At 48.0% G+C, this 70,292-nt stretch overlaps 9 protein-coding genes across 9 annotated transcripts; 2 read left to right on the forward strand and 7 right to left on the reverse strand.

Annotated features, from left to right (window-relative positions):
* Positions 1–8,365: 8,365 nt before the first annotated feature.
* LOC121291334 (histone H2B 7-like) lies at positions 8,366–8,775 on the reverse strand. The gene has a single exon (XM_041212403.1). It carries the CDS (start codon positions 8,773–8,775, stop codon positions 8,368–8,370), a length of 408 nt encoding a protein of 135 aa, XP_041068337.1. The 3' UTR covers positions 8,366–8,367.
* A 3,952-nt stretch (positions 8,776–12,727) lies between these two features.
* LOC121291335 (histone H1.5-like) lies at positions 12,728–13,402 on the reverse strand. The gene has a single exon (XM_041212404.1). The coding sequence runs from the start codon at positions 13,400–13,402 to the stop codon at positions 12,728–12,730; it is 675 nt and encodes a 224-aa protein (XP_041068338.1).
* A 1,997-nt stretch (positions 13,403–15,399) lies between these two features.
* On the reverse strand, positions 15,400–16,134 carry LOC121291336 (histone H1.3-like). Its single transcript, XM_041212405.1, has one exon. The coding sequence runs from the start codon at positions 16,132–16,134 to the stop codon at positions 15,400–15,402; it is 735 nt and encodes a 244-aa protein (XP_041068339.1).
* Positions 16,135–20,196: 4,062 nt separating this feature from the next.
* LOC121291382 (histone H4-like) lies at positions 20,197–20,547 on the reverse strand. Its single transcript, XM_041212470.1, has one exon. The coding sequence runs from the start codon at positions 20,545–20,547 to the stop codon at positions 20,236–20,238; it is 312 nt and encodes a 103-aa protein (XP_041068404.1). The 3' UTR covers positions 20,197–20,235.
* Positions 20,548–34,547: 14,000 nt separating this feature from the next.
* Positions 34,548–34,904, forward strand: LOC121291380 (histone H2B 1/2/3/4/6-like). The gene has a single exon (XM_041212467.1). It carries the CDS (start codon positions 34,548–34,550, stop codon positions 34,902–34,904), a length of 357 nt encoding a protein of 118 aa, XP_041068401.1.
* A 916-nt stretch (positions 34,905–35,820) lies between these two features.
* Positions 35,821–36,231, forward strand: LOC121291378 (histone H3-like). Its single transcript, XM_041212465.1, has one exon. The coding sequence runs from the start codon at positions 35,821–35,823 to the stop codon at positions 36,229–36,231; it is 411 nt and encodes a 136-aa protein (XP_041068399.1).
* Positions 36,232–41,741: 5,510 nt separating this feature from the next.
* On the reverse strand, positions 41,742–42,134 carry LOC121291337 (histone H2A-like). Its single transcript, XM_041212406.1, has one exon. It carries the CDS (start codon positions 42,129–42,131, stop codon positions 41,742–41,744), a length of 390 nt encoding a protein of 129 aa, XP_041068340.1. The 5' UTR covers positions 42,132–42,134.
* Positions 42,135–52,460: 10,326 nt separating this feature from the next.
* Positions 52,461–52,847, reverse strand: LOC121291338 (late histone H2B.L4-like). Its single transcript, XM_041212407.1, has one exon. The coding sequence runs from the start codon at positions 52,845–52,847 to the stop codon at positions 52,461–52,463; it is 387 nt and encodes a 128-aa protein (XP_041068341.1).
* A 1,423-nt stretch (positions 52,848–54,270) lies between these two features.
* Positions 54,271–54,924, reverse strand: LOC121291339 (histone H1-like). Its single transcript, XM_041212408.1, has one exon. It carries the CDS (start codon positions 54,922–54,924, stop codon positions 54,271–54,273), a length of 654 nt encoding a protein of 217 aa, XP_041068342.1.
* Positions 54,925–70,292: the final 15,368 nt, after the last annotated feature.

The raw sequence follows: 70,292 nt of genomic DNA on the forward strand, positions 1-70,292 counted from the left end.
TCCCGATAAATTTTTGCTGTGCTCCATCCAAGGTTAATGTATATATATATTTTTATTCATTCATGGGATGTGAGCTTCGCTGTCTGGGCCAGCATTTATTGCCCATCCTTAGTTACCCATGAGGAGGTGGTGGTAAGCTGCCTTCTTGAACCGCTGCTATCCATGTGGTGTAGCTACACCCACAGTGCTGTTAGGGAGGGAGGGAGTTCCAGGATTTTGACCCAGCGGCAGTGAAGGAACGGCGATATATTTCCAAGTCTGGATGGTGAATGTCTTGGAGGGGAACTTCCAGGTGGTGGTGTTCCCATCTATCTGCTGCCCTTGTCCTTCCAGATGGTAGTGGTCATGGGTCTGGAAGGCGCTGTCGAAGGAACCTTGTTAAATTCCTGCAGTGCATCTTGTAGATGGTACACACTGTGCTACTGTGTGTCGGCGGTTGGGGTGGGGGGTGGGGGGGGGGGGGTAAATGTTTGTGGATGTGGTGCCAATCAAGTGGCTGCTTTGTCCAGATGGTGTCAAGCTTCTTGAGTGCTGTGGGAGCTGCACTCATCCGGGCAAGTGGAGAGTATCCCATCACACTCCTGACTTGTGCCTTGTAGATGTTGAACAGGCTTTGGGGAGCCAGGAGGTGGGTTATTTGTTGCAATATTCCTAGCCTCTGACCTGCTGTTGTAGCCACAGTATTTATATGGCTAGTCCGGTTCAGTCTCTGATCAATGGTAACCCCCAGGTGTTGATAGTGGGGGATTCAGTGATGGTAATGCCATTGAACATCAAGGGGTGCTGGTTAGATTCTGTCTTGTTGGTGATGGTCATTGCCTGACACTTGTGTGACGCGAATGTTACTTGACACTTGTCAGCCCAAGTCTGGATATTGACCAGGTCTTGCTGCATTTGGACATGGTCTGCTTCAGCATCTGAGGAGTCACCAATGGTGCTGAACATTGTGTAATCATCAGCAAACATCGCCCCCTCTGACTTTATGATGGTAGGAACGTCATTGATGAAGCAGCTGAAGATGGTTGGGCCTAGGATACTACCATGAGGAACTCCTGCAGTGATGTCCTGGAACTGAGATGACTGACCTCCAACAACCATAACCATCTTCTTTTGTGCTAGGTATGACTTTAACCAGTGGAGAGTATTTCCCTGATTCCCATTGACTCCAGTTTTGCTGGGGCTTCTTGATGCCACATTCTTATACCTGGGCAATTTTCCACATAGCCGATAGATGCCAGTGTTGTAGCTGGACTGGAGCAGCTTGGCTAGAGGTGTGGCAAGTTTTGGAGCACAAGTTTTCAATACTATTGCCGGAATATTGTCAGGGCCCATAGCCTTTGGAGCATCCAGTGCCTTCGGCTGTTTCTTGATATCACATGGAGTGAATCAAATTGGCTGAAGACTGGAATCTGTGATGCTGGGAACCCCTGGAGGAGGCCAAGATGGAATATCCACTCGACACCTCTGGCTGAAGGAGTAGCAAATTTTCAGCTTTATCAATTGCATTAATGTGCTGGACTCCCCCATCATTGAGGATGGGGATATTTGTGGAGCTTCCTCCTCCAATGAGTTGTTTAATTGGCCACCACCATTCAGGACTGGATGTGGCAGGATTGCAGAGCTTAGATCTGATCTGTTGGTTGTGAGATTGCTTAGCTGTCTGTCACTTGCTGCTTATGCTGTTTGGCACGCAAGTAGTCCTGTGTTATAGCTTCACCAGGTTGACACCTCATTTTAGGTAAGCCTGGTGCTGCTCCTGGCATGCCCTCCTGCACTCTTCATTGAACCAGGGTTGATCCCTTGGCTTGATGGTGATGGTAGAGTGGGGGATATGCCAGGACATGAGGTTACAGATTGTGTGTGGGTACAATTCTGCTGCTGCTGATGGCCCACAGTGCCTCATGGATGTCCAGTCTTGAGTAGCTAGATCTGTTTGAAAGCTATCCCATTTAGCACATTGGTAAGGCCACACAACATGATGGAGGGTATCAACAACAACAAAGAACAAGGAAAAGTACAGCACAGGAACAGGCCCTTTGGCCCTCCAAGCCTGCGCCGATCATATTGCCCGTCAACTAAAACATTTTGCACTTCTGGGGTCCTTATCCCTTTATTCCCATCCTATTCATGTATTTGTCAAGCTGCCTCTTAAAAACCACTATCATACCTGCTTCCACCATCTCCTCTGGCAGCGAAATCCAGACACTCACTACCCTCTGCGTAAAAAACTTGCCCCGCACATCTCCTCTATAGTTTTCTCCTCTCACCTTAAATCTATGTCCCCTAGTAATTGACTCTTCCACCCTGGGAAAAAGCTTCTGACTACCTACTCTGTCCATGCCACTCATAATTTTGTAAACTTCTATCAAGTCGCCCCTCAATCTCCATTGCTCTAGTGAGAACAATCCGAGTTTCTCCAACCTCTCCTCATAGCTAATAACCTCCAGACCAGGCAGCATCCTGGTAAACCTCCTCTGCACCCTCTCCAATGCCTCCATATCCTTCTGGTAATGTGGCGACCAGAATTGCACGCAATATTCCAAGTGTTGCCTAACCAAGGTTCTATACTGCTGCAGCATGACTTCCCAGCTTTTATACTCAATACTCCGCCAATGAAGGCAAGCATGCCATATGCCTTCCTGACTACCTTATCCACCTGCATTGCCACTTTCAGTGACCTGTGGACCTGTATACCCAGATCCCTCTGCCCATCGATGCACTTAAGGGTTCTGCCATTTACTGTATAATTCCTACCTGTATTGGACCTTCCAAAATGTATTTCCTCGCATTTGTTCAGATTAAACTCCATCTGCCATTTCTCTGCCCAAGCCTCCAACCAATCTATATTCCGTTGTATCCTTTGACAATCCTCTTCACTATCTGCAACTCCTCCAACCTTAGTGTCGTCTGCAAACTTACTAATTAGCCCAGTTACATTTTCCTCCAAATCATTTTTGTATACCACAAACAGCAAAGGTCCCAGCACTGATCCCTGCGGAATTCCACTAGTCACAGCTCTCCATTCAGAAAAGCATCCTTCCACTGCTACCCTCTGTCTTCTATGACCAAGCCATTTCTGTATCCATCCTGCCAGCTCACCTCTGATCCTGTGCGACTTTACATTCTGTACCAGTCTGCCATGAGGGACCTTGTCAAAGGCTTTACTGAAATCCATGTATATAACATCCACTGCCCTTCCATCATCGATCGTCTTTGTCACTTCCTCAAAAAACTCAATCAAGTTAGTGAGACACGATGTCCCCTTCACAAAACCATGCTGCCTCTCACTAATATGCCCATTTGCTTCCAAATGGTAGTAAATCCTGTCACGAAGAATCTTCTCCAATAATTTCCCTAACACTGACATAAGGCTCACCGGCCTGTAATTTCCTGGATTATCCCTGCTACCCTTCTTAAACAATGGAACAACATTGGCCATTCTCCAGTCCTCTGGGACCTCACCCATAGCCAGTGAGGATACAAAGATTTCTGTCAAGGCCCCAGCAATCTCCTCCCTTGCCTCCCTCAGTACTCTGGGGTAGATCCCATCTGGCTCTTGGGAATTATCCACCTTAATATTCTTCAAGACACCTAACACCTCCTCTTTTTTGATCTCAACATGATCCAGGCTATCTACACAATCTTCCCTAGACAAATCGACTGCTAAGTCCTTCTCTTTGGTGAATACTGATGAGAAATACTCATTTAGTATCTCTCCCATTTCTTCTGGCTCCACACACAGATTTCCACCTCTGTCCCTGAGTATCCTCAATGTGAAGCCAGGACTTCATCTCTACAATGACTGTGTAGTGGTCACTGCTACCGATACTGTCATGGACAGATGCATCTGCAGCAGGCAGGTTGGTGAGGATGAGGTCAAGTATGTTTTTCCCTCTTATTGGTTCCCTCACCACCTGCTGCAGACCCAGTCTAGCAGTTATGTCATTTAGGACTCGGCCAGCTTGGTCAGTAGTGGTGCTACCGAGCCACTCTTGGCGATGAACATTGAAGTCCCCCCCACCCGGAGTACATTCCATGTCATTGTCACCTTCAGTGCTTCCTCCAAGTGATGTTAAACATGGAGGAGCACTGATTCATCAGCTGAGGGAGGGTGGTACGTGGTGATCAGCAGGAGGTTTCCTTGCCCACGTTTGACCTGATGCCATGAGACGTCATTGTGTCCAGAGTTGATGTTGACAACTCCCAGGGTAACTCCCTCCTGACAGTATAGCACTGTGCCACCACCTCTGCTGGATCTGCCCTGCCGGTGGGACAGGACATACCCAAGGATGGTGACTGTGGTGTCTGGGACATTACCCTTCCTAAGATGAGGTGACCAGAATTCCTCACAATATTCCAAGAATGGTTTGACCAGCTCTTTGTATAGCTGAAGTATGACTTTCACTCCCTGGTACCTTAGGCCTTTCGATAGAAAGGCCAGCATTTCATTAGTATTTTTGATTACTTTCTCTGCCTGTTCATGCCCTTTATCAGTACCAGGACCTCAAGTCTCTTTGGATCTCCACTGTATCTAGCTTTTGCCATTTTGATTTATTCTTTCAAGAGATGTGGGTGTTGTTGGCTGGGCCAGCATTTATTGCCCATCCCTAATTGCCCTTGAGGTGGTGGTGTTGAGCTGCCATCTTGAACCACTGCAGTCCATGTGGTTTGGGTACATCCACAGCGCTGTTAGGGAGGGAGTTCCAGGATCTTGAGGCAGAGACAGTGAAGGAACGGTGATATATTTCCAAATCAGGATGGTGAGAGGCTTGGAGGGAAACTTCCAGGAGGTGGTGTTCCCATCAATCTGCTGCCCTTGTCCTTTTAGGTTGTAGTTGTCGTGGGTTTGGAAGGTGCTGTAAAAGGAGCCTTGGTGAGTTTCTGCAGTGCATCTTGTAGATGGTACACACTGCTGCTATTGTGCGTCAGTGGTGGAGGGAGTGAATGTGGATGTGGTGCCAACAACTGGGCTGCTTTGTCCTGGATGGTGTCAAGCTTCTTGAGTGCTGTTGGAGCTGTGCTCATCCAGGAAAGTGGAGAGTATTCCATCACACTCCTGATTTGTGCCTTGTAGATGGTGGACAGGCTTTGGGGAATCAGGAGATGAGATACACACACAGAATTTTCAGCCTCTGACCTGCTCTTGTAGCCACAGTATTTATATGGATGGCACAGTTATGTTTCTGGTCAATGGAAACCTCCAGGATTTTGATGATGGGAGATTCAGTGAGCATACCGTCTTTGAACATCAAGGGATGATGTTTAGATTCCCTCTTGTTGGAGATAGTTATTGCCTGGCACTTGTGTGGCGTGAATGTTACTTGCCACTTGTCAGCCCAAGCCTGGATATTGTCCAGGTCTTGCTGCACTTGGACATGGACTGCTTCAGTATCTGAGAAGCTGTGAATGGTTCTGAACATTGTGCAATCACTAGCAAACACCCTCACTTTCAGAGAGCTGGTGCAGACATGATGGGCTGAATGGCCTCCTTCTGAACCGTAACAATTCTGCAATTGGATTCTCCCCTTCTTTCCCACAGCATTCCTTAGCCACCCATTCACCTGAAATGTGCCCGCATGAAATAAGAGCAACAAATACTGAAAATATTCAGCAGGTCAGACATCATCTGAGGAGAGAGAAACAGAGTTATTTGATAAAGTCAATGGCCTGAAATGTTGACTCTGTTTCTCTCTCTTCATGGATGCTGCTTTTCTGTCTATTTTTAACTCCAGGAAAGAAGCTGTTTTCAATGCGGTGAGTTTACTGTCACAAGAGGTTCTCTTTGACCTCCTGATCAATCTACACAAGTGGAAGTTTTACTTACAAAGTCACACCCTGCCTCTTCAAATCCCCCCCCCCCCCCCCCCACCACACACACACACACACACACAAACAATTGGATATATGCTTGAAAAGGCAAAAGGAAACTCCCAAGGTCATGGAAAAAGATAAAACATTCAGTATCCTAGGCTTTATTAATAGGGGCATAGAGGACACGAGCAAGGAGATTATGGTGAACTTGTATAGGGCACTAGTTCAGCCTCACCTAGAGTATTAAGTATAGTTCTGGGTGTAGTACTTTAGGAAGGATGTGAAGACATTAGAGAGGGAGAGAGAGAGAGAGTGCAGGAAAGATTAACGTGAATGGTTTCAGAGATGAGGAACTTCAGTTACGAAGATAGATTGGAGGAATTGGGTCTGTTTTCTTTGGAGGAGAAGGTTGAGAGGAGAATTGATAGAGGTATTCAAATTCACGAGGGGTCTGGACAACGTAGATAGAGAGAAACTGTTCCCACTCGCGAATGCATCAAGAACGAGAAGCCACAGATTTAAAGTAGTTGGCAAAGGAAGCAAGAGTGACATGAGGAGAAAATTGCTCACAGAGAGTGATTCGGGTCTGGAATGCACTGCCTGAGAATGTGGCCTAATCGAGGCATTGAAAAGACTGATGTCTGAAAAGGAAGAATGTGTGGGGTTACGGGGAGAAGGTGAAGGAGCGGTACGAGGTGAATTGCTCATTTGGAGAGCCAGCACGGCCACAATGGGCCGAATAGCCTTTTTCCCGGAGCCAGTACAGGGACGATGGGCCGAATCGCCATCCTCTGTGCCATCAGGGCGGCAAGACGAACTTTGGGGCCAATGCTGCAGTTAAGAGTTTTAAAATATGAACTTTTCCTTTTCATGACGAGATAGAAATGTAGCAGAGGAAGAGTATCCACTGAAACTTGGGTTCAATTTATAGATGAAATGTGGCTGCGGACCTGGCCGAGGACGGACTCGAATTCACCAGCTCAGTAAATCAGGACCAAGTTTGTCGACAGAGTCACGGCCGCCTGCAATGCTAAAAGTGACTCATTAAAATTTACCAGAAATAAATGCACATAAATTCACGCAGTTCAGATTTTTTTGATGGCTTTTCCAATGACAATGTTAAAAAGCAGGGCTAAATCTTTCATTAGAAATGGCACCTGACTTTTCTGATCCTCGGGCTATGATAATTATTGTTGATAACATACTCGGTTTATTTATGGCTAAGGTCTTTCTCAGGGGACACTAAAATGTCGCCAACGATTCTCCTGACGAACTGCTTCTTGTCCCTTGTGCAAGATGTCTCAACCCTGTGGCCTTTGACTGAAAGGCTTCTTTTCACAATCATATTGCAGATATACAATATATAAATGACATATATTTTAAAAGGAGCATTATTCAATGAAGTGGAAATCAGCTTTTAAGCAAACTCTGCGCCAAGTCCTTTTCCAGATGTCTAATCTGGGATAGTCGGTCAAACTTGAATCTTAATACATTCAAAGGTCTCTTCCAGTTCAGGAGCCGAGGGCAAGTTATTTACCATTTCTCTTTTTTACCTTAAGCGCCAGAAATAAATGGAAACTGTTGGATAATTCATTTGGCGCAGCTGGACAAGCCTGCCTTTTATTCCAGCTCATTCTTTTTCGGGATCTCAGTGATGCCTCGTTTCCCTCAAATTATTACCTTCCGCCCAAAATACAGCAACACCAGACCCCCCCCCCACCCACCTCCCCAAACCTGCCGTCACTTACCCCTTCTTTCCTGTCTTTCTGGGGGTTGCATCTTACAAAGGGAAGCCACTTCGCTTCTGTTCCAAAGCCCCGACTTATTCTCTCACCTGGAAAGGGGGAGACTGTTGCTCGAAGGGTTTGAAGCCCCGTCCCCTTCAAAACACAACAAAAATCTTCCAATTTAAACAAATGGAGCCCAGCAAAGCTTGCACAAGCTTTAAGATGGGTTCAATGTTGCACTGCTTAAACCTCCCGGCAAGTTAAATAGGTACCGAGTGGGAATTAAAACAGAAAAATGCTAGAAAAGCTCAGCAGCTCTGGCAGCATCTCAAGAGAGAGGGGCAGAGTTAATATGACTCTTCTTCTGTTCTCACTCTTTGTTTCGAAGTCATCTTGGACTCGAATCACCAACTCGGCGTCCCTCCCTCTCTCGATGCTGCCAGACCTGCTGAGCTTTTCTGGCATTTTTTTCTGTTTTAATTCCCACTCGATACCCATTTAACTTGCTGGGAAAATCGAGAACCAGCAGGTTTTTCCAGGCTCTGGATGGAAACATATTCCTAAAGAAAAAAACTTAAACCCAAGGTTTGCTGGGACTCAATGTGGTTAAATTGCTTTGATTTTTGTGAAGCTTGTCTTTAAATCATCTCAGATCTCCAGCATCCGCAGTGCTTAACTTTTATTAGAGGGTGAATAATTGGCAAGAGATGTTGTTGCTTATGGAGTCTAGAATGTGTCCACTTTTTGTTATATTTGTTTACAGCTCTGTCTGAGGAGCTTGTGAAGTGGCTCTTAGAAGAGCCTTTTGTTTATCTCTTTATTGGCAGCTCTACTTGGAGCTGGTGTACTTGGTGACCGCCTTGGTGCCCTCGGAGACGGCGTGTTTGGCCAGTTCCCCCGGCAGCAGGAGGCGGACGGCGCTCTGGATCTCCCGGGAGGAGATGGTCTGCCGCCGGGTGTAATGGACCAGGCGGGAAGCCTCGCCGGCCACCCGCTCGAAGATGTCGCTGACGAACGAGTTGATGACACTCATGGCCTTGGAGGAGATGCCGGTGTCCGGGTGGACCTGCTTCAGCACCTTGTAGATGTAGATGCTGTAGCTCTCCTTCCTGCTCCGCCTGTGCTTCCTGTCGCCCTTCCTGGACATTTTCATCGCCGTTTTCTTCGAGCCTTTCTTGGAGAGGGAGCCCTTGGCGCCGACGGCCGTGGCGCTGGTGGGGACGGCGGCGGTCGGCATCGCAGACGCTTCAAATCCTCCTCAATATTCAGTTGGCCCGCTGAGACACTCAGCAACAACTATTTCCCAGCCTGGAAACCCCTCCTTATATATAGGCAGCGCTATGCTAATGCCGGATTGCAGGTTGTCTACTCCAATTGGCTGCTCTGGGAGAAACCCCTGCCCCATTCCACATTCTACCCCTCTCCCCAGTTACACAAAACCCCTGCCCCATTCCACCCCTCTCCCCAGTTACACAAAACCCCTGCCCCATTCCACATTCTACCCCTCTCCCCAGTTACACAAAACCCCTGCCCCATTCCACATTCTACCCCTCTCCCCAGTTACACAAAACCCCTGCCCCATTCCACCCCTCTCCCCAGTTATACAAAACCCCTGCCCCATTCCACATTCTACCCCTCTCCCCAGTTACACAAAACCCCTGCCCCATTCCACCCCTCTCCCCAGTTACACAAAACCCCTGCCCCATTCCACCCCTCTCCTCAGTTATACAAAACCCCTGCCCCATTCCACATTCTACCCCTCTCCCCAGTTACACAAAACCCCTGCCCCATTCCACCCCTCTCCCCAGTTATACAAAACCCCTGCCCCATTCCACATTCCACCCCTCTCCCCAGTTACACAAAACCCCTGCCCCATTCCACATTCTACCCCTCTCCCCAGTTACACAAAACCCCTGCCCCATTCCACCCCTTTCCCCAGTTACACAAAACCCCTGCCCCATTCCACATTCTACCCCTCTCCCCAGTTACACAAAACCCCTGCCCCATTCCACATTCCCCCCCCTCCCCAGTTACACAAAACCCCTGCCCCATTCCACATTTCACCCCCTCCCCAGTTACACAAAACCCCTGCCCCATTCCACATTCTACCCCTCTCCCCAGTTACACAAAACCCCTGCCCCATTCCACATTCTACCCCTCTCCCCAGTTACACAAAACCCCTGCCCCATTCCACATTCCACCCCCTCCCCAGTTACACAAAACCCCTGCCCCATTCCACATTTCACCCCCTCCCCAGTTACACAAAACCCCTGCCCCATTCCACATTTCACCCCCTCCCCAGTTACACAAAACCCCTGCCCCATTCCACATTTCACCCCCTCCCCAGTTACACAAAACCCCTGCCCCATTCCACATTTCACCCCCTCCCCAGTTACACAAAACCCCTGCCCCATTCCACATTTCACCCCCTCCCCAGTTACACAAAACCCCTGCCCCATTCCACATTTCACCCCCTCCCCAGTTACACAAAACCCCTGCCCCATTCCACATTTCACCCCCTCCCCAGTTACACAAAATCCCTGCCCCATTCCACATTTCACCCCCTCCCCAGTTACACAAAACCCCTGCCCCATTCCACATTTCACCCCCACCCCAGTTACACAAAATCTCTGCCCCATTCCACCTCCCTCCCCAGTTACACAAAACCCCTGCCCCATTCTACCTCCCTCCCCAGTTACACAAAACCCCTGCCCCATTCCACATTTCACCCCCTCCCCAGTTACACAAAACCCCTGACCCATTCCACATTTCACCCCCTCCCCAGTTACACAAAACCCCTGCCTCGTTCCACCTTCCTCCCCAGTTACACAAAACCCCTGCCCCATTCCACATTCCACCCCCTTCCCAGTTACACAAAACCCCTGCCCCATTTCAGATTCCTCTCCAGATGCACAAAACCCCTGCCCCATTCCACCTCCCTCACCAGTTACACAAAACCCCTGACCCATTCCACCTCCCTCCCCAGTTACACAAAACCCCTGCCCCATTCCACCTCCCTCACCAGTTACACAAAACCCCTGCCCCATTCCACATTCCACCCCCTCCCCAGTTACACAAAACCCCTGCCCCATTCCACATTTCACCCCCTCCCCAGTTACACAAAATCTCTGCCCCATTCCACCTCCCTCACCAGTTACACAAAACCCCTGCCCCATTCCACATTCTACCCCTCTCCCCAGTTACACAAAACCCCTGCCCCATTCCACATTCCACCCCCTCCCCAGTTACACAAAACCCCTGCCCCATTCCACATTTCACCCCCTCCCCAGTTACACAAAACCCCTGCCCCATTCCACATTTCACCCCCTCCCCAGTTACACAAAACCCCTGCCCCATTCCACATTTCACCCCCTCCCCAGTTACACAAAACCCCTGCCCCATTCCACATTTCACCCCCTCCCCAGTTACACAAAACCCCTGCCCCATTCCACATTTCACCCCCTCCCCAGTTACACAAAACCCCTGCCCCATTCCACATTTCACCCCCTCCCCAGTTACACAAAACCCCTGCCCCATTCCACATTTCACCCCCTCCCCAGTTACACAAAACCCCTGCCCCATTCCACATTTCACCCCCTCCCCAGTTACACAAAACCCCTGCCCCATTCCACATTTCACCCCCACCCCAGTTACACAAAATCTCTGCCCCATTCCACCTCCCTCCCCAGTTACACAAAACCCCTGCCCCATTCTACCTCCCTCCCCAGTTACACAAAACCCCTGCCCCATTCCACATTTCACCCCCTCCCCAGTTACACAAAACCCCTGACCCATTCCACATTTCACCCCCTCCCCAGTTACACAAAACCCCTGCCTCGTTCCACCTTCCTCCCAGTTACACAAAACCCCTGCCCCATTCCACATTCCACCCCCTCCCCAGTTACACAAAACCCCTGCCCCATTTCAGATTCCTCTCCAGATGCACAAAACCCCTGCCCCATTCCACCTCCCTCACCAGTTACACAAAACCCCTGACCCATTCCACCTCCCTCCCCAGTTACACAAAACCCCTGCCCCATTCCACCTCCCTCACCAGTTACACAAAACCCCTGACCCATTCCACCTCCCTCCCCAGTTACACAAAACCCCTGCCCCATTCCACCTCCCTCACCAGTTACACAAAACCCCTGCCCCATTCCACATTTCACCCCCTCCCCAGTTACACAAAATCTCTGCCCCATTCCACCTCCCTCACCAGTTACACAAAACCCCTGCCCCATTCCACATTTCACCCCCTCCCCAGTTACACAAAACCCCTGCCCCATTCCACCTCCCTCACCAGTTACACAAAACCCCTGACCCATTCCACCTCCCTCCCCAGTTACACAAAACCCCTGCCCCATTCCACATTTCACCCCCTCCCCAGTTACACAAAATCTCTGCCCCATTCCACCTCCCTCCCCAGTTACACAAAATCTCTGCCCCATTCCACCTCCCTCACCAGTTACACAAAACCCCTGACCCATTCCACCTCCCTCCTCAGTTACACAAAACCCCTGCCCCATTCCACATTTCACCCCCTCCCCAGTTACACAAAATCTCTGCCCCATTCCAGATGCACAAGGTCTCTGCAGAAATCAATACTGTGACAACTCTTTGAAAGGTCCATCAAATTTCTCTTCTGAGGGTTCACACGAACCCCTAACGTTGTCTCCGTCTCTCCCTCCACAGAAGCTGTCGGACCTGCTTTAGTTTTTCCAGCATTTTGTATATTTTATATCCAAGCTGCGCTTCCCCGTGTTTTGCCCCCACAAAGCGCAGCAATTTTTTGACCCTTCCAGTGGTTTTTCTTTTTTTTATTTAAACCCGACTAATTCCCTTTTGAAAGCGAAGATTGAATTTGCATCCAGGCCACGGCAACCGGGTGTGAAAATAATTCCCCCCGCCACCATCCCCATCCCCAGCTGCAGCTTCTTTATTTTATTTTTCTGGCACTTCCACCCCCCCCCCCCCGTCACCTTTCTAACTTCCCCCAGAAACTTTCCCTCTCCGCAGGTGCCGAGTGTTCCCACTATTTCCATTAGTTTTCCCGCCGTCTGTGATTATCGGGGGTTTGTTTATATTTTACAGTCGCGCGGGGGGATTTCCGGTCATTTCTCCTTTTTCTGGAGGGGTCGGTGGCTCTGAAAAGAGCCTTTTTTTTCCCTGTATTTTTCGGGCGGATGTTTTTATTTTCCCTCCTTCACCGTTTTGCCCCTCGGCCGGTTCCCCTCGGGGACGTTCCCAGCTCCGGCCTCTGGTTCGCCTTCCTCCCCGGCGGCCGGATCCGCGCCCGGCGCCGGCTCCTCGGCCGCTTTGCGGGGCCGCCCGCGCGGCCTCCGGACGCCGCTCCCCTTGGAGACTTTCCTCGGGCCGGCGCCGCCCTTCCTCCGGCCGCCCGGCTTCTCCTTCTCCTTCACCCGGGCCGGGCTCCTCTTCACCTTCCCTTTGCGGCCGGCGGCCGCTCTCCCCTGCCGGCCCCGGGCTTTGCGGGTGGGGGCGGGGGCGGGGGCGGCGGCCGGGCGGCTCTGGCCCTCCAGCTGCTGCCGGTTGACCTTGAAGGGGCCCGAGGCCCCGGCGCCCGCCGTCTGCAGCAGCGAACCCTCGGCGACCAGGCTCCGGACCGCCTGGTTCACCCGCGAGTTGATCCGCGGCACATCGTAGCCGGCGGCCGACAGCGCCTTCTTGACGCCGGCCAGCGAGAGGCCGCGGCGCTCCCGGGATGACGCCACCACCTCCAGGATGTGGCCGGCCATGGTGGGCGCTCCCCCCGCCGCCGCCGCCTGCCACATCTTGGCCGGGCTCCTCCGCCTCCTCGCCTTCCTGCCTCGGGAGGGGCCTTCGAGCAGGTCGCCCGAAGCCATCTCGGCGACTCCGGCGGGGGAGGCGGCGCCTTCAACCCTCAAGGCGGACGTGAGAGAGGCGAGTCCTCCCCGCCCCACCCTCCCGGCGCGCGTCCCCATCACCCTCCAGGCGCGCTCCTTTTTCCCTACCCCCCCTCTCCCATGGTACCTCTCCCTACCCCCCTCTCCCCTTGGGACCTCTCCCTACCCCCCTCTCCCCTTGGGACCTCTCCCTACCCCCCTCTCCCCTTGGGACCTCTCCCTATCCTCCTGTCCTTTAGGGACCTCTCTTCCCGTCTGGGACACTTGTTTTTGATGACGCTGGGCTCCCGGTCACCTGACCTTTGATTTCGCGCCCTTTTTCTTGTTGCGCAGGCGCGCTGAGCACAAAGAACAGGAAAAAAAAATGCTGAACCGCGCATGTGCGGCCTCGCCCAGTCTGCACCTGCGCACAAGGGACTAGAAGTTCCCGCGTGATGTGAAATGCAGACCCAGGTCATCACTGATATCGGCGGTGTCAGAGTGATGCGATTTAAAAGCCCCGGTGACCATGCTTAATAATTATTAATAATCATCCTTTGGATGAGGAAGAGGCGAAACCCAAAAGTGAGAGTGAAATTTCCGCAAGTGAAATTAGATTTTGACAGGTCAAAGCGGCAAGTCCGAGTTTCACTTCCCCCCACCACCCCCCCCCCCCCCCCACCCCCCATCCCTCTGACTGTAACGATTCTTTAATGAAACAGAGTGAGGGATGCACATGATCATCAGATGTGCTGCTAGGACAGGAGTGAAACTTAATGCTCCAGGGCAGGTGCCGACTTTGCAAGGATTAGTGAGGTGGGACCAGTAGTGATGCCTGCACCATGGCAACGTCACAAAACACCCTGCGAATAATAACGCGCCAGGATAACTCCCAATTTTAACTACTTTCCTCTCGTCCCTTGAATCAATGACATTTGACCATATTTGGGAGGCTGACTCATTTCACGCAAAATGTTGGTTTGATCACCCTTCCTTAACTTGCAACCTGCACTTGTCACCTAATCACTGGAGAAATGACAAATGTTGTTTTTCTTTTCCTCTTGGTGGCTTTTACATATAAGGTCCGAGTTGTATTTTCCGATTTCCTTATGAGATCGACTGCGCATAAAACATAATTCAGGATCTGTGAATCTAATTTATTTGCGACTGTGCATTTCCAATCCGTTACACCAGGACACGAGGACCCTCCAGGAATTATCTGGCCTTTTTACACTAATGTGTGTGTGTGTGAAAGGATCCGTGGAGCGAGAAGCAGACTTAACGTTTCCAGTCCCATGTGACTCTTCGGTCATATTGGACTCGAAACGTTAACCGTTTCTCTCGCCGCAGATGCTAATTCAGATCTCCAGCATCCGCAGTAGTTTACTTTTTATCTAAAATAACGTGTTTTTACTCTAACAATCGAACATGTTTGAAACACTGGAGGCATGTCTGAAATCCCCATCCACCCACGGAACATGAAAACCTGCGAATGGCTTCGAGACGTTACCCACCTCCTGGGTGTAAAATGGATGGAGATCACACATTCGGGCCACATGAAATGCTGAAGCTAACCATCCAGCAACGCGTTTGGGTAATTCACGCGGCGGCACCGATGTGCTGTTGATCAGCTAACCCGTAACTGGTCGACCAGTGGATAAAGATAACGAGAGGGGCGAAAGGGATTCAAACGCAGCAAATCGGACAACATCTGCGGAGAGAAAACCCAAGTCAGCGTTTCTCAGACCGGAAAACGCTGCCCAGACCGGCTGGGTTTTTATAGTAAGTTGGGATTTATTCCTTTTTGTTTTATTTATAAATAAATACCGTCCGACTTTGCTTTGGTAACGAGCTCCACTCCGCATTTGTTACTAATAAAATAAACTAGATCATTTATTTCTCTTAATTACCCCTTTATTAAATCAAAACTTTCTTTTAACACGTCTGTTACAATTTTTTATAATGTCTGACTTGTTCTGGCCCCTTTTTGGTCAAGTTTATTGGCTCTCAGAAGAGCCGTTCTCCCCACAGTTCGGCTGCCCGCCTTGCGGCTCGAGGCAGCGCAAATCGGACTCTCCACGCGGCCGGTGGACGTCGGTCAACCTCCTCCTCATCCTGGGGACCTTCGGGAAGGCGCTCGGCCTCCTGCCCCGGTAAGTTCGCCTTTTGTTGCTTCTCGGCGATTGGCTGACCGGCTTGCCCCGCCGCTTGGCCGCCCTCCCCCTCAGCCGGGCGGCCGCCGCTTTCCTCCGCGGCTTCTTTCTGGACGCAGGGAAGGGGAGCGGCGGCTGCACCGCGGCCTTGTTCGTGGCGGCCGGCTGCAGCTCGCCGCCTGCGCTGGCCGCCCTGACGGAGGTCGAGGCGGCGAGGCTGCCGGGCGTCTTGGCCAGCGAGCCCGGCTTGGCGAGGTGGGGGACGGAGCGGTGAGCCCGCGACCTGCTGCCACGCGCCCTCTTGCAGCCGCTGGCCGTCAGCATCTTCTTCATGGCGGCCACCGACAGGCCCCGCCGCTCCTTCGTGGCCGCCACCGCCTTCATGATCTGCTCGGCCACGGTGCAGCCAAACTTCCTATGGCGGTACGGCCGCCGCTTCTTCTTCACCGCGATGTCCAGCCCCTCGGCCTCGTCCGGTGGAGGGGGTGGGGGAGGGGGCGGTGGAGGAGGAGGCGGGGCCGGCGGCGGCGAGGCGGCTGGAGCGGGAAAGTCCATGCCGACCGATTCGGTGTCCACCATGTGCGGCTCAGTCAGTTACAGCTCTTTGCTCGCTGCCTCCCTATCTCCGGTCTCACCGGCAGCCGCGGCTGCAATGTGAAGGCGGACCGCCTGCCTCCGCGCTATTTAAAGCCCCGGCGCGGACCCGGGCGCCTCAAGGTCCCCTCGGCGCGAGGCCTCCCCCCGCCACCCCAGCCCCGCGCCTGCTCAGTTTGCGCTTCCTTCCCGCCGCACGCCCGCGACGTCACCAGCTCCTCCCCCCACCCCACCCCGCCCTCGCCGGCTCCCTCCAGAAAGGGGGTGGGGGGAGGGGGGGGGTGGGTGGTGGTGGTGATGGGGAGGGCGGGAAAACCTCACCGGTCAAGCGGCCGGCCCCCTGCCCTTTTAGCCCCGCCCCGCTTGGAACGGGGCCCCGAGCCGACCCCTCGGCCGATGTGAAGCCGGGATTTTGCAGGAGGCGGCTCCGGCTTTGACCTCCCGGAGGGAGCCGCTGACTCAGCGGGTTGTGGAACCTGGAAGGACCTTGTTAAATCTAATCTCAGGAGCATAGAAATAGGGTTGTTATATCAGGAATGACGTCAATGGTGGGATTTTGCCGAAATGGATACAATTTGGCGGTTTCCCGTCCAAGTCTCCTCACAAACCGGGTTTAAAACGAACACTTTTTTTGAATGACTTGAATATTCCAACTTCTCCAACCTCACCTGGTAACTAACCCCCCCAACTCCCATCCCTGGAATCATTCTGGTAAATCTGCTCTCCACCCTCTCAAGGATCCTCACATCCTTCAATAAACTGTGGTGACCAGAACTGGACACCACACTCCAGAGGGGAGGTGCGTCAAGGCAGCATTTGACTGATTGTGGCATCAAGGAGCTCCAGTAAAACTGGATACAGCGGGAATCAGGGGAAAACTCTGTTGTTTGGAATCATACCCAGCACAAAGGAAGATGGTTGTGGTTGTTGGAGGTCAATCATCTCAGCTCCAGGACATCACTGCAGGAGTTCCTCAGGGTTGTGTCCTCGGCCCAAACATCTTCAGCTGCTTCATCAATGTCCTTCCCTCCATCATAAGGTCAGAAGTGGGGATGTTCGCTGATGATCGCACAATGTTCACCATTCACGACTCCTCAGATACTGAAGCAGTCCATGTCCAAATGCAGCAAGACCTGGACAATATCCAGGCTCGGGGCTGACAAGTGGCAAGTAACATTCACACCACACAAGTGTCAGGCAATGACCATCTCCCACAATAGAGAATTTAACCATCGCCCCCTGATGTTCAATGGCATTACCATCACTGAATCCCCCACTGTCAACATCCTGGGGGTTACATTGGCCAGAAACTGAACTGGACCAGCCATATAAATACTGTGTTTACAACAGCAGGTCAGAGGCTGGGAATCCTGCGGAGAGTAACTCACCTCCTGACTCCCCAAAGCCTGTCCACCATCTACAAGGCACAAGTCAGGAGTGAGATGGAATACTCCCCACTTGCCTGGATGAGTGCAGCTCCCACAACACTCAAGAATCTCAATACCGTCCAGGACTAAGCAGCCCCGCTTGATTGGCACCACATCCACAAACATTCACTCCTTCCACCACCGACGCACAGTAGCAGCAGTGTGTGTACCGTCTATAAGATGCACTGCAGGAACTCACCAAGGCTCCTTAGACAGCACCTTCCAAACCCGCGACCACTACCATCTAGAAGGACAAGGGCAGCAGATAGATGGGAACACCACCACCTGGAAGTTCCCCTCCAAGTAACCCACCGTCCTGACTTGGAAATATATCACCGTTCCTTCACTGTCGCTGGGTCAAAATCATGGAACTCCCTCCCTAACAGCACTGTGGGTGTACCTACACCACATGGTCTGCAGCGGTTCAAGAAGGCAGCTCACCACCACCTTCTCAAGGGCAACTAGGGATGGACAATAAATGCTGGGCCCAGCCAGCGAAGCCCACATCCTGTAAATGAGAAATTAAAAAAATTCAAAATTTGTCCATGATACCAAACTTGGAGGAGAGACAAACAGTGAGGAGGATATTATTCGACTGCAACAGAGCGTGGATGGGTTAGCAGAATGGCCAGACAAGTCGCAGATGGGAATTCAACACAAAGAAATGATGCTGTTTGGTAGAAAGGATAGGGAGAGACAATATGGACTTAATTGCACCATTCAAAATAGACATAATGGCAAAGGAGATAGGGTCTTGGGTTCCATAAATAGAGGTACTGAGTACAAAAGCAGGAAAGTTATGCTGAATCTTTATGAATCCCTGGTTAGGGCATAAGTAGAGTTTTGTGTCCAGTTCTGGTCACCATACTTTATTGAAGGATGTGAGCGTCCTTGGGAGGAGATTTACCAGAATGGTTCCAGGGATGGGGAATTTTTGTTACAAGATTAGCTTGGAGAAACCGCGTCTGTTCTCCTTGGAGTGAAGGAGACTGAGGCGAGATTTGATAGAGTTGTATAAGATAAGGACTAGTTTAGACAAAGAAAAGTCATTCCTATTCGCTGATGGTATTAGAGGACACACATTTAAGATTTTTGGCTAAAGCTTTCAGGGAAGCAATATGAGGAAGACTTTATTTACACAGGAAGTGGTTATGACCTGGGACCCGTGTCTATGAGCGTGTTAGGCATCTGAGGGAAATAAACTTGCCAGGCTTTGGATGTACAGCGGGAAGATGGGACTGACTGGGTTGCTCCACAATGAGTCAGCGTGGTCTCGATGTGTCGAATGGCCCCCCATTCTGTGCCGTTATGACTCTATTTCCTCATTGGGTGTCTCACAAAATCCCGCCTAGTGTCAGAAAAAAAACTCTGTTGGCATTGCACATGATCAGCCCAGTTGTTTCAATTTTATTTTGTTTATTATACACATCCACCTAGATGGTTCATTTTAATCCAGCCATAGTAAACTGGTGTGAACCTCAAATATCATTGTTAAATGCAACTTTGGCGGGGCAGGAAATAGCAGATTGGCCACTTGATATACAACCAGCAGGATTTTACTTACCAAGGAGGCGAAGTTTCCCACAAGATTTTCAGCTTCTTCTCTGCAGCATAGAAGAAACCGTATACAATAGAGAACCCTTTCACCCGTGGTCTCTCTCTTGTCTTTATTAGTCCACACCAGTCCATGCTTCTCTCAATTTTTCCTCATGTTTCTCAGCACTTCACACACTGCAGCTGAGCCTTGGGATTTAAAGTGGCTTCTCACCCCCTGGCAACTGAATTCTCAGAAAGATTTGTTTCATTTTCACAGCTGCTTAGGCAGCCTGGGGTTGCAAGGAAGGGTTGATGTCTTGATGGAGCACAAATCTTCAGTACTATTTCTGAAATATTGTCAGGGCCCATAGCCTTTGCAGTATCCAGTGCCTTCAGCCGTTTCTTGATATCATGTGGAGTGAATCGAATTGGCTGAAGACTGTTATGCCTGGGGACCTCTGGAGGAGGCTGAGATGGATCATCTACTCGGCACTTCTGGCTGAAGATTGTTGCAAATGCTTCAGCCTTGTCTTTTGCACTCGTGTTGTGCTGGGCTCCTCCATCATTGAGGATGGGGATATTTGTGGAGCCTCCTCCTCCAGTGAGCTGTTTAATTGTCCGCCACCATTCACGACTGAATGTAGCAGGACTGCAGAGCTTAGATCTGATCTGTTGGTTGTGGGATCGCTTAGCTTTTGTCTATCAATTGCTGCTTATGCTGTTTGGCACTTAAGTAGCCCTGTGTTGACACCTCATTTTTAGGTATGCCTGGTCCTGGCATGCCCTCCTGGTGATTGATGGTAATGGTGAGTGGGGGATATGCTGGGTCAAGAGGTTACAGATTGTGTTCCGAGTACAATTCTGCTGCTGCTGAGAACTCAATGATTTCTTCGTTCTATTTTATCCTTTCTTATTAGTGCTCACATGGGAAATATCCTGAATGTGAAAATGATTCACCCTCTTGACATTGAGCCGTTAACAGTAGTGTCGGTTTGTGGTTCCCATCTGGACAAGACTCGTTCCGTAATCACATTGATATTTCGAATTGTTAAGGTACGTCTTTCGTAAGAATGTAGTGGCTCTTAAAAGAGCCTTTTCTCTGAAATGTTTTTGTTAACAGTTCTCAACCACCGAACCCATAGAGAGTTCGTCCTTGGCGTTTCAGGGCATAGACCACATCCATGGCGGTAACAGTCTTGCGTTTAGCGTGTTCCGTGTAGGTGACCGAGTCTCGGATTATATTTTCCAAGAAAACCTTGAGAACCCCGCGAGTTTCCTCGTAAATGAGGCCAGAGATGCGCTTAACGCCCCCGCGTCGAGCAAGGCGGCGAATAGCAGGTTTAGTGATTCCCTGGATATTATCTCGGAGGACTTTCCGGTGCCGTTTCGCACCCCCTTTACCGAGACCTTTCCCTCCTTTGCCTCTACCAGACATCACACCCGGAGATAAAGCTTTGCAATGACGAGTCAGCGGCGCTTTATAGCATTGGTGCGGACCTGGTTGAAGAACGATAGAGGGGCGGAGTCAAATGACATCGCGATGTTCGCCCTCCTGCCGTCAAAAATGGCGCTCAGTTTAATGTTTCCAAATTGCAGAATGAACTATAGATGAGCATTTAGAGTTAAACCAACAGTAAAAAAAAACCGCAATGACGCGAAAGTGAAACGGAGAAAATACCTTTATATTCTGACGCATCAACAACAACATAAATACACATTTTAAAGCAAATCTCAGATCCACATGCAAAAACGAATGGACCTTGAGATTTAGTTGCAGGACTGGGACTGTCAAAATGTTAACCGCAAATCTAACATGCATTTCCTAACAGCTCCCTCTTGGACTAAAATCATCTCTACAGTCAGGATATCCAATCTCGTGTCATGTGGCACTAACCACGTGTGAACTGGGATAGAATTAGAACAGATGTCGCTGAAACATAAATGCTAGATGGGGAAAGCCAAAAAATGTGGTTCTGATCTTTCAAGGCAGACTGACATCTGATAAACTATCTTTCCCGTTCACTCTCTCTCCAAGGAAGACAATCTCATTCTCCCTTCCAGCAACTACCTTATTGCCCTTATATCTACTGTACTTTCTGAAAGAAGAGCCTTAACTCTCAACTAATCGATTACAGAGAAAATAAGTGGGTTACTTTATTATTTTTATTATTATATGATTTGTATGATACAATTTTTATTATATGATATTTTAGCATGGTTGGTTTACCTACCCATTGCATGAGTCTTAAGAAAGCGATCCACCTTTTAATTGTGGCCACACCCATTTTCCTTGTTTTCAGGAAAATCCCAGACAATTTAAATTCCAAGCAAAGGTTTGGCATTATTTAGGCATTCATTATTACATCTCAGCCTCGTCTCTCAATATAAATATTTCGGGCTTTCTCTGTTTTGTTGAAACTCTTGTCGCATGCATCCCTGCTTTGTTCCTCCTGAGTGCCATAGTAGACCATCCTCGAACCTTTTGCTTCCAGCATCCTTCAGTGATTGACTCAAAATTCATTACACTGTCTCCTAGTCTCCTTAATTCTTATTGAAGGCCTGGATTGAATTTCGCATTCCGCAGCCTTTGATTCTTCCCTCTTAAATTCTATGGGTGCTTAAATCTTCAATTTGGTGTTACCTAACTGCTGTTCTTAATTCTAGCATCCGCAGTATTTTGATCTTCTTAATTCAACTCTTCTCTTCAACATGAGACTCTGTGTCTTCACTCTAAACCTGGATGAAACTTAGAGGGAGCACCCAGGAACACACAGACGTGGATTGCAGGCCTGTAAGAAACATCGAAGAGTCAGCAAGGAAGTTTTAAATGTGTACAATCATATGCTTTGCAAAGAGGAAAATGCTAGATATGACATGTACATCGCTGTGAAAATAAACAGAACAAAAATATAAGCTACCACTGCCTTATTGATGCTTGCAGTTTAGGAACGAGCTTTTAATCTTAATGTTTAGGACTGCTGCTGAGCTCAGTGGTCAAGATTAGGAAATGGAGCTAGGGGGTTGGTTTCTATACTTTGTTAGGACTGTTGGTTATGGAGTGAGGGTGTTTAAGAGATGTGCAATAAGGCCAGTAAACCGTCTATGATAAAAATTATATACTAAAAATCATTTCGTATAATTCATATAATAATGCAAATATCAAAAATATCAAAGTTGCCCAGTTATTTTCACTGTAACCGATTACCTGAGAGTTAAGGCTCTTCTTACAGGAAGTACATTAGATATTAGGTCAATAAGGTGGTTGCTGGAAGGGAGAAGGAGGTTGGATAGAATAGATGGGAAGGACTTACTTCCCTTAGCTGAGAGGTCAGTGACCACGGGGCATTGATTGCTGCAGAGATTGGAGGGGAAATGCAGGAAATAAAAATGATCCAAAGGATTGTGCTGTGTCTGGAACTCACTATCTGAAAGGGGAGTAAAGGCAGAAACGCTCACCTCATTTAAAAGGTGTCTGGATATACATCTGAGGTCCTGTAACCTGAATTTTCTAAATATCTGAAAAGGAATAATGCAAGGATGGGGGAGTGGAAGTACGTGAATCACTTCTTCGGACAGCCAGCACGGACACAGTGGGCCAAATGGTCTTCTTCTGTGCTGTAACAAATCTATGATTCTATGGTTAATGTTGTGCGTGGGTGGTTCGTGGTGAGGTTTAGGTTTAGAAAGAGCCACCAGCAACACTGTTGTCACTTAACACCTTCGTCAAGAATTATCCGGAATATGGACACCCTGAAACCAACTGTTATGTGATTAGACAACTGAGAATGGAAATAAATTGTATTAGACCACATTACTGGATCTAACTTAATACATTCAAAGTGTTTCAGTGCCACACTTATTTCGTTGAGAATGAAAGTGACAAGTGTCTGACCTTAACATTGAATTAAATTGCAACGAAGAGAAACTGAGAATCAAACTGTCCAGAAAAAAAAACAAAGACTGTCGGTAGGAGAGGTTCGTCCTGATTCTATACGATGGTCTGAAATGTTCTCCACTGTTTAGGGGTAGTTCTCCACGACCTAGTACATTTCCTTTAGTGGAATAGGACTTTTCTTTCTGATTCACTCGCAGATTAATCCTAATCCTTCCCACATCAACCCTGCAGGATCTGCAGGATTTGTAACACCGCAGTATTTATGCCCAAAAAAAGGTCACGGCCGTCTTTCAGTTGGGAAGATATTGAAACTCAATTAGGTAATACTGGTACTCGCGCTGATTTTATATTAATATAAATCCAGCACAAGTCACCATTTGGGAAACGTGGACTGAAATGTTGGTTTTGAAAAAAAAAAGGAGCAGGAAACGCTGCGAATGCAACATCCGTCAATGGATTAAAACGAGATTGGAATTTGATATTTAAAAAAAAATCCTTGTTTTGTTTATTCCGTTGTGTTTTTAATATATTGGCCTGTCTCCAAGCTGATAGATTCAAGTGAACCAAGTTAGATTTCAGCATTAACGCTGCCTGGCTGAAATCACTGAATCCACCTCATTCAACGTGGGTGCAACGCCATTGGTTTAAACAACGCTGATTTCTGATTGGCTACCGCCGGGGTTACATTTTCAATCCTTATATGCAAATAAGCTGTCCGGCGATGTCACAAACGGTTGACCGTTGGCTGTTGGGGGTCATTTGAATTTTCAAAGCGGCGCATGTGCAGCAGTTAAACCGCCCCCCCCAAAAAAATACCCCTGAAAAAGTTGAACGAGCTCAAACGGGGCTGAAAATATGCCGCAAAACCGGTTAATTAATGGCAACTTCCGAGGAACCATTTGCCACCAAAATGTACCTTTATATTGTTAGACCTTAGGAGGGATTTTCTGCTTCCGTGAGAACTTCATTTAGTTTTAGCTCTCTGCCCGTACCCTGAGCTGTCTGCTATAATGAACACTTTGGAAAGGCATTCAGAGCGCACCCGGGAGCTACTGTTCTTTCTCTATCTTTCATTCCTTCGCCAAGGTTTTCAAATGAATCTTCACCAACCGACCCTAGGGCTATTCCTGATTTAAAAGCGTCCAACCCCTCCCCCAGCATTGAGTTCACCCCTGGGCAAGGTTACCAAAGGTATTGTTTCTAACTTCAACAGCGGTAAACTTTGACACCTTTCGAGGCGCCGCACCGTTATCTTCTCCGTCCCCCTCTGCCACCTTTTGTGGTCTGGCTGCACTGCGTTGCCCTCATTTGGTTCTGCTCCAGTCCAGCCCGTCCCAGCGCGACCAGCACCACGTCCAGCATCATCGGCCTGGGTGTGGCTAATTCAAGCCGGATGGACACACGTTTCATCCGATTGGCAGCATTCCTTCGATGTGTCTGCCAACTTCCTTGCGTCGGTTTGCGCCACCAAGATGTATCCGCTCTATTACTGCAAGCTTTCTACAGCGTTTACACCAAAGCCAGTTCGGTTCGGCTCCCAGTAAGGAATAGGCCCTTAGCCCCCATTTCACCCCAGCTTGGCAGCTGGTTCACTTTGAACCCGAAGTCATGTTTTTTTTCCCCTGAGCTGTGCTTCAAACCCTATCATGTATCTTCCCCGTTACTGTTTCAGCTCCTTCCTTTCTGCTACTTCTGTCGAAAGGGACCCTTCTCCACACTGTTACCAACTTGGTTCACCGGTGGCTGCACCTTTGACCTCTGAATCAAGAAGCTCAAGGCTTGCTCCTAGAGAGGATACGAACATACAAATAAGGGACAGCAGGAGTGGGCCATTCGGCCCCTCGAGCCTGCTCTGCCATTTAAAAGATCATGGCTGATCTGATAGTGACCTGAAATCTGCATCCCGCCAACTCCGGTAATCTATGATCCCCATTGCTTACCAAGAATCTATCCACCTCTGCTTTAAGAATCCTCAAAGGCTCTGCTTCCACCACCTTCTCAGGAAGAGAGTTCCAAAGACTTACCAACACCTGAGAGAGAGAAAAAAAAAAATCACCTCATCTCCGTTTTAGTTTTTTTTTAAACAGCGACCCCTAGTTCTAGAGCCTCCCACAAGAGGAAACAACCTGTCCACATCCAACCTGTCAAGCCCCCCTCAGGATCTTTTGTGTTTCAATTAAGTCGCCTCTTATTCTTTTACCCTTCGGCCTGGGCAAGGTTAAACGAAGGTATTGTTTCTAACTGTTTAACTGCCGTACGCAATCCCTCTTTGACACCTTTCGAGGCGCCATATCATTATTTTCTCCATCCTCCTCTGCCATCTTTTGAAGCCTGCCTGCACTGCGTTGCTTTCGTTTGGTTCTGCTCCAATCCAGTCTGTCCCAAGGTGACCAGCACGAACTCCAGGTATTAGTCTGCTAAACCTTCTCTGAACTACTTCCAATGGATTTACATCCTTCCTTAAATCAGCTGACCAATACTGTACATAGTACTCCAAATGTGGCCTTACTAGTGCCCTGTACAACTGAAGCACAACTGCCCTACTTCAGCATTCAATTCCCCTCATAGTGAATGGTAACATTCTATTAGCTTTCTTATCATTTGCTGTAACTGCATACTAGCCTTTTACGATTCATGCACTAAGACACCCAGATCCTTCTGCATCTCAGAGCTCTGCAAACTCTCACCATTTAGATAATATGCTTCTCCTGTATTTTTCCTGCCAAAATGGACAATTTCACGTATTCCTACATTATACTCCATTTGCTAGATCTTTGCCAACTCACTTAACCTATCTATGTCACTTTATAGCCTCCTCATGTCCCCTTCACAGCTTATTTTTCTACATATCTTTGTGTCGGTAAGCAAATTTGGAAACCATCCCTTCATTCAAGTCATTCATATAAATTGTAAACAGCTGAGGTCCCAGCACTGATCCCTGTGGCACACCACTTGTTACACTTTGCCAACCTGAAAGAGGCCCATTTATGCCTACACTGTACTTCCTGTTAGCCAGCCAATCTTCTATCCATCCCAAAGTGTTACCCAATATACCATGAACATTTATTTTCCGCAATAACCTTTGAAGTGGCACTTTATCAAACATCTTCTGGAAATCTAAGTACAGCACATCCACCGGTTTCCCTTTATCCACAACACATGTTATTCCCTCAAAGATCTCCAATAAGTTGGCTAAACATGATTTCCCTTTCACAACACCATGTTGACTCTGCCTGATTACCTTGAACTTAACCAAGTGCCCTACTATAACTTCTTTAATAATAACTTCCAGCATTTTCCCTAAGACACATGATAAGCTAACTGGCCTGTAGCTTCCTGATTTTTGTCTCTCTTCCTTTTTGAATAATGGAGTTACATTTGCTATCTTACAATTTAATGCGATCTTTCCCGAATCTATGGAATTTTGTAAAATTAAAACTAATGCATCAACTATCTCACTAGACACTTCTTTTAAGACCCTAGGATGAAGTCCATCAGTACCCAGGGACTTGTCAGCTCACAGCTCCAACAATTTATTCAATACCACTTGTCTGGTGATTGTAATTTACCTGAGTCCCTCCCTACTTTCCATTTCCTGATTTATAGCTGCTTCTGGGATGTTACTTGTATCCTCTATAGTGAAGACTGATGCAAAATACCTGTTCAATTCATCTGCCATTTCCTTATTTTCCATTATCAATTCTCCAGACTCTCTTTCTATAGGACCAACTCTCACTTTGTTAACTCGTTTTTCAAGAAACATTTATAGAAATATTTACTCCCTGTTTTTATATTTCTGGTTAGCTTTCTCTCGTACTCTAATTTTTCCCTCCTTATTAAACTTTTAGTCATCCTTTGCTGTCCTTATATTCTGTCCAATCTTCTGGCCTTCCGCCTATCTTTGTACAAATATATACTTTTTCTTAGAGTTTGATACTATCTTTAACCTTTCAAGTTAACCACGGTGGTTCATCCCTTGGACTTTTTCTTACTCTTTGCAGTGTACTTATTATGTGTATTCTGAAATACCCCCTTAAAAGTTTTCCACTGCATCTCTATTGACCTATCCCTTAACCTAATTTGCCAGTTCAGACCAAGACCTCTGTGTGGCACTGAGGGAGTGCTGCATTGATGGTGATGTGTTGTTGATAAGACATTGAACTGAAGCACTGTCTGTTTAGGTGAATGCAAATGATCCCATTTGAAAAAAAAAGCAGAGAAATTATCTTGGTGCCCTGGTCAGTAAAACAGATCATTTTATTACTGTTTGTAGGATCCTCCTGTGGGCAAATTGGCTATTGGTTCTCTACGAAAACAGCAGTGACTTCACTTCAATTCATTCGGATGCTCTGTGGATGTGAAAAGGGGCTATGTACATGGGAGTTCCTTCCTACATTGTTGTTACCTCTTGACTTCCTCAACATTATATTTATTTGTTCACAGAATGCAGGTGATAGAGCAAAGCCCCATTTTGACTGTCCATCCCTCCTTACTCTGAGGCTGTGATGAAAAACTTTCTCCTTGAATCCTTGTGATGATGGCATTCCCTTGGTGGCATTAATTAGGGAATTCCTGGATTTTTAACCAGTTATGATGAATGGCCAGTGGTGTATATCCAATAAGGATGGTGTGTGGTTTTGAAGGGAACAGGAGGGTGCTGATATTCCCATGATATTACTGTTTTATCATATGGTAGGTCACAGGGATGGGAGGCAGGTGCTGTGCATCTAGTTGATAGTACAGGCTACAGCAACAGTGCCCTACCTTAAATACTGAATCAGTAGTCTGGGCTCTGTTCAGGCTGAATTAGCATTTTCCTTACAGTTTTCGGTTTCTTATGCTGCATCCATCCAAGCTAATGATGAGCATTCCATCACACCTTTACATCAGGCTTGCAGATACATTGTGGAGAATCTTTTTAAAAAATTATATTTTCATTCATGGGATGTGGGGTTTACTGGCTAGGCCAGCATTTATTACCCATCCCTAGTTGCCCTTGAGAAGGTGGTGGTGAGCTGCCTTCTTGAACTGCTGCAGTCTATGTGGTGTAGGCACACCCACAGTGCTGTTAGGGAGGGAGTTCCAGGATCTTGACTCAGCAACAGTGAAGGAACAGAGAGGTGAGCTACTCATCACAAAGTATGCCATTTCTATATGTGGCCTTTCGTCTGAATGGCACCTTCTATTTTTAAGCAACATGTATTAAAATTTCTAATCTTTATGCACCCAACATAAAAGTATCTTTATGCTCTCATCTGGACTTGGAAAAATTTATTAATTTTGCTTCCAATTTCCATACCTCCATCATTTTCACATGGTCCATCTCTGACACTTCCCTTCCCTTCCTTGACCTCTCTGTCTCAATTTCTGGTGATAGATTGTCCACCAATATTCATTACAAGCCTACCGACTCCCACAGCTACCTCAACTACAGCTCCTCACACCCCGCTTCCTGTAAGGACTCCATCCTATTCTTTCAGTTCCTTCGCCTCCGTCGCATCTGTTCTGATGATGTTCAAAAACATTTCCTCTGACATGTCCTCCTTCTTCCTTAACCGAGGTTTTCCACCCACGGTGGTTGACAGGGCCCTCAACCATGTCCGGCCCATCTCCCGCGCATCCGCCCTCACACCTTCCTCTCCCTCCCAGAACCATGATAGGGTCCCCCTTGTCCTCACTTATCACCCCACCAGCCTCCGCATTCAAAGGATCATCCTCCGTTATTTCCACCAACTCCAGCATGATACCACCACCAAACACATTTTCCCTTCACCTACCCTGGTGGCATTCCGAAGGGATTGTTCCCTCCGGGACACCCTCATCCACCTACTCCTCAACCCCCTCCCACTACACCTTCCCATGCAACCGCAGAAGGTGCAACACCTGCCCCTTTACTTCCTCTGCCTCTCCGTCCATGGGCCCAAACACTCCTTTCAAGTGAAGCAGCATTTCACTTGTACTTCCCTCAACTTAGACTACTGCATTCGCTGCTCCCAATGCGGTCTCCTCTACGTTGGAGAGACCAAATGCAGACTGGGTGACCGCTTTGTGGAACACCTTTGGTCTGTCCTCAAGCATTACCCAGACCTCCATGTCGCTTGCAATTTCAACACTCCACCCTGCTCTCTTGCCCACATGTCTGTCCTTGGCTTGCTGCATTGTTCCAGTGAAGCCCAGCGCAAACTGGAGTAACAGCACCTCATCTTCCGACTAGGCACTTTACAGCCTTCCAGACTGAATATTGAGTTCAACAATTTTAGATCATGAACTTTCTCCACAACCCCACCCCCTTTTCGATCCCCCTTTATCCAATAATTTACAATTTTAAGAAATATAAATATTTTTTAATATATTTTTCTTTTCCCACTTATTTCTATTATTTTTTATTCATTTCCATCCATTGTTTTATCTCCACCCTTTAGCCTAGTTTGATCCCTTCCCCCCACCACACCCCCACTAGGGCTATCTGTACCTTGCTCATCCTGCTTTCTACCCTTAATTACACCATTAGCACATTCCATAGCTAATATCACCACCATCAACACCTCTTTGTCATTTTGTTTATGACATCTTTGGCAATCTCTTCTTTGCTCCACCTATCACTAGCCCTCTATCTAGCTCTACCTGTCCCAACCCCTCAACCAGCTTATATTTCAACTCATTTCTATTTTGCCTTAGTTCTGATGAAGAGTCACACTGACTCGAAACGTTAACTGTGTTCCTGTCCTCAGATGCTGTCAGACCTGCTGAGTTTTTCCTGCTATTTTTGTTCTTGTTTCAGATTTCCAGCATCCACAGTATTTTGCTTTTATAAAAGTATCTTTATTTTAATTGATTTCTGAACAAAAGCTCTTTTTACCTGATCCATAGAGTGACTGCCCCCAGTCTTTTACTTTGAATTCAACTTAAAGGAGACAGAGAGAGAGGAAGAGTTTAGTCATGTTGCTCTGTCAGGGTGTGAGGTGCAGACTTGATGAGTACCTGATCATTTGCTGCCCATCGTATCTTCTTAATTATCAAAAAAGTAAAGAGAAGTTTCAGCAAAAAGAGGGTGATGGAAGGCCAATGATTGAAGTAGGACTGTCTACCAAATATTCACCATTGATAATGAAGGAAATAGAGGCCTTTGAGACTTACACTTAAAATTCCATAAGACCAGTGAAGAGGTGATTGAAATTGCAAGAGCAAGTTCAACCCTAAAAAGTGACATCCAGAAAAGAAAATGTTAGCATTTCAGCCATTTGAGCAGAGCTGAAAACCTAGAGAGATCACTTCTTGAGGGTAAAATGAAGGGCAGCAGAAAGAAGGGTCAACCTTGGTGCTGTTATTGGAACAGCACTTTATTCTGCACCTAATCATACTCTACACCGAATTTTAGATGCTAGTTCACTTTCTTACTTTGTCAAGTATCCATGACAATCAATTTCATTCCATGTTTTTGGCTGGCACCTGCCTGCCTTCCCACTTTACACTGGGGATTCCAGAATCACATGAGTAACCGCTCGCCACCTTCCCTGCAACCCCAACCACCCAGCACCCACTTACCCCCTCCACTGGCAATCTTAACAGCGTAATGGCTCGAAAGTGACAATTTATGTTAAACTTGTTCTCACCTAGTTTATTATCCGAGCCTGGATAACAAATCTTGGCTGGCTTTCTGATGAGAGTGGAAGCAATGAATATCTGACAAAGTTTAATCCTGTGTACTCATTATACGCTTTCCTGGATGGCAGAAAGGAGTAATATCTGGACCCCAGCACCCCATAGTACTGAAGCTCATTATAGCCACATTATCAGGTGAGATCCACAAAGTCAGCATAGACCTGAGATCAAACCTTGGCTTCTTCTTACCAGAATGATTCCTCTACTCAATATATAAACTTTGTTGAGCTATTGGAGTAAGAGACAGTGAGGCTGGTGATCTATGGAAATCTTCCAAGTGTATGCTGGCAGTGACAAATACTCACCCATTGCCAATACACGTCTCTTGCAATTTTCCAACATTTTCATGCATGGTTGACATTCCTCATCCCCAGAAGTGAGGAAAATTGAGGCTTTTTGTCAACTTGTAGGGATTCGTAATTGGGTTGAGGTCTCTGTCAAATTGTAGCACATGACAATTGTCCTAATTAAGAGCAGCAACAGAACCCAGATGGGGAATGAAACATGGCATCTTCACAGATTTTTTTTCATTTGTTCTTGGGATGTGGCTGTCAGCATTTATTGCCTATCCCTAATTGACCTTGAGAAGGTGGTGGTCAGCCACCTGCTTCAACTGCTGCTGCCCATGTGGTGTAGGTACACCTACATTGCTGTTAGGGAGGAAGATCTAGGATTTTGATCCAGTGACAGTGAGGGAATGCTGATATATTTCCAAGTCAGGATGGTGAGTGGCTTGGAGCGAGTGTTCCAATGAGTCTCTGTAGTATTGGGGCAAGAATGTTAACTGTGAGATATTGAGGCATCAGTTGCCCATACAGGCCTGTGATGACTGGGTGAATGGGATTTAGTGCAGAATAAGATAATAGAAGATATATTTTGGTTGAGCTGGAGGTAATGGAGTGTGGAGGAGTGGAGACTAGCCAATATATGGACAAGGCGGAAAAATAGATGAGGATTTCAGTGGAAGATGGGAAGAGGTGGCGCAGAGGTGGATGTTAATGGATTGTAACTTATATTATTAAGGTTAAGGATATACAGGTAGAGGGTATTGATAACATACATTGACACAAAAAGAGGCTTAACTTCAGCCCCATGGTCCTGACCTTTGGTGCAGAGGAGAGGTGGACAAATATGAGGGGTCTTATGGGTCTTCTCTTGCTCCTGAGCATGGCAAAGGTGGCCATCAATAGGTCCAGGCAGTGGACAGACGAGCGGGTCATTCGGCTTGACTACCTGCCTCTCTTCCATGGCTACCTCTGCGCTCGAGTGCCCCTGGAGAGGGGGCACAAGGTGTCCACTGGTGCTGGTGGGACCCTGCTGTGACAAATGGGTGCAGGGTGGGGGAACAGGAGGTCGGGGGAGGGGGTAAGGGGACGCCCTAGGAGTGCATCATCATCCCCAGGTTACCCTCAAATCATAATAATCTTAACTTGGTAAGTTCCCTTGAAAGATTTTGTTTTTGTTGCAATAATGCAAAAGCACATATTTCAAAGGGGTTGATCATTTCTTTATTTCTCATAGTTTTCTCAAATGATTTATAAAAAGAAACTTCTTGAACAGTGGATGTTCAGGGAGGAGGCAGACATTTGTCCTGTTGCATTCTGTAACGATCTAGTATTAAGTAATTGATTGTGTCTGGTTTCCTACTTCACCAACTGGCTTCAGAGTGAGTGGGAGATGTTAAGGAGGTAGGAGTAAATGGCCAAGCTGATGGAAGGTTCCTGCAGATGGAAGCTCAACTAGGGTTGAGAAAAGCCTGTTTCACCTGAGCTAGTGACTAGACAGGGAATGAAGTTGGTATTAAGGGTACACAGCTTGGGGCATATTCAACTTAAATGTCACCACATGGGCCTGTTGAAGTCAGGTTTCTGGCCAAGTTTAATTATATTCACGGGTTGTAAAGTTTTATTGAAGACAATGATTCACAGCCTTAATAAATATTATAATGACCATTACCCTTCCGCAGTACCTTGTTTCCATTGTTCAGCTCAGTGGGGGACTGCTCTCCATTGTATCTACTCTTACATATGTGAATACAGACACTGCTGCTCTACAATTTAGTCTTTTCCCATCCTTGCACTGTCCTGTTGACTCAGGGGTCATCCAAGGATCCATTTTTGTTTGAATTCATTCACAGGGAGTGGGCATCTCTGGCTAGGTCAGTATTTATTAACCAACCCTAATTGCCCTTGAGAAGGCGGTGGTGAGCTGCCTTCTTGAACTGCTGCAGTCCACGTGGTGTAGGTACACCCACAGTGCTGTTGGGAAAGGAGTTCCAAGATTTTGACCCAGCGACAGTGAAGGAACGGCGATATATTTCCAAGTCAGGATGGTGTGTGGCTTGGAGGTGATGTTCCTACGCATCTGCCGCCCTTGTGCTTCTAGGAGGTAGAGGCCAAGGGGTTGGAAGGTGCTGATGAAAAAGCCTTGGTGAGTTGCTGCAGTGCATCTTCTTCATCTACATGTTGCCCCTTGGTAACAGCATTCACAGTTATGGGGGTCAGTTGACAAATTTACACTGGTGGCACCTGGCAACTCGCTAGTACGACTGACAAACTCTCCATTGCCTATGTTGCCAGCTTGCTTGTCCAAGCAGTCTTGGATGAGCAACAATTCTTTTCAGCTGCTGAAGCCACTAAGGGCAAAATTGGACCAGACCAAGGAGGCAAAGCTGGCTAAATTGCATTTGTCAGCCATCAATCAAAAAGTTTTTATTCAATTCTAAATTGAAGTCAATGGAATGTGGCTGGGTATATAACTGATGGTCAACATAATAAATATATTGTTTTGTATCCCATCCCAGTCCAATTTTACCCCACTAAGAAAGTAAAAATGTTTGGCGTTCTGAATGCAATGCAGGCTGCTGTTTCATTATCTGGAATCAGAAAATGATGTACAGTTAAAGAAAGCCAGCTATTTTCTTGATTAAAGTGACTGACAAACAAACCAGAGGGAAAATGAGGAGGCATTTTATTACGCAGTGAATTGTTGTAATCTGGAATGCACTGCTGAATAGGGGGATTAGAGCCTGGGAAAAAGAATTGGGGAAAAGAACTAGAACTAATTTGACGACTCCTATGAAGTGGTGATATAGGCATTCTCCTTCTGCGTTACATGATTCTATAAGTCTATAAGCTAAATTGCAGGCATGATTAAACTATTTGCACCAAGGTTGCCTTGCTTAGTTTTGAACTCCTAACTGGTTCAGTCTTATGAAACACCTTGCAGTCCCCAAAGATCTCCACACCAAAGCTGAACTTTGGGCATGTTGGATAGAGGCTGGAGGGTGAGTGGGAGTGAGGGTGGGGTTAGGGGTGCTTAACGGTGATACTTATTACGTCAAAAGCAAAACTCTCGACGCTGGAAATCTGAACCAAAAAGAGAAAATGTTGGAAATACTCAGATTCGGTGGAAAGAGAAACCAGGAGCTTCGGGCTGATGAGGTCTGGTGAGAACTGAAATGTTCACTCTTGCTTCTCGTCTCTCCGCGGGGAACCAAAAAAAAACCCAGAAAGTGCTGGAGATACTCAGTATCTGCGGAGAGAGGGAAACAAGTGTGACTATTTCAGTTTTCATCAGCAGTTTCTGTTTCACTTGCGCCGAAGTGTTTTTCAAGCCATGTAGAACCTCAACCACCTCAGCACCCCCCTCCGCTCCGGAAACACAAATGGTTGTAGCACAGCGAGCGTTTCTGATTGGTTGTTTGGCACCCATTGTTCCTAACACAGAATGGATACGTTTAGACTTTGCGCTATTGACCAATAGAAATCCGTCACTCGCTGATTCCTCATTTGCATACGTGCAGCTATTAAATGAGGCGCTCAAGGCTGTTTTCTCCATCACTTTCATTCGCAATGCCTGAAGCGGCGGCGAAGGGCATGGCCCCCAAGAAGGGGCCAAAGAAAACTGCCACCAAGAAACGCGGCAAAGGTGAGAAGAAGCGCAAGAAAAGCAGGAAGGAGAGCTACAGCATCTACATCTACAAGGTGCTGAAGCAGGTCCACCCCGACACCGGCATTTCCTCTTCGGCCATGAGTGTCATCAACTCGTTCGTCAACGACATCTTCGAGCGCATCGCCTGCGAGGCTTCCCGCCTGATCCGCTACAGCAAACGGCACACCATCTCCTCCCGGGAGATCCAGACCACCGTCCGCCTCCTGCTGCCGGGGGAACTGGCCAAACACGCCGTCTCCGAGGGCACCAAGGCGGTCACTAAATATACCAGCTGCAAATAGAGCTTCTCGACAGATCTATTTAAAATTCAACCCAAAGGCTCTTTTCAGAGCCACTAATGATACCCATAAGGAACTATTTCTCGGTTACTACCGCAAGAAACTTAAAATATGGACAGCACCTCAAAAGACAACATTTAATGTTTTTTCTTTTCTTTTCTGACTCCACTGGCTCGAGCCCGGCTTTATTTTATCAGTTTCATCAGCGCATGCTATTTCTTACCATGTTGAAATTCGATGCTTTTGTAATTTATGTATCTTCGTTCACTTAAAATAGATTGTAGTTCCTGATTTAACACCTTTGTATATACAATATGATGTATTGTCACTACCCTGTTGTACCAAAAAAATGACTTGCCTGGGGGGGTGGGGGGTGGGAACAAAAATGAAATAAACTCCACATGCACTGCCCGGACCTGCTTAATGTTTCCAATCTTTTGTTTCTTCTGCGTCAATATTTCCAGCATCAGCAACGTGTATGTTTTGATCCAAGTTCAAATTATTTTTTTTCCCGAAGAAGAGTCATATCGGTCTCAAAAAGTTAACTCGTGTTTTCCTCTCCGCAAGTGGTACCAGAACCAGAGTTTTTCCAGCACTTTCTGCTTTTATGTTACATTAAAATTAAATGGTGCCAGCTTACAATGATCAGCGGGGCCACGGTAGCAATATAGATTATTTTCCGGTCCTACAGGCAGGGTCATATTGCGTTTGAAGCCGCGCTTTTTTTTTTCGCGAGTATCAGTTTTCCCGCCTATTTTGTCTCCATGTTTCAGGCTTCGAAGGGATTGAAAGACTCGCCAATCAAATGCTGAGCTTCCAGCCAATGGGAAGGCGCCGAGCGGCCGGCAGTCGCTATAAAAGCGGCCGCCCGGGGCTGTGCCGAGCAGTCAAGGGGGAAGAAAAAGAGTCGAAGGAAGTAATGGCGAGGACTAAGCAAACTGCGCGCAAATCCACTGGGGGAAAGGCTCCCCGGAAGCAGTTGGCCACCAAGGCGGCTCGCAAGAGCGCTCCGGCCACTGGCGGGGTGAAGAAGCCTCACCGTTACCGACCCGGCACCGTGGCGCTGCGGGAGATCCGCCGCTACCAGAAATCTACCGAGCTGCTGATCCGCAAACTGCCCTTCCAGCGCCTGGTGCGGGAGATCGCCCAGGACTTCAAGACCGACCTGCGCTTCCAGAGCTCGGCCGTCATGGCCCTGCAGGAGGCCAGCGAGGCTTACCTGGTCGGGCTCTTCGAAGACACCAACCTGTGCGCCATCCATGCCAAGCGGGTCACCATCATGCCCAAGGACATCCATCTGGCCCGGCGGATCCGGGGTGAGCGGGCCTGAATCCGCCCAATGTTGTAATCGGGAGTAACGAAACCAACGGCTCTTTTAAGAGCCACCAATCCCTTGGTGAAAGGCAGCTGTAACGTGACAAACTGCGAATGTTTTTGTGTGGAAGCTGAAAGGCAAATGTACCAAATTTAGTCAATCGTGTTGAATCAAATTTAACAGCCCGGGGAGAGCTGGAACATGGTTGGTTCCTGAGCCACATTGAGCTTCATTTCCTCGGCCCCTATATTCCTGTTCACTCCATTAACTCCGGATGGTGCCTCTGCACCACAATAAATCTCAACACTCTCCGTTCCCTATCGCGAAATGAACCGAAACACTGCGGATGCTGGAGACCTGCAGTGAACACAAAATCTCCACAAAAAACTTAGCAGGTCTGCGGGGGAGACCGTTCCTGTGACTTCAACTCTGAGGAAAAGTCATTTTTAACTCCGTTTCTCTCCACAGAATCTGCCAGAACCGGCTGAGCTTCTCCGGCATTTTCTGTTTTTATTCGATGTAATAAAATTCCAATTCACGGGGATATCACCGGGAAATAAGACCACATGAGACATAGCAGCAGAAATTAGGCCATTCGGCCCATCGAGTCTGCTCAACCCCATTCTCCCGCCTTCTCCCCGTAACACGTTTGGCCCATAGTCGCCCAAGCTTCCAGTTGTCTGCGCCCTTTCCCGTTTTTTCTGCCCACATTGTCCTCCGGTGACTCCGCGGAAAATCGTTTTCGTTATTAGAATCGTTACCGCACAGGAGGAGGCCATTCGGCCCATCGTGTCCGTGTTGGCTCTCCTAAGGAGCAGCACACCTATCGCCACTCCCCCGTTCTCTTCTCACTTCCCTGCAAATTCCTCCTTTGCAAATATTTGGGGAATATCGAAAAAGTTTTACGGCACAGAAAGAGGCCATTCTGCCCATCGTGTCTGCGTCGGCCGAGCCACCCAGCTTTCCAGCATTTGGTCTGTAACCCTGTAAGTTACGGCACTTGAGGTGCGCATTTTAAATGAGTTGAGGGTTTCTGCCTCTACTCCCCTTTCAGGCAGTGAGTTCCAGACCCCCACAACCCTCTGGGTGAAAAATGTTTCCTCACCTCCCCTCTCATCTTTCTACCAAACACTTTAAATCAATGCCCCCTAAGTCACTGACCTCTCTGCTAAGGTAAATAGGCCCTTCCCATCCACTCTATCCAGGCCCCTCACAAACAAATCTCCCCTCAGCCTCCTCTGTTCCAAGGTGAACAACCGCAGCCTCTCCAATCTTTCCTCATAGCTGCAATTTTCCAACACTGGAGACATCCTCGTAAATCTCCCCTGTATCCTCTCGAATGCAATTACATCCTTTCTCTAATGGGGTGACCAGAACTGCACGCAGTACTCAAGTTGTGGCCTAACTAAAGTTTTATACAGCTCCAGCAGCTCTTATATTTGATGCCTCGGCTAATAAACCAAAGGATTCCGTATCCCTTCTTGAAGCAAATTTAAAATAAGAGCAAATTGCTGCGGATGCTGGAGATTTGAAATAAAAACAAAGCAAAAAAAAATGCTGGAAAAACTCAGCAGATGTTGCAGTATCTGCAACGGGAGCGGAAGAGTAAACGTTTCAGGTCAATGGCCTTCCCTATGTATGAACATAAAACACAAAAAAACTCACCTGTCTTGGTTTTTTAAATATTATTTAGGTATTAATTTCAAATTGGTTTGGGTTGATTTTCCTCTTTGTAGCCTGAGTATTCACTCGCTGCTTGGGAGGAAGGCAACTTGCGGAAGAGAGTTTTGAAATGACTGAAAAGAAAATCCTTTTTATTTGTCCCCTGTGAGTGGGATGTGGCTTAATTTTGACATTTTAAACCACATCAGCAGAGTAAAATGAAACTTTCTAGGTGCAGGTTTAATGTTATCCTGCCAGATTGGCCCAGCACAAAAATGAACAACATTGCAGGAAAAAGGCACACGCAACAATCGGGATTTTTTTTTTCTTTTATTGCAAATTTTACAAGTAGGAAAAATGCACCGGATTTTACCGACGCCGTTGCTACCGCCAATTTTAAGTAAAAGGCTAATTGGGACACAAGGAGTGGGCGGGAAACTCGCTCTGGAATCCGGGTCCAGAATTGGCAACGGCCAGGATATTAAAGTTAACAGCCCTGGAACTGCGGGCAGCAAAGATCGGTGCAAATATTCAAGGACAACAAGTTGTGATTAGGGGGGAAAAACGTCATCAATCTTAATCAAAACATTAGTTTTATTTTAAGTTTAGTGTAACGATTTGTTTTTAGTTTGGCGCTTTATCTATATACCCTGCACTCGCCCCAAAATTATTTCCCGCCCGGTATCCCGAATTTAAGGATTACCTTTGCATTAAATTTGTTGTTTTATCCTTTTCCTGCATTCGTCCAAGTTGTTTCCCCAGGTGTCTTAACTTTGTGGTACATGGAAACCCTCTTTTGTCTGAATTGTGTGACAGGCAAATTAAAAAACCCCCCAGCAAATACTGCAAATATTTAGTAGGTCAGACACCATTTGCCAAGACGCGGATGGAGAAACAAATAGAGCAAAAGGGATTGAATGGAGATTATGCTAAACTGTTAAAAATAATTACTATATAGGCCTCAATTGGAATATTGTCCTCAAACCTGGGCACCGCAATTTAGCGCAGATGTTCAGGACTTGGAGAGGGTTCAGAAGAGATTAACTGGAGTCGTAGCAGAAATGAGGGAGTTCAACTATGTGGAGAGACTGGAGGAGTGGGGTTTCTTTTTACAGCAGAGAAGTTAATATAAATATTCACAATAATGGGGCATTTTGATAGACCAAGCCGGAATAAATGTTTTCATTGGCAAACTGGTCGGCAACCTGAAGTCATGGATTTAAAACATGTGGAAAAATAACTAGAGGGGTTAACGGGGAGGAATTTCTTCAGAGTTGGATCACACTGCCTGAAAGGGTGGTGAAATCAGATTCCATAGCAACTTTCAAAGGACAATTACACTAGTATTTGCAGTGGACTCGTTTGCAATGTTATGGAGATAAAGCTGGGGGTGTGGGATTGGTTTGAAAGTTCGTAAAACGAGTTGACAGTCAGCAGGGGTCTCCCATGCTATAACGCGTTAAAACAGGTACATTTGATTTTTGACAGTGACGGAAGGCTTCATACAGGAATATTCTCTTCATCTAACTTAATTGTGCTTCGAGCGAGGAGTAGGAGGGCATAGCGTTGGAGAGAATTGTGCAGGTTTTTTTGTGCAATGGAATCCTTTATCTTCTGCAAAGCTAAAACAAATCCCTAAAATCCCGAACAGGTTGGTGTCGGGTGTAAGGGAGGCGACGGAATTTTGTCGATTATACGCTTTCACGACATCCAAGCCATCATTGTGCAGGTGCACAGCAACAGGCTTGAGTGTGGAAAATTGGTGTAAAATAAGGTGGTCTGAAGTAGCAACATCTGATGGGCCAAATGGGCTTTTTCCATTTTCTAAAATTGTTAACTAATTTCGATTTCCAGTGGAGTTGGCAAATCGCCTCATGATTTGTGCCCGTTGCTCCAAGTGCTTCCTCTGAATAGTTGTGAGTGAGGTAAATCTGGGCAAATCCCTCATCACCCCACCCCCGCTTCCCCTCTCCATACGATCCCGCAAATTACATCATTTCGAAATTAAAACCCTAATGCTCTGAGAATCAAACTTATGACAATATTGTATTTATAGGTTTAACTGAGATCATTTACAAAAGATTTGTAAGGTTGCTACATCAACCCTTTCATTTTATACCACTAGCTTTCAGGAAGCATTTTCTTTCCCCTCGTGTAATATTCTTCTTCCCCAAAGGGTGAGAGGAGCGTAAGACAAAAAGGTTTGGATTTTTTTTGTGAGACACGGAATAATGTAATTAGAGCATATTTATATGTTATGAAATGAAAATGCCCCAGGGCCATTTCAAAAGGGTGAATTTATTAGCCCTCAAGTGGGTAGAAGCTTATTCTGCCCTTTCTTTACTTTTTATTATTGCGCTGACACAGTTATATTGTAGCTGGACTAGTAATCCACAGGCCCAGGGTAATGCTCTGCGGACCTGGATTCAAATCCCACCACAGCAGATGGTGTAATTTGAATTCACTAGAAATCTGGAATTGAAGACCATGTAACCATTGTTGTAAAAACCCATCTGGGTCACTAATGTCCTTTAGGGAAGGAAATCTGCCGTCCTTACCTGGTCTGGCCTACATGTGACTCCAGACCCACAGCAATGTGGTTGACTCTTAACAGCCCCCTGAAATGGCCGAGCAAGTCACTCGGTTAGCTCAGCACCACCTTTCTCGAGGGAAATTGGGGCTGGGCAGTAAATGCTGGACTGGCCAGTAACACCCACAGCCCGTGAATGAATACAATAAACCTGCCTAGACTCTGGATCAACGCATTTGTACAAAATCACCAAGGTGACCTCAGCATTCAATGCAGTTAAAGTGCGTATAATACAGGATTTAAAAGAAAGGGAGGGACTGAGTGACAGCGGGCCAGGAGGAGGCGAGAAAATAAATAAAAGGACGGACACTTCCGGGAACCAAGAGCAGGAACTCCACCAAAATGCGTAAATTTCTCATTCAAGGTTCCATTTTTGAAAATAACCCCTTCCTTTCCACGTGGAATATCCTATCCAAAAATCAAAGCCCAGCAAGATGGTTAAGCAATGTCACCCACGCCGACGCTTGACAATCGATTGGATGAAAATTCATGGATATCTTCTAATAAACTCAATCTTTTGAGGTTTTTGTTTTGGCGGGAAGTGAGTTTGTTCCCTCGCTTGTGTGTGTGTGTGTGTGTTTTATTCCCCCCTCTGGTTAGTTTCTCACGGTCCCTCTTTTAGTTGCTGCTTTCGCGCGCGAAACTCTTGCTTCCTCTCATCAATTGGTCCCGCAGCCGAGCAGCGGCAGAGCCAGAGAGGAGAGACCGGGGACAGATTTGCCCCTTTCCACCACCCCCCCCCCCCCCCCCCTACCCCCGGGAGGAGAGGCTCACCAGCCCTGACAAAAACAAAAAACTCTTTCACACAAAAATAAAGGGGGCACCATACCTTAAAATGAACTGGGGCGCGGTTTGTGATTCTCAAAGTTTAAAAAGAAAACGCGTAGCCCCACAGGAATTTCTAAACAACTCTTCGAAATAACAAATGATGTTTTAATATTCTCGATCGCAAAGTCAAACTTTCCCCTTCTTCGCCCCGTTGTGTGGTTTCCTGAGGGGTTTGTCCACTCGTGTAGGTCAACTGCGTGCACATCTTGGCAACAAGCCGGTTATTTTCTCAGCTTTTTTTTTTCTCTCTCTCAATAACGTTTTATCAGTAAAAACTGCGAAAGCAGATTCCAGTTCATCAGAAGGAAGGTAAATTTGCTAATTGACTGTTGCAGTTAAACTCTTCAAAAGGAGGTGGGCGGCTCTTAAAAGAGCCTTTTTGTGTGTGTGTGTGGCGGGGGGGGGGGGGGGTTTGTGGATTTGATCTGTTCCCGGTGTCTCCCCTTCAGGCGTAAACCTTGCTGGGGTGGCCGGTTTTCTTGGGCAGCAGCACAGCCTGGATGTTGGGCAGGACCCCACCCTGGGCTATGGTGACCCCGCCCAGCAGCTTGTTGAGCTCCTCGTCGTTGCGGATGGCGAGCTGCAGGTGGCGGGGGATGATGCGGGTCTTCTTGTTGTCCCGGGCCGCGTTGCCGGCCAGCTCGAGGATCTCGGCCGTCAGGTACTCGAGGACGGCGGCCAGGTAGACGGGGGCTCCGGCCCCGACCCGCTCGGCATAGTGGCCCTTGCGCAGCAGCCGGTGGATGCGGCCGACGGGGAACTGGAGCCCGGCTCTGGAGGAGCGAGTCTTGGCCTTGGCGCGCCCTTTGCCTCCGGTTTTACCGCGACCGGACATTCTGTTCTCAGCCTGGTTGAAGATCTGGACCAATGTTGGATGAGGCGGCTGCGCCCCTCAGTTCTCCTTTTATACTTGTCGGCTGGATCGGTAAGCAGTCGCTTCTCATTGGTTCATTAACTCTTCTTTGTTTCTGATTGGATGCCAATTCAGGCGGAAATTGGAAAACATTCCGAGCATTTAGCCAATGGGAATAGGCGCCTGCTCCATCCGCAATTAGCATAATCAGAACCCAACAGCCAACTCGCGGGGCACAGCCCGACCTAAAGTGGTTCCCTGCAGATCAGTCAGAAAAATGCTTCCAAAGGTAAATCGAGTTGGTCTACCCAAGGCTGTAAAATAGTGACTGACAAACTTTAACCTGCAGGCTGAAAGCTTGCCAAAAGTAAAAGCATTTATAAAAAATGCTGCAGTGCCCTGCATACATTCTCACTAGCTGTAAGAACGTAAGAACGAGGTAACATTAGTGTGGAGCAGTTGGATCCAATTGTGAATTCCCTCCCCAAACCCCATTTTGGAGAGCACATCCACCGTGTAGGTGTGCGATATTCTGTCAAAGGCCTTCTCCTGATCCAGGCTGATGAGGCAGGTATCCACACCCCTGTCCTGTACATAGGCAATCGTATTCCTGAGAAGCGCGAGGCTGTCAGAGAGCTTCCTGCCCGGCACAGTGCAGGTCTGGTCAGGGTGAATCACCAATTCCAGAGCGGATTTGACTCGATTGGCGATGACCTTGGACAGAATTTTATAGTCCACATTCAACAGTGAAATGGGTCGCCAATTTCTAATTTCCTCCCTTTCCCCCTTGTGCTTGTAGGTGAGGGTGATAATGCCTTTCCTCATGGATTCTGACATACTGCCGGCCAGGAGCATACTCTCGTTCACTTCTAGCAGGTCCGGGCCGATCCAGTCCCACAGAGCCAAATACAACTCCGCCGGCAAGCCGTCGCTTCCGGGAGTTTTACTGTTCTCGAAGGACTCAAGGGTCTCAGTCAGTTTGTCAGGAGTTAGCGCTTTGTCCAGACCCTCCCGTGTACTGCTGTCTAAGACCTCTGTGATAGAGGACAGGAAGGACTGGGAGGCCGTGCTGTCTGTGGGCTTCACGTCATACAATCCGGCATAAAATGATTTGCTGATCCTCAAAATGTCGGACTGTGATGACGTTACTGAGCCATCTTCTTCCTTCAGGCTGCTGATCACAGGGCTCTCTACACTAACATCAGTAGTACAGTCTCTATCAATGGGTGGGAATCAGATAGCTTTCCTATTAAATCTGGAGTCAGGCAGGGCTGTCCTCTCTCGCCTGTTCTTTTCGTGTGTTGCATAGAACCCTTTGCTGAGTCCATCAGGAAGGATCCGGGCATAAGAGGAGTGACAATCCCAGGCAGTGGAGGCACTCAGGTCAAAGTCTCCCTGTACATGGACGATGTCGCCGTCTTCTGCTCGGATCCGCTGTCGGTGCACAGACTGATCCACATCTGCGACCAGTTCGAACTGGCCTCGGGAGCCAAGGTAAATCATGGGAAGAGCGAGGCCATGTTCTTTGGGAACTGGGCTGACCGATCCTTTGTCCCCTTCACTGTCAGGGTTGACGGCCTGAAGGTGCTGGGGATATGGTTCGGAGGGACCAGGGCACGCATTAGAAACTGGGAGGAGCGAGTGTCTATGGTGAAAAGGAAACTGGGCATGTGGGAGCGACGCTCCCTCTCCATTGCAGGTAAGAACCTGGTCATCAGGTGTGAGGCACTCTCGCTGTTGCTGTACGTGGCGCAGGTCTGGCCCATTCCACACTCCTGTGTGGTGGCGATAACCCGAGCCATCTTCTGCTTTATCTGGAGGTCGATAATGGATCATGTCCACAGGGACACGATGTACAAGCCTCTAGATAAAGGGGGAAAAAACGTACCCAACATCGCCCTCATACTGATGGCCACCTTTGTGTGCGGCTGCATCAAGCGGTGCGTAGACACTCAGTATGCAAACACCAAGTGTCACTACGTGCTGAGGTTCTACCTGTCCCCGGTGTTGCGAAGGATGGGTCTGGCCATGCTGCCGCGGAATGCTCCAAGTAGTTGGACCGTGCCGTACCACCTGTCCCTCGTGGGAAAATTTATGCAGAGAAACACCTTTGACCACAAGTCCATCAGGCAGTGGTCGGCACGTAACATCTTAAAGGCCCTGAGGGAAAAGGAGAGGGTGGATCCTGTGGGATGGTTCCCTGAGCAGACTGACAAAGTCATTTGGCAGAACGCCTCATCGCCAGAACTTTCCAACAAGCACCAAGACGTAGCTTGGCTGGTGGTGAGAAGGGCCCTCCCTGTAAGATCCTTCCTACATGCCAGGAGTCTCACCCCCTCTGCACATTGCCCTCGAGGTGGCTGTGGTGGGGAAGAGACCGTTGTTCACCTCCTTGTAGATTGTGTCTTTGTGAAGAAGGTCTGGAGAGGGATGCAGTGGTTTCTGTCGAGGTTCATCCCGAGCAGTTCTGTAACACAGGACTCTGTGCTCTACGGGCTGTTCCCAGGGACACGCACCGAGACAAACATCAACTGCAGCTGGAGGATCACCAACTCGTGAAAGACACTCTTTGGTCTGCCCGAAACTTGTTGGTCTTCCAGCGCAAAGAGTTGTTCCCGACCGAGTGTTGCACATTCCAAGGTCCAGGACTACGTGCTGAGGGACGCACTAAAGCTTGGGGCAGCTGCCGCAAAGGCGCAATGGGGAAGGGTCGCTGCCTAAGACCTTTCTGCCACAGTGCACTGGGGGGCTGGGAACTGTGTAGAGCCCCTCGGGCTGAACAGCTCTAAATGAATGTCTGCAAATGATTGTAATATTCATTTATTGTATTGATGCACCTTGTGATACATGTTGTAAAAGTTGAACCTGACTGTACCTTTGTGATGGTGATTTTGAAATGGTTTGGAATGTTCTTCCAGATATTTTATGAATAAAGTATATTTTTGCAAAAAAAAAGAACGAGGTAACATTGAACCTTCATTAAACACTGATTTGGCCCCAATTTGAATACATTTTTATGCTTCACATCATGTTCAAATTTTGAAACTATGCCCTGTTTACCCAAGCCCAGGTCATTGACATGTATTAAAAATGCAATGGTCTCAGTGCCGACCCCTGGGGGACACCTCCATATACTTCCTCCCAATCTGAAAAGAACAATTGTCTGCCACTAAGATAAAAGTGAAAAACTGCGGATGCTGGAAATACAAAACAAAAACAGAAATACCTGGAAAATCTCAGCAGGTCTGGCAGCATCTGCGGAGAGGAGCACAGTTAACGTTTCGAGTCCAAATGACCCTTGAACAGAACTAAGGAAAAATAGAAGAGAGGTGAAATATAAGCTGGTTTGGTTGGGGGCGGGGGGTGGGGGTGTACAAGAAGAGCTGGATAGAGGGCCAGTGATAGATGGAAATAACCAGAAGATGTCACAGACAAAAGAACAAAGAGGTGTTGAAGGTGGGGATATTATCTAAGGAATGTGCTAATTAAGGGTAGCAAGCAGGACAAGCAAGGTACAGATAGCCCTAGTGGGGTTGGGGTGGGGTGAAGGGATCAAAAAAGCCTAAAAGGTAGAGATAAAACAAAGGATGGAAATACACTTAAATAATGGTAGGTGGGAAAAGAAAAATCTATATAAATTATTGGAAAAAAAACAAAAGGAGGGGGAAAATCAGAAAGGGGGTGGGGATGGAGGAGAGAGTTCATGATCTAAAGTTGTTGAATTCAATATTCAGTCAGGAAGGCTGTAAAGTGCCTAGTCGGAAGATGAGGTGCTGTTCCTCCAGTTTGCGTTGATCTTCACTGGAACAACGCAGCAGGCCAAGGACGGACATGTAGGTAAGAGAGCAGGGTGGAGTGTTAAAATGGCAAGCGATAGGGAGGTCTGGGTCATGCTTGCGGACAGATCGAAGGTGTTCTGTAAAACAGTCACCCAGTTTACGTTTGGTCTCTCCAAATGTGGAGGAAACAGCATTGGGAGCAATGAATGCAGTAGACACAGTTGGGGGAAATGCAAGTGAAATGCTGCTTCACTTGAAAGGAGTGTTTGGGCCCTTGGATGGTGAGGAGAGAGGAAGTGAAGGGGCAGGTATTGCACCTTCTGCAGTTGCATGGGAAGGTGCCGTGGGACGGGGTTGAGGTGTTGAGGGTGATGGAGGAATGGACCAGTGTGTCCTGGAGGGAATGATCTCTGTGGAATACCATCAGGGGGTGGGGGGATGGGGGGGAGAGGGGAGGGGCGGGTGGTGGTGGGGGGATAAAGGGAAGATGTGTTTGGTGGTGGCATCATGCTGGAGTTGGCGCAAATGGCGGAGGAAGATCCTTTGAATGCGGAGGCTGGTGGGGTGATAAGTGAGGACAAGGGGGACCTTATCATGTTTCTGGGAGGGAGGAGAAGGTGTGAGGGAGGATGTGCGGGAGATGGGCCGGACACGGTTGAGGGCCCTGTCAACGACCGTGGGTGGAAAACCTCGGTTAAGGAAGAAGGAGGACATGTCAGACAAACTGTTTTTGAAGGTAGCATCATCGGAACAGATGCGAGAGAGGTGAAGGAACTGAGAGAATGGGATGGAGTCCTTACAGGAAGCAGGGTGTAAGGAGCTGTAGTCGAGGTAGCTGTGGGAGTCAGTAGGCTTGTAATGGATATTGGAGGACAGTCTATCACCAGAGATTGAGACAGAGAGGTCAAGGAAGGGAAGGGAAGTGTCAGAGATGGACCATGTGAAAGTCATGGAGGTGTGGAAATTGGAAGCAAAATTAATAAATTTTTGCACATCCAGACGAGAGCATGAAGCAGCACTGAATTAATCATCGATGTACCAGATATAGAGTTGTGGGAGGGGGCCAGAGTACGACTGGAACAAGGAATGTTCCACATACCCCATAAAGACTTAGGCATAGCTGTGGCCCATGTGGGTACCCATAGCCACACCTTTTATTTGGAGGAAGTGAGAGGAGTTTAAGGAGAAATTGTCCAGTGTGAGAACAAGTTCAGCCAGACGGAGGAGAGTAGTGGTGGATGGGGCTTGACAGAGGCCTGAACATGCTGCCAACTCCAGCATGATGCCACCACCAAACACATCTTCCCTTCAACGCCCCTGGTGGCATTCCACAGGGATCGTTCCCTCAGGGACACCCTGGTCCACTCCTCCATCACCGCCTACACCTCAACCCCCTCCCATGGCACCTTCCCATGCAACCACAGAAAGTTTAACACCTGCCCCTTTACTTCCTCTCTCCTCACCATCCAAGGGCCCAAACACTCCTTTCAAATGAAGCAGCATTTCACTTGCACTTCCCTCAACTTAGTCTACTGCATTCTTTGTTCCCAATGCGGTCTCCTCTACACTGGAGAGACAAAACACAGACTGGGTGACCGTTTTGCAGAACACCTTCGGTCTGTCTGCAAGCATTACCCAGACCTCCCTGTCACTTGCCATTTCAACACTCCACCCTGCTCTCTGCCCAGATGTCCATCCTCGGCTTGATGCATTGTTCCAGTGAAACTCAACGCAAACTGGAGGAACAGCACCTCATCTTCTGTCTAGGCACTTTACAGCCTTCTGGACTGAATACTGAGTTCGACAATTTTAGATCATGAACTTTCTCCTCCATCCCCACCCCCTTTCTGATTTCCCCCCCCCTTTTTGTTTTTACCAATAATTTATATAGATTTTTCTTTTCTCACCTACTTCCATTATTTTTAAGTCTATTTCCATCCATTGTTTATCTATACCTTTTAGCCTATTTTAATCCCTTCCCCCGACCCCACCCCCACCAGGGCTAACTGTACCTTGTTCATCCTGCTTTCTACCCTTAATTAGTACATTCCTTTACATAATATCACCACCTTCAACACCTCTTTGTCCTTTTGTCTGTGACATCTTTTGGTTATCTCCATCTATCACTGGCCCTTTATCCAGCTCTTCTTGTAACCCCCCCCCCCCCACCACACAAACCAGCTTATATTTCACCTCTTTTCTATTTTTACTTAGTTCTGTTGAAGGGTCATTCGGACTCGAAACGCCAACTGTGCTCCTATCCGCAGATGCTGCCAGACCTGCTGAGTTTTTCCAGGTATTTTTGTTTTAGAATTGTCTGCCACTACTCTCTCCTATCTCTTAGCCAATTATGTATCCATACTGCCACTGTTCCATTAATCCCACAGGCTTTACTTCTCATATTGCATAAGTCATTATTATTAATAATTAGACATGCCTTGGCATCCCATTTGGCCAATCGAATTGCACTTTGCTTTGTTCTATTGTAGAGCAATCACTTTTTGCCTCCTGATTTTTTTTTCTAAAGTTAAAAGCAATTTTTGTACATTGTCATCGACAGTATGTATATATGTATGTAAATATATGTAGAAACATAGAAACAAGAAGCAGGAATAGGCCTTTTGATCCTTCGAGCCTGCTTCACCATTCATTATGATCATGGCTGACTGTCCAACTCAATAACCTGCTTCCGCTTTCCCCCCATAACCTTTGATCCCTTTCAGCCCAAGAGTTATATCTAACTCCTTCTTGAAAACATACAATGTTTTGGTCTCAACTACTTTCTGTGGCAGCGAATTCCACAGGCTCACCACTCTCTGGGTGAAGAAATTTCTCCTTATCTCCGTCCTAAATAGTCTACCCCATATCCTCAGACTGTGACTCCTATTTCTGGACTCCCCCACCATTGGGAACATCCTTCCTGCATCTAGCCTGTCTAGTCCTGTTAGAATTTTATAGGTTTCTATGAAATCCGCCCCCCCCTCATTCTTTTGAACTCCAGCGAATATAATCCTAACCGATTCAATCTCTCCTCATATGTCAGTCCCGCCATCCCAAGAATCAGCCTGGTAAACCTTCGCTACACTCCCTCTATAGCAAGAACATCCTTCCTCAGATAAGGAGACCAAAACTGCACACAATATTTCAGGTGTGGTCTCACCAAGGCCCTGTACAATTGCAGCAAGACATCCCTGCTCCTGTACTCGAATCCTCTCGCTATGAAGGCCAATTTTGCCTTCTTTACCACCTGCTGCACCTGCATGCTTACCTTCAGCGACTGGTGTACAAGGACATCCAGGTCTCACTGCACATTCCCCTCTCTCAATTTATAGCCATTCAGATAATAATCTGCCTTCCTGTTTTTGCTACCAAAATGGATAACCTCACAGTTATCCACATTATATTGCATCTGCCATACATTTGCCCACTCATTCAGCTTGTCCAAATCACACTGAAGCATCTCTGCATCCTCCTCACAGCTCACCTTCCCACCCAGCTTTGTATCATCTGTAGATCTGGAGATATTACATTTAGTTCCTTCATCTAAATCATGAATATATATTGTGAATAACTGGGGTCCCAACACTGATCCCTGCAGTACCCACTAGTCACTGCCTGCTATTCAGAAAAAGACTTGTTTATTCCTACTCTTTGTTTCCTGTCTGCCAACCAGCTTTCTATCCATCTCAATACACCACCCCCAAATATGATATATATAAAATAGTTATGTATTGAATGGCCATTAATGACTTTAATAATTAATAGCACAAACAGAGGGGAGGCAACAATGCAATCACTTTGTTTCAATTTGTTATTTATTTAGTTTTTATTGCTGATTGGATGCATCCACCTACCATCATGGAATCAACATAAAGAGGTCACTTGGCCCATCATAACTGCTCTGGCTTTCTCCAAAAACAACTCACCTAGCCTCACTCCCCTTAACCCTGCCAATGTTTTCTCTTCTGAGAATTATCCAATTCCTTTTTGTAAACCTTAACTGATTCTGCCCCCACCACTCTCAGGCACTACATACTGGACCCTAAGCAGTTGCTGCGTAATTCATTTTTCTTTATGTCTTCTTTTGCCAAATCAGCTTAAATTGGTGCTCTCTGCATCTGGAGCATTCCACCAATGGGGACAGTTTTTCACTATTTACTCAGCCTAGACCCCTCATGATTTTGAACATGTCTATCAAATCTCCAAGAAATGTTTTCTTCTCCAACGAGAACTGTCCCAATTTCTCCAATGTATCCACATAACTGAAGTTCCTCATTCCTGAATTGTTCTCATGAATCTTTTCTGCACTCTCTCCAATGCCTTCACATCCTTCCTAAAGTTTTGTGCCTAGAACTGGATACAATACTCCAGCTGAGGCCGAACCAGTGTTTTATACAGGTTTATCATAACTTTATTCCTTTTGTACTCGATGCCTCCTAGAAACGTAAGAGCAGGAGGACATTTAACTCCTGGGGCCTGTTCTTAAATTCACTGAAAACATGGTTGACCTGCAACCTTTGCCCATTGGTTGACAAATCTCAGTTTTGAAATTAACAATTGATGTATCATCAACTCCCGTTTGTGAAATAGAGTTGCAAGCTTCTGCGAACTTTTGTTTGTTAGTTTCACTCGTGAAAAATCTCCCTTTACGTTTCACTCCGCAATTAGCAGAAATAGCTTCTCCCAGTCTACCTTTTTTGACCCCCATAATATTTTGAAAGCTTTGATCAATTCAGGCTTAACCTTCCAAAACCCAGGGAATGCATCCCTAGTTTGTGTAATAAGAACAGAAAGTGCTGGACAAACGCAGCCGGTGTGGCAGCATCTGTGGAGAGAGAAACTGAGTTAGAGCTTGGAGTCCAACATGACTCTTCTTCGGACAGGTTGTTTGTGTAAATCCCTCCTTGTAATTATACCCTTTGCGACTATTGTGTGTAGCCTCGTTTCTCCCGTTTTTTCCAAAACAGCGTAACAAAGATAGCACTCCGTGCCTCACATGCTCTGTCAACCTGCAACTTACTTGATTCCTAATATTCACTCAGTATTGCTTTGATGCAAATGCGGGTCTTCCGCAAATTGTCGCAATTCCCACCTCTTGAGTGGCAGGCAGCGGTACAGTTAAAGGATTCACCTCTTCAAAAGTATGTGAAAACATTCACTTCATCAATGCAATCTCGAATTTCTCAGTTAGCCCAGGTGAGTGAGACAGTGCCTTATTCGGTTAGTCACTTGAATGTTGTTTTTGCTGAGCATTAACCCAGTCACTAACAAATGCAACCAAATGGTTCTACCATTACCTATTTTGACTATCATTACACACAAACAATTGATATCTCTATGATTGTCTGTGATATCTCTAGTCTTTGGTGACAAGGTCTCCAAAGGCTCAGAGGCACGCAACGGGGCTAAGCCGGTTCTTCAGCGTCACACAAACACAACCCACCAGAGCAGTTTTGTTGGCATCAAGAATGGTCGATTAAAAATGCTGGCTTTTTTAAAAAAAAAAAGAGCTTTAATTTGACTTCAGTCGTTCTTATGTGAGAATTAAAGCCTTAACATTGCGTTTAACATTGGGAGCTGGAATCCATCATAACAACCTCCCTGTGAACAACTTCCCATTTCGTTTCCTCCGAATTACCGCGGGACCACCAATTCAAAGTTGATTTAAACGAAGGGTTGGTCGCACAAATGAGCATCTCTCGTTCGCCCTGTTAACATTCGTCATCTGATGTAACTTCACAGGAGGAAGGAAACCAAGTATGTGGTTGTTGGTTTGGGTGGTGGGGGGTGGGGGGGGGGTGGCGGTTGTGGAATCGACAACCAATGCTGGCATTTGCCAGCGACGCCCGTATCCCATGAAAGAATGAAGCAAGAACATTCTCCGGACGGGTTTGAAGTTCATTGGCAAAGGGGAACTGAAAGGAGTTTGTTGGTTTTTTTTTTTCTTTTTTTGAAATGATCCGGGATGAACTGTTCGAGAGGGCGGTGGATACAAACGTAATAGTGACTTTCGAATCGGATAGCTGCTTGAAAAGGGGCCAAAGAAAAATCATGACTGAGGGACTAAGCGGACAAATCTTTGAAACAGCCGGCACGGCCTCTTCTTCTGCGGCTTCAGGTCTCTACGTGTGTAAAGCAGTTGATCTTAAAATGCTTTAAAGGTGGAAGGGCTAATATGGTAAAGACTTTCCTTTTTTTTTTCAGGGACATCCTAAGTTGTGACATCGCCCTCGGGGAGACGATTATTCCCTTTAACCTGGAAGCCGGTCCCACTTTAGGCAGATGAGAGATGCAGGTGAAGTTTAAGGTGAACCTAGACGAAATGAGCGAGGGGTGTGTGGAGGGGAAGAGGCGAATGCGCTGCATACACACACCAGCATCGGCCGTTTGGGCCCGACTTGTCACTTGCAACTACGGCCGAGATCGAACTTGTACAACAACTGGTTTGAATTTAGCCCCTTTGGTTACGTGTGTGTGGCTCTTAAAAGAGCCGTTGTTATTTTTTTTTAATGCAATCTTCAGAATTGTCGACCTAAACGGAGTTGGTGTACTTGGTGACCGCTTTGGTGCCTTCGGAGACGGCGTGTTTGGCCAATTCCCCCGGCAGCATGAGGCGGACGGCGCTCTGGATCTCCCGGGCCGAGATGGTGCGGCGCTTGTTGTAGTGAATGAGGTGCGACGCCTCGGAGGCGATGCGCTCGAAAATGTCGACAACGAAGGAATTCATTACACTCATGGCCTTGGACGAGATCCTGGTGGAAGGGTGGACCTGGGTCAGCACCCTGTACACGTAAATGGAATAGCTCTGCTTGCGAGATTTTCTCCGCTTCTTAGGCGGCTTCTTGGTGACTTTAATCAGCGACTGTTTCGACGCCTTACGGGACGCACCGCCCTTCGTCGCAGCCGCCAAGTCAGGCATTGCGCACAACTCGGACCAACACAAATCACATGAAAGGTGCGGCGTCCGCCTCATATATATAGGGACACTATGCTAATGAGGAATTGGAGTGACGGATTTTCCTATTGGCCAATGTTCCACCCTTAGCCAATCCCGTGACAGGTTGTTTTGCCTCGCTCGGCGGCCTGGGCCAATCAGAAGGGCGGGTCGGGTGGTTTGTTCCTGCCGTTCCGCAAAGCTTGGGCAGCAGAGCATGAGGTATGTGACCTTTGGCCTCCCCCCAACGAAGTCCCCCTCAACCTATCCAATCTCTCCTCGTAGCTACACTTTTCTAACCCTGGCAACATTCTTGTAAACCTCCTCTGCACTCTCTCCAGAGCTATTACATCCTTCCTGTAATGTGGTGACCAGAACTGCACACAATACTCCAGTTGTGGCCTCACCAGTGTTTTATACAATTCCAACATTATATCCTTACTTTTATATTCTATAATTCTGCCAATGAAGGAGAGCATTCCATTTGCCTTCTTTACAACCTTGTCTGCTTGAACTGCTGCCTTCAGGGACCTATGTACTTGTACACCAAGATCTCTCACTTCATCTACACCTCTTAGTATATTCCCATTTATTGTGTAATCCCTGTAACTGTTTGACCTCCCTAAATGTATGACCTCACACTTCTCTACGTTAAAATCCTTGTCTTGTTGAAAGGTTGTTTCTTCATCTTTAGAAGCGACGCCCATGGAAGATTTTTTTGCAGAAAGCGCCTCGAAACCTCCTTAGGGTTCAGCACAGGTTTAATCCTGTCTTATCAGCTGTGAATTTCGAGCATTATCTTTTAACTTTAAGCCGCTACAGAGTGAATGCTTCTTAAATCCTTAAGCTTACGTGCATTTTAAATGAAGTCAGCAATGCTAACGGAAAATGCTGGAATTGCTCAGCGGGTCTGACAATATCAGTTAGAAAGATTTAATGTTTCAGGTGTTGACCTTTCATTGGAACTGAGTCATGGTAGTATTTAGTGTTTACCTACCCTATGCATGTGTGTTTATCAATTCAAGATCAGCGAAGGGAACTAAATGTCGCTTGTTTAGGTTTTTTTTAACCCATTATTTGTGGCCGACAGACCGACTGTGAACGAGGCTCGCCCCGGTGGCGGGGGTGGGGTGGAAGAAATCAGCACAAGATCTGCAGCAAAGTAAGGAGCATCAGCTTACATTTATTTTGTTTCGTGACCGATTTAAAAGTAAATCTTCGGCATTACAGGTAAATGTTTAAATTGCGTCACAATGGCAGTGACGGAAATTTCATAAATAACTAAATCCACTTCACAAACTCCGCTCCAGCTGAGATCGAGAACTTTTAGCCAATTCTTTTACGGAAATGTTGAGTGGTTCTGAAAAGAGCCTTTGGTGTTTCAGATCTTTCTCCGCTCCTCGTGCCTCTACCTCCTCTTCCCCGTCGCCCGCTTACGCCCCACAGGCCTGCACGTTGCCGGCCGCTTAGCAGCTTTTCTCGGCTTGGCCGCCGAACGTTTGAGAGCTTTCGGCCCCTTGGAGTTTTTAAGCGGCTTTCTGGCCACCGACGTCGCTCTCTGAGACCTTTTCCTACTTCTGGGTCTCTTCTGAAGCTCTCCCCCCGCCTCTGGCGCGGTGCCGCCCTGGAGAGGAGCCGGGCCGCCTTCGCCTTGCGTCGACGGCCCTTTGCTGGTCGGCGCCCTGGCGGTCGGGTACATGGGCGGGACACCGGCCCCCTCCACGTCGTAAGCGGCGGCCGAGACGTTTTTCCGCCTGGCGGCCAGGGCGGCGGGGGCCTGGCGTTGCTTGGTGGCGGCCAAAGCTTCCAGAATGTGCTCGGCCACCGTGCCGACGGTGGCCGCTTTCTGCGGACGGTAAGCGTTCCTCTTCTTGGCGACGGCGGCAGTGGGGAGGGGCGGCGGCGCCGGGGAAGCTGGGTCGACAGGCGCGGGAAAGGAGGGTGCGAGGAGGGTGTAGGCGCTGCCAGCGGCAACGCTCGGCGGCGTGGCCGCCGTCATCATCATCATCAAGGGCGGCGGAGGTGGCACGTCCACCTGATCAGCTACAACACCCTCAGCCATCAGCGGGCGGCAGCGTTGCAACAATGAGCCCACGGGCCGGCAGCAGCTCTTTTTATAGGTGTAAGGAGGACGCGGGCGAGACAAGCCGCCGCGCAGCCGCAGCCGCCGCCGCCGCCCCTTTGGCCCCGCCCCCTGCCCTTGTGCGTGTTTCTCACTCTCTCTCTCTCTCTCTCCCCTGACATTTCGGGGGATCCGTTTCAGTCCCTACCCGGGCGCCCTGCCCCGTCTCCGACCCCCAACTCGGCCAGTAACCTCCAAACCGCTGGCCGGCCACGAAGCCCGATTGCCATTCTCGCTCAGCAGCCCGTTCCAGCCAGCCCAAAGCGGCAAGCCAACATCCTGGGGGTTACCATTGACCAGAAACTGAACTGGACCAGCCATATAAATACTGTGGCTACAAGAGCAGGTCAGAGGCTGGGGATCGTGTGGTGAGTAACTCACCTCCTGACTCCCCAAAGCCTGCCCACCATCTACAAGGCACAAGTCAGGAGTGTGATGGAATACTCTCCACTTGCCTGGATGAGTGCAGCTCCCACAACACTCAAGAAGCTCAACACCATCCAGGACAAAGCAGCCCCACTTGATTGGCACCACATCCACAAACATCCACTCCCTCCACCACCGACGCACAGTAGCAGCAGTGTGTGTACCATCTACAAGATGCACTGCAGGAATTCACCAAGGCTCCTTTGACAACATGTCCCAAAATGCGACCTTGGCCAACTAGTCATTGTCGCTGAGGCAAAATCCTGGAACTCCCTCCCTAACAGCACTGTGGGTGTACCTACACCACACGGACAAAATCCTGGAACTCCCTCCCTAACAGCGCTGTGGGTGTACCTACACCACATGGACAAAATCCTGGAACTCCCTCCCTAACAGCACTGTGGGTGTACCTACATCACACGGACAAAATCCTGGAACTCCCTCCCTAACAGCGCTGTGGGTGTACCTACACCACATGGACAAAATCCTGGAACTCCCTCCATAACAGCACTGTGGGTGTACCTACACCACATGGATTGCAGTGGTTCAAGAAGGCAGCTCACCACCACCTTCTCAAGGGCAATTAGGGGTTAATAATAAATGCTGGCCTAGTTAGCGACAACCATATCCTGTAAATTCATTGTTAAAAATTGTCGAACTTTGTTCCTCTGCCAGCACGATTCCTCGCACCTTGCTCTCTAGGCGTACACCAATCCAAATGGAAGGAAGGTGGCAAGCTTATCCCAGAACAATGCCTTCTCATTCTCATGCTGAACTTTAAAATGTGTTGTTAAAACCTCGACACAGTTGAGCCTCATCTTCAGGTTGTGTCATTACAGTCAGAGATTTTGAACAAATGATATCCAGTGATTTTCATCTACTCTTCAAAATTTTTACTGTTTTACTATCAATATAAAAATTTAGAAAATGTGATTCCCATGTCTTAAGATTTTCTATTTGATTAAAATAAGTTAAATACATCAAAAAGCAAAAACCTTGAATGTGTTCTTGGGTGAGCCGATTAGAAATATCAAATCACGCAGTTTCAAGTTTTGAAAATGTTGTGATATACTTCCCTAATTTTTTTTCTTTTATCCCTTCATGTGATGTGGGTGTCACTGGCAAGGCCAGCATTTGTTGCCCACCACTAATTGCCCTTGACTTTCCACACCATTTCAGAGGACAGTTAAGAGTCAACCACATTGCTGCACGTCTGGAGTCACATGTAGGCCAGACCAGCAGATTTCCTTCCCTGAAGGACATTAGAGAACCAGGTGGGTTTTTACAACAATTGACAATGGTTTCATGGTCACATTGCTGAGACTAGCTTTATATTCCAGGTTGTAACTTGAATTCAAATTCCACCAGCTGCTGTGGTGGGATTTGAATCCTTGTCCCCAGAGCGTTAGCCTGGGCCTCTGGAGTACTAGCCCAGTGACATTACTACAATGCCACCATCTTCCCTTAATATTGATCATCCAGCTCAGATCAGTTCAATTTAATACCTCTTATTCTACAATTTGAACATCACCATTATCCATAGAGAGCTCTGAATAATAGGGAAATGCTCAGAAGTTGCTTCTGTTTATAAAACTTAGGTGTCAGTGGAGACACTTTGAGATCTGAGTCAGGAGGTTGTGGATGCAAGCACCACTTCAGGCTGAGGTGGTGACACCTTTCAGATGAAGCATTAAACTGAGGCCCTGTCTTGGGCATGGATAAATTATCCTAACCTACTATTTCAAGAAGAGTAGTCCACACCTCCCAGTGTTCTGCCTATCAATTTTCCCTCATCCACCCTCACTGAAATAGATGATCTGGGCATGGATTAGATTGTTGCTTGTAGGACTTGCTGAGGGTAGTTTGACTGGCAAGTTTTCCTACAACAGTGACTAAATTTTTAAAAAGTACTTCAGTGACTGCAAAGTGCTTTGGGACATCTTGAAATGTGAAAAGTACAATTCTAAATATGTAATTTTCTTATTGTAAAGCATAATTATATCTTAGCACCATGGCATTTGCTTAAAATAATAAACAGTGAAGTGTACAGGTTTCCTCAGTTCATGATGTAACCTTACAAAAGTGTTTCTGCTGGTTTCTTTCAAGCTGCAGGCTATTAGTCAGAAAGGGATAGATTTAAACCAAGCATTCTTATGTTCAATGTATCATTGCAGCACCATTGGTATCGGTTACAGCTTTTTAAAGGGCCTATAGATGTTAAACCTGACTGCTTCCTTCAGGTAGGCATCAAAAATCCCATGGGCATTATTTTGAAGGTGAGCATTGAAGTTCTCACGAGCATTCTAGTCAATATTTATTTATCCTTCAACCAACATCAGTTAAGCAGAGTGTCAAGCCGTTGTCACGTTGCTGTTTGTGGTTGTTTACTTACATAAATTGGCTGCTCTATTACCTACATTATAATAGTGACTGCCCTTCAAAAGTGCATTACTGCATTGGCTGTAAAATGCTTTGGGATGTCCTGAGGTAGTGCAAGGTGGAAGTCTTCTTTCTCCTTTCAAAAGCAGAGGTATTTAAAAGCCCTGGGAATACATCTAAGCAACAGCCCCCTAACTTAGTGATTAAGGAATCATATGGCTGTGTCTGAGCAGCATTCATATTGAAATTAGTTGTTGGAAAATGAGCTAATTAAAAGACAATCTTTCTCCCCTGCTGTCCAAATGAACCACAGGGCCAGAAAACTGTCCTGATATTTCTGTGCTGGATCATGTGTGCTGAAGGCTCCTTGACAAAGTGATCGTGTGATAATCCACTGCCTCCTGCCCAACCCCAGAGACAGATGCTTCTATTAGTTCATCCCCTACACAAAGAGGTGAATCAGCCGTAACAGGTAGAATGCAGCAAATAGCTGTATACATGCACAAACAGACAGTTAACAGTACATCCCGACTCTATGTTCAATCATTTACAACATGGGTTAGATAGGCTTGCATTTGACTCATGGAGTGAATATGAAAGATTGTTCAGAAGGCGTTGAAGAATGCATCTACAGTAATTGGCTGCAATGAAGACACCAACTCTCCACTTGTTGAACCAACCCAAATAATTTGGAGGTTGAACACCTCACAGTGAGCAGTTTGACATAGGTCCTCTATCATCTCCCAATCATTTTTTAACTTAAGATCAAATGGATGGTTTTGAAATTTGGACCTAACATTTGCAGTTCCCTTTTATCCAGCTTATATTTTGTCTTTAGTGGAAGGACAATAACAGTGTATTCAGGTACCTGGACAATTCATAGACAGTAGGTAACATAGTATGTATCATTCTGTGTATTGAAGAAAACCTTTCCTATGGTAACCAACAAGCTGCAGCAACTGTTTCACAAACATGTACTTTATTGATAAAATTTGTAGAAGTACATGACATAAGAGGTGAATTTTGACATTGCATAAAGTGCAATGTTGTTTAACTTCTTTCAATATAGTATGTGGCATTCTGAGGTGCCTCACTATACTTGTACAGCCCAGATGGTTTTACATGGGTTTTAGCTCTTTGGTGTACTATGGGGGGAGGGCTTTGTGCAGTGTTCTTTTTCCCCATTGAGCCTTTGCCCCAAACTTTAATGTGCCCCTCAGCATGTTGTCCTGGATCTTGGAATGTGCCAGTCTGCAACACTTGTTCAAGAACAGTTCTTTGTGCTGGAAGGCTAACACATTTCAGACAGACCAAAGAGTGCCTTTCACTGAGTTGATATTTTTCAGCAACGGTTGATGTTTGTGTAAGTATCTTGGGTGACGCATACTTTGAGTTTTCTTGCTAATTAACAAACACTAAATTATATGGTGTGACTGGCTGTACATTTATGTTTACTTTGATTGTTACACTTTATTCCTGTTGTGATCATCCTTTGGGTAAGGACGATTGACAGGTGACAAGATGGGAAATTGTACTTTGGGCTTTCATTGAGCAAATGTTGCATTGATCTGAAAGATGTAAAAACAGAGCAAAACTCAGCAGAAATCAACAGAACTAGGACTTGCTATGTGGGAACAGGTAGATCAACAGTTCCGAGAAGATGGACAAAAAAACAGTGCCTTGAATTCGAGACAAGACACCTGGATGCCAAGGTCACCATGTATTCACTGCTTGCCATGGGAATGCTGAATCCCTGTGCCAGGGATGGAGCATGGGGAGCCAATTGTTTGAAAGCTTGACATGGCTTGAATGGGCACAGATGTTTCAATGACAGGTTTTGTATTTAGTCTGCTCAAGTGATAGCTAGGCAAAGATGGATCAAATCAGTCTCCATAGGCTTTGTTATGTTAAAAAAAAAGTGCAAGAAGGGGTTCCTTGAGCACAGAGATTTGTAGAGCTTTTATATTTTGCATTGAGTGGCGCCATGACATCTGGAGCAGGCCAGTGAGTGTTTATGCGGAGACCATGCTTATGCCCAGGAGTGTAATGGTAATACTGCTGCACTTTGATACTACTACTGCTCAGATATTAACATGTGTCAGGTATTATTTATACTGAATAACATATAATCACAGTCACCAATAAGGATTATCACTACAAATCATTTCAAAGTTTGGGGAAAGGGACAAAAGTTATTTGACTACCCGAACCCTGTTCAAAAACAAACAGTTGCCTTGGTGCGTGACACTGGGAACAGCCCGTAGAGCACAGAGTCCTGCGTTATTGAGCTCTTTGGATGAACCCCGACAAAAAACACGGCATCTGTTTCCAAACCTTTGTAAATAGTTTTACAGCCATGGTAATGAGGTGATGAGTGGGCATGTGCTTTTGAGCTACATTCCTGTTGTAGCAGCACAATGCGGGCTCATTGTTGGCATGCATGGTATACGCAGTATTTCCATTTAAGTGTGTGCCCTTCAATCTATCCTAACTTGGCACGCTTCACCATTGAAGGGAACTTCATCCTCTTTCTATCCAGGTAGTCTGCATTTACACGGATAACCAGCTTCTGCAACACTGGCTTAATAAAAAATAAAACACTGCGGAGGCTGGAAAACTGCAGTAAAACCAATAAGCACTGGGAAAACTCAGCAGATCTGGCAGATTCTGTGAGAAGAGAAAGAGTCATATTGGATTCGAAACATTGACTCTCTTTCCCTCTCCACAGATGCTGCCAGGACTGCTGAATTTTTCCAGCACTTTGTTTTGCAATTTCTGCAGAATGGATCAGTTTGGGGGGCCACATTTCCTTCGGTTTAACTTTCTAACACTGACCCAGGCTTCGTTCAGTGAAGATTGTAGTTCCACCAGCTCCATCAGGCTCAGTGGCCACAACAGGGAAAGTGAAAAATGAGTACTTTAGGCACAGCAGCCCTTTAAGAGCTGAAGTACCATTTTCCACTTACACATTGCGGCAGTGCTCACTCCAATGTGCTGACATATTCGGAATATATGAAGTGACCCTGCCGAATCCAGCAAATTTAGTTTACTACTCCTTATCGTTGGAGTCCATACAAATGCAACCGCAACTCATTTTTATTTTGCTCTGTTTCTGTTTAATTTTTGGCTCTTGTTAGGGACATCAACATAAAGGTTTCTTGAAGTTTTTACTGTACTCAGTTATGGGTGTGCAATCCTGCTTAAAGCAGTTTTCATTGTATCCCTTCCACCCAAGGAGGTAAAAAATGATATTGGATGGTACTACACTCGCTGCCTGTTACACTTCCCACCCCACAATCAGTTCGTTTGACTCTATTGGATCTGGATATCATGTGGGAACTCCAACAAGTGAACCATGTGATACCATTGGATGAATTTCTACCCCATGCATTCTAATAGTTCCAGGAACATGAAGATTTACCACAAAGTTTTCAGTTTTGAATTGTTACTTTAAAAATAAAATCCCAATTAGCATGTCGATTTTGGATACTGCTGTTGGTCAATGTAGCTCATTTTCTTTTCTAACATACGCTGGCTTTTAAGATTTACTGAAGTTTGGTGCACAGGTCCTTTTTATTTCCCTCTGGCTCTTGGTTTTTGACACGACATTCCAGTAGCTGAGAATGGTAATTAAGTGAGGAGGGCGAGTGTGATTGTGTGAAGCCGACACCATCCCAGCCAGTGCCAGTTTGCAATTCTTCCTGCCTGGAACCCTTCTTAATTCAAGTCACTTGACGCCATCCAGGACAAAGCAGGGAAAGTGAAAAATGAGCACTTTAAGTGCAGTGGCCCTTTAAGAATTGCAGCACCCATTCTCCGTCTACACATTGCGGCAGTGCTCACTCCAATGTGCTTACATATTCACTTCTGCTTTATTGGCACCACATCCACTCACTCCCTCCACCACCGACACACAGTAGCAGCAGTGTATGCCACCTCCAAGATGCACTGTAGACATTCACCAGGGCTCCTTTGACAGCACCTTCCAAACCCACGACAACCACCATCTAGAAGGGCAACAGCACATGGGGACACCACCACCTTGAAGTTCCCCTGCAAGTCACTCACCATCCTGACTTGCAAATATATCATCGTTCTTTTACTGTCACTGGGTCAAAATCCTGGAACTCCCTCCCTAACAGCACTGTGAGTGTACCTACTCCACACGGACAAAATCCTGGAACTCCCTCCCTAACAGCACTGTGGGTGTACCTACACCACACAGACAAAATCCTGAAACTCCCTCCCTAACAGCACTGTGGGTGTACCTACACCACATGGACAAAATCCTGGAAATTCCTCCCTAACAGCACTGTGGGTGTACCTACACCACACGGACAAAATCCTGGAACTCCCTCCCTAACAGCACTGTGGGTGTACCTACACCACACGGACAAAATCCTGAAACTCCCTCTCTAACAGCACTGTGGGTGTACCTACACCACACGGACAAAATCCTGAAACTCCCTCCCTAACAGCACTGTGGGTGTACCTACACCACACGGACAAAATCCTGGAACTCCCTCCCTAACAGCACTGTGGGTGTACCTACACCACACGGACAAAATCCTGGAACTCCCTCCCTAACAGCACTGTGAGTGTACCTACACCACACGGACAAAATCCTGGAACTCCCTCCCTAACAGCACTGTGGGTGTACCTACACCACATGGACAAAATCCTGGAACTCCCTCCCTAACAGCACTGTGGGTGTACCTACACCACACGGACAAAATCCTAGAACTCCCTCCCTAACAGCACTATGGGTATACCTACACCACACGGACAAAATCCATGAACTCCCTCCCTAACAGCACTGTGGGTGTACCTACACCACATGATCTGCAGCGGTTCAAGAAGGCAGCTCACCACCACCTTCTCAAGGGCAAGTAGGGATGGGCAATAAATGCTGGCAAGGCCCACATCCCGTGAATGAATAAAAAAGGAACTACTGCAATTCCTCTAAACCTCAGGAAGATATGAATTAGAAGCAGGAGTAGGTCATTCAGCCCTTTGAAGCTGCTCTGCCATTCAATAAAATCATGGCAGATCTGGTTGTGGTCTCAACTCCACTTTCCTGTCCATTCCTCCAAACTCACCCCCCCATAACCTTTGACTTCCTCATCTATCAAAAACCTGTCCAACTCAGCTTTGAATAAATTTAATGTTTCAGCCTCCACTGCTTTCTGGGGAAGAGAATTCCATAGACTAACAGCCCTTTGAGAGAGAGAGAGAAAAAATTCCTCTCATCTCAGTCTTAAGAGGGAGACCTTTTGTTCTTAAACTGTGTTCCCCCTAGTTTTAGTCTCCCCCCACTCCAAAATGGAAACATTCTCCTGGTATCCACACTATCAAGTCCCCTCAAGAACTTATATGTTGCAATAAGATCGCCTCTCAGTTCTTCTGAACTCCAGTATAGGGATCTGAATATTGGACAGTACTACACTCGCTGCCTATTACACTTCCCACCCCATAATCAGCTCCTTTGACTTCATTGGATCTGGGTGTCGGGCAGGAACTCCAAGAGGCGAACCATGTGATACCACTGGATGAATTTCTACCCCATGCAGTCTACTAATTCCAGGAGCATGAAAATTTGCCGCAAAGCTTTCAGGTGCCATCTCTTACTTTAAAAAAAAAAAAATTCCTATTTAGCATATAGATTTTGGCTCCTGGACTGTACTAGAGTTCTTTTTAAAGTTCGTTGACTTTGGTGGGACCCTAAAATCCTGTCGGAGTGAAATTCTGCCCTCAGTTCTATCAATTTGATCCTAACCTGCGCAGTGAAAACAGACACATCGATTTCACACCTTGTCCAGTGGAAACGAATATGGGGCCGAGCGTGAAACAGGTTGCCTTTGCTGCCCGTGGATGGGGGGTGGGGGGGGGATGGTTGCTATATAAGTTTAAAACTCAGTCCCCTCCTGGTGTGTTAAAGCAGGACCTGTGAAAATCGGCCTTCCAACGGAACTCGCTTTGTTCTAGCCAGACGAGTTAGGTTAAAATGGGGCCAGACATTGGTTTCGCTCAATCGTTGGGCGGCCGTCTTTCTCTTCGATCGATTCACGCAGAGTTTGGCCCATTCCTGCCATTCTCTGACAACCATCAACAACCCACTTTGTCATAGAACCTCCCAACTGTGCTTATCTGAGGCATACTCTTCTTTTCAGGATTGAAATATTGAATGTTTTTGGAGTGCTTTACCCCATTCTCTTTCTCGAGCATCGATGTTGCCTCTCTGTCCGCTGATGTTGTCAATTTTCTCGAACCTGGACTGCGGTCCTTTCTCCTGAATTGTTCCTCATTCCCCGTTTGTCACCCTTTCCTCTCCTTCCTCCTCATGGAAATCAAGGCTCACCCCACCTTGTCCTGCTCGCAAAATGCAGTAGATTCTCACCGAGTTAACCATTTTATCCCTGAGATCAATAGGTTTTTACTAGCCGCAAGCATTAAATAATATGGAGCTAAGAGGGGTGGATGAAATGAAGGTACAGGCCGACAAGACAGACACGAATAAATCCAATTGAAAATTCAGGTGAAATTTCTTTACTCAGAGAGGGAGAGAAGTGAAAGTGTGGAACTCGCTACTACATGGCGTGATTGTGGTGATGCCTTTCAGGGGAAGCAAAACAAAGACATAAGGGAGGAAAGAATAAAGGCTATTCACATAGGGTTAAATGAAATTGGGAAAAGTGTCGGGTGAAGCAAGCTGGGGAGACGGCTGGTCACAATGTCCTATAGAGAAGGAAATCTGCCGTCCTTACCTGGCCTGGTCTGGCCTACATGTGACTCCAGACCCACAGCAATGTGGTTGACTCCTAACTCCTCTGAAATGGCCAAGCAAGGCACGCATTCGAGGGCAATTATGGGATGGGCAACAAATGCTGGTCTTGCCAGTGACATCCACATCCCGTGAACGGCTGAACTTAAAAGTGTTCAGGGGATATCCTGAACACAAAATTCTGAGTAGTCTCGATAAAGTGGGTAGGAAAGCCTCCCTTTGGTTTTGAGGTCCCTAACTAAGTGGCATACCTTTAAGGTGAGAGCTAAGAAGTTTAGAGAGGATTGGAGGGGGAGGTGACGGGGATCTGGAACTCACAGCCTGAGAGGGTGGTAAAGCCAGAAACCCTCATCACATTTTAAAAAAAAAGCATTTGGATATGCTGACGACAAAGATGAGAGTGGCATTAGGCCGGGCTTGTCGGCCGGCACGGATACGATGGGCCGAAAGGCCTCCTTCCGTGCTGTAAATCTCAATGATTCTATGATTGAATAGCTCATTCTATCCAGTGGCTGCGAGCCGCAACATAAACGTCTTCCTGCTTGGCCTAAATAGCCAAGTGGTTATGGTACTGGGTTTGTAACCCCAAGATCAAGAGTTCATTTTCCTAACGATCTCGTGAAGGTAATTGTGGATTCAGTTGGTTTCCTGGTACTGAGGAGAGAAGGTGTGTGGTGTTGGTGTTGCTGCTCCTCAGTGTTTCAACTGTTTCTGCTGCTGCCTTTGGGGTTGTTGCTTCTGCTGTGTGCTGCTGCTGCCCCTGCACTTGAGGGTGTTTGCTGCTGCTGCTGGACCTGCACTTGAGGGTGTTTGCTGCTGCTGCTGGACCTGCACTTGAGGGTGTTTGCTGCTGCTGCTGGACCTGCCCGTGTGGAGCAAAAGGAGAGAGAGGGAGAGAAGAAGAACAGCTTCTGTTGCTACAGGACAGGAAGGCCAGGAGGCCAGGACTGTGTCTGAAAACAACATCCTAGGTGGGTGTCCAACATTATTGTTTGTGTAAGGTGAGGGCAATAAAGGACTGTGTTTTGTAGGGGGAGGAAAGAAGACTGCAGGAAGGTTTGGGGAAGGAAGAGAGGGGGGTGTGTGGTTAAAACCACCATTCTGCTACCCCCCCCGCCCCACCCAGCCCTTTCCCAGTAAGGCCAGCGGTGGCTGGTGAAGACATCGCCTCCCCCTGCAAGAAGATCATCACACCCCACCCAACATCCACCTTTCACTGGAGACACCCACCTGGACTCTTCCCTTTTCCCTCCTGTGCCTCCCTGTCCTTCACTCCTCTCCCTCCTCTCCTCTCCTGTACAAAAGGGGGAGGTTATTACTACCTCCCTCCCTAGGGAGGAACATTGTATATTTAATAAAAAAAAAATATATATATTAAAAAATATATATAATTTAAAAAAAAAATGGCCAATCCTTCCCAGGGTGGGCGTGGCTCTGGCCTTAAAGCCAGTTCAACATCTCCTGTGGCCGGGCCCTCGAGGGCTAATGTGGAGGCGGCTTTGTCACCGGTGGCAGGGCCTACAAAAAAGACTTATGCAGGGGTGGTTGCTTCTGCAGCTCCTGCTGCTCCCGCTGCCCTGTCGCCATTCCGTCTCCTCACCAGGGCCCTCGGGGTAAAATGCTACGCTCACCCTGAGATGACTATTGAGGCCTGCGTTAAGGCTATGGCTGGGGTTGTCGGCCCCTCAGCCATTGTCGCGGCCTCAAAGATGTATGGGAGGGCCATCTTTTTCTTGAGGTCCGAGCGGGCGGTGCAACTCGCCCTGCAGAAGGGGCTCACTGTGGGCGGGACTTTTCTGGCGGTGGATCCCCTTGAGGCCACCGCCCAGAAGATTGTTATTTCAAATGTCCCGCCCTTTATACCATGTGGGCTCCTCCTCCCCCACCTTAATAAGCTGGGGGAGGTCAGGTCGGGGGTTGCACCAGTCCCGCTCGGCCTCAAAGACTCGGCCCTCCGCCACGTGTACTCCTTCCGGCGCCAAGTTTTCGTCCGCTTGGCCCGGGAGGAGTGCCTGGAGGGAGCCTTCTCAGTTAATTTTGAGGGGACCGCCTATCGGGTCTTCTGGACCGCGGAGGGTGTGCGGTGCCATGCCTGTAAGGAGGTGGGGCAGGTAAGAAAGAACTGCCCCGCCTCCAAGGCCACGGGCCCCACCCAAGCGGCCGCGGCTGGCACCGCCCCTCCTCCCCCCGCCACCACTCCATCTCCCTCCCCGCAAGGGGAAGCGACCCCGGCAGCAGCTGCCATCTCGGCTGCCGGTGAGGCGGGGGGAGAGCCCCCGCGCCGTAAGAAGGCGCGGAGGAAGACCCGAAATTTGGAGGCGGCCCCTGAAACGCCCCAAACCCCCCAAACACATGGAAAAACCGGCTCGGGGGAAAAAACATCATCCGGCCCCAGCGTCATGTCCGCGTGTGCTCCCGGGTCCGTGGGCGCTAAGGCGCCAAGTGCTGGGCCCGGCGTCGTCCCTGCGCGTGCTCCCGGGGCCGGCGGGGAAAAGACGCGGGACCCCGAGCCGGGGAAACAAACATCAAAAACCCAGAGGGTGGAGTGTCCGGAAGGGCTGGACAAGGAGGAGGGGGCCTCGGAAATGGAAGTCTCCCTAGCCCCCAGCCTGACCCGGAAGAGACGTCACGCTTCGGAGGAGGAAGTGGGCGACGCCCAAACTGAAGAAGTTGGGCGTGTCCCTTCCCCTGATGAAGGTGTGGTGGCGTCTCCACCCAGTAAAACCTTGCCCTGCCCTCTGGGGGAACCCGAAACTCCTACCCCTACCACTGTTCCCCCTACCAGTCTGCTGCAGTCCCCTGAACAGGACCCCTCGGGGGTCACTGAGGGCACCTCCCTTGAGGTGGTGTCCATCTCCAGTGCACTTAACACCCCTGAGGTACCTTCTGGCTCGTCGGGGGACTGCAACTTTGAAAATTTAAAAAATATAAATGCGTCATTGGGTGGCGGCGAAAAGGAGGGCCTTCCCGCTCCCTCCCAAACCTTGACACCGGGCGTCCTATGTTTAGGTCAGGAGCTTGTCCTGAGCTCCCCGGACGACCCGGTGCCGGGAGGAGAGCGGGCATCAGAACTGCCGCTGCCCTCTGGCCCAAAAAGTTTAGAGGAGACCAGAGAGGACTCCTCTGGCCTTGATCCTGGGGGTGGGATCGAGGTACAGGTGGGGCCAGCTGGCAGCTCCGACTCAGCCCCTATACTCAATGTGGGGGAGGGGTCGGAAGCTGGAGGCGACGACCTGGAGGAGGACGAGGTGTCGGTGGTGAGCGTTGGGGATTACGCGGAGTCGCTCTCAAGCGAGGCGGTGGATCCCCTGGTGCCCTCTACTGACTCCCCCCTCATCCCCCCAAGGGAACTCCGGGACTTTTTGTCGGGGCACCGCGGTCGCCGAGACAGGGTTCAGTTGGCCTTGGACCGGTGGCATTCGTTTCCGCTGGTGTTCTGGTCCACTCGCGAGGCTCTCAAGTCTCCTGAGTTGGATAGGAACGCGCGGCGGAGGGTCCAAACGTTTCTCGCTGGGCTCCTGAAGGAGAGGAAGGACTAAAAAGTCCTCTTCTTCTTTTTAAATGACTTAAGGTGAAGGTTTGATGTACCTTTGACAATGAAGACCACTATAGCCAGCCTCAACATCCGCGGCAGCAGGGGCGCACAGCGCAGGTTCCAGAACTTCTCGGTCCTCAGGGACGGGAAGTATGCGTTGTGCTTCCTGCAAGAAACCCATACCGTTCCGGGAGACGAAGCCACGTGGCTCCTGGAATGGCGAGGGGGGGTCTACATGAGTCACCTAGCCTCCAATTCTGGCGGGGTGGCTATCTTGTTGGCCCCGCATTTTCAGCCGGAGATCTTGGGGGTCAAGGAGCCGGTGCCAGGCCGGTTGCTGCACCTGACTGTGCGTCTGGGGGGGGCGGTGCTTCACTTTGTGAATGTGTACGCTCCCCTGGGCACGCAGCAGCAAGCGAGCTTCTTTGAAGAAGTGTCCACTCATCTTGGCTCCATCGACGCTGGCGAGTGCATCGTCCTCGGGGGGGATTTCAATTGCACCCTCGGGGTCCGGGACCGTCACGGTACCCTGCACTGCACGCGAGGTGTGAGTAAGTTGCGGGACCTGGTCAGGTCCTTCGACTTAGTGGACGTCTGGCGAAATCTCCATCCTGACTCCAGCGTGTTCACCTTTGTGTCACCTGGAGTCGGAGCGTCCAGACTCGACCGCCTTTACGTTTCGAAGGCGTACGTGTCCTGCGTTCCGGCTGCTTCTATACAGCAGGTTCCGTGCACGGACCACCGTCTGGTGTGGGCGGAGCTCACTTCGTTCTGCGCTCGGACGGGGTCCGCGTACTGGCATTTTAATAACCTGTTGTTGGAAGACCAGCGGTTCCTGGACTCGTTCCGTCGTTTCTGGGCCGGCTGGAGAAGGAAGCGGGGAGGCTTCCCCTCCTTGAGGCTATGGTGGGACGTGGGCAAGACTCACGTCCGCGTTTTCTGTCAAGAGTACGCGAAGGGGTTGACAAAGAGACGCAAATCCAGGGTCGAGGAGTTGGAGAAGGAGGTGCTCGACCTGGAGGCACGTCTCCGTCAGCCCGACGCGGACCCGGCCCTGCGGTCGGTGTACGATGAGAGGAAGGGCGCGCTGCGGGACCTGCAACTGGTCGGGTCTCGGGGCGCGTTCGTGAGGTCGCGGATCTGTTTCCTTAAGGAGATGGACCGTGGCTCTCCCTTCTTCTACTCACTGGAAAAAAGGCACGGGGTCCGTAAGCAGCTCTTTACGCTGCTGGCCGACGACGGATCCCTTGTCTCGGATCCGGAGGGCATCAGGGCCATTGCCCGAGATTACTACACTGCCCTGTTCTCTCCGGATCCGTCCAGTGAGGAAGCTTGCAGAGTTTTGTGGGAGGACCTGCCGCAGGTCGGCCCGGAGTGCGCCGGAAAGCTCGACTCCCCTATAAGTCTGGGGGAGCTGACCGGCGCACTCGACGGTCTTTCTAGGGGCAAAACCCCGGGACTAGACGGGCTGACCGTGGAGTTCTTCAGGGCGTTCTGGGACGTCTTGGGGAGCGACTTCGCGGGGGTCCTGGGGGAGAGCATTGCTACCGGGGAGATGCCCCTTTCGTGGCGCAGGGCCGTGATTGCCCTGCTGCCGAAGAAGGGGGATCTCCGCCTTCTTAAAAACTGGCGCCCGGTCTCCCTCCTCAGCACGGACTACAAAATCTTCGCCCGAGCCATGTCTTCTCGGCTCGGCACCGTGCTGGACCACATGATCCACCCTGACCAGTCCTACACCGTCCCGGACCGAACCATTTATGATAACATCCATCTGGTCCGGGACATCATCCACCATTCCCAGAGGGCTGGTCTGTCGAGCGCCTTCCTGTCTCTCGATCAGGAGAAGGCGTTCGACAGGGTGGATCACGAATACTTACTCGGAACTCTGCGAGCTTTCGGGTTCGGGACGCATTTTGTCGCCTGGATCCGACTTCTGTACACTGCCGCGGAGTGTCTAGTGAAGGTTAACGGGTCCCTGACGGCGCCCCTTCGCTTTGGGAGAGGGGTACGTCAGGGCTGCCCCCTGTCTGGCCAGTTGTATTCTATTTGCGTGGAGCCTTTCCTGCGCCTCTTGCGGAGGAGGTTGTCGGGATTGGTTCTGCGCGGGCCGGGCATCGGGGTGGTCCTTTCGGCTTACGCCGATGACGTGCTCCTTATGTTTAGTGACCCGGCTGACCTGCGGAGGAT

The sequence above is a fragment of the Carcharodon carcharias genome, chromosome 19 (assembly GCF_017639515.1).
Source record: "Carcharodon carcharias isolate sCarCar2 chromosome 19, sCarCar2.pri, whole genome shotgun sequence".
NCBI lineage: Eukaryota > Metazoa > Chordata > Chondrichthyes > Lamniformes > Lamnidae > Carcharodon > Carcharodon carcharias.

Bases quoted from the DNA above. Each gene is read 5' to 3' on its own strand.
- LOC121291337 (XM_041212406.1), bottom strand. From the start codon at position 42,131: ATGTCCGGTCGCGGTAAAACCGGAGGCAAAGGGCGCGCCAAGGCCAAG.
- LOC121291378 (XM_041212465.1), top strand. From the start codon at position 35,821: ATGGCGAGGACTAAGCAAACTGCGCGCAAATCCACTGGGGGAAAGGCT.
- LOC121291339 (XM_041212408.1), bottom strand. From the start codon at position 54,924: ATGGCTGAGGGTGTTGTAGCTGATCAGGTGGACGTGCCACCTCCGCCG.
- LOC121291380 (XM_041212467.1), top strand. From the start codon at position 34,548: ATGGCCCCCAAGAAGGGGCCAAAGAAAACTGCCACCAAGAAACGCGGC.
- LOC121291338 (XM_041212407.1), bottom strand. From the start codon at position 52,847: ATGCCTGACTTGGCGGCTGCGACGAAGGGCGGTGCGTCCCGTAAGGCG.
- LOC121291336 (XM_041212405.1), bottom strand. From the start codon at position 16,134: ATGGTGGACACCGAATCGGTCGGCATGGACTTTCCCGCTCCAGCCGCC.
- LOC121291382 (XM_041212470.1), bottom strand. From the start codon at position 20,547: ATGTCTGGTAGAGGCAAAGGAGGGAAAGGTCTCGGTAAAGGGGGTGCG.
- LOC121291335 (XM_041212404.1), bottom strand. From the start codon at position 13,402: ATGGCTTCGGGCGACCTGCTCGAAGGCCCCTCCCGAGGCAGGAAGGCG.
- LOC121291334 (XM_041212403.1), bottom strand. From the start codon at position 8,775: ATGCCGACCGCCGCCGTCCCCACCAGCGCCACGGCCGTCGGCGCCAAG.